Source organism: Globicephala melas, chromosome 7 (assembly GCF_963455315.2).
Source record: "Globicephala melas chromosome 7, mGloMel1.2, whole genome shotgun sequence".
Lineage (NCBI taxonomy): Eukaryota > Metazoa > Chordata > Mammalia > Artiodactyla > Delphinidae > Globicephala > Globicephala melas.
This window is the reverse complement of record NC_083320.1, coordinates 90,987,889-91,059,977: the sequence shown is the minus strand read 5'-3', so window position 1 is coordinate 91,059,977 and position 72,089 is coordinate 90,987,889. Positions and strand designations below refer to the sequence as shown.

Here is a 72,089-nt window from a genome sequence, read left to right as displayed (position 1 = left end):
GAGAGGGGTGTTATCTATTCTAGCAGCTGTCAACCAAAAGAATATGTGGAATACAGAACTGAAAGACAAAGTGTCTGATCTGAAGAAGGCCAAAGTGTGGTGACACTGATATGCATTTAAACTGATCTAATATACATTGCTTTGATAGAAGTATAATGAGGAGTTGATAAGAACATTGTAAGATGAAAACAAAATGCAATCAGTGATGTCACAGAGGCAAGAAGTGTTGTCTCTGCTTGGGGAAAGTTTTAGAAGGCTTTCCAGGATGAGGAAAGCCTTTGAACAAGAAGTTTCTGAAACAAATGTGTAGACAGTAGGGTGGAATTTCCAAGCAGCAGGAGGCATTAAGAAAGGTACCAAGAGGGGCTTCCCTGGTGGTGCAGTGGTTGAGAGTCCGCCTGCAGATCCGGGGGACACGGGTTCCTGCCCCGGTCTGGGAAGATCCCACATGCCGCGGAGCGGCTGGGGCCCGTGAGCCATGGCCGCTGAGCCTGTGCGTCCGGAGCCTGTGCTCCGCAACGGGAGAGGCCACAACAGTCAGAGGCCCGCGTACAGCGAAAAAAGAAAGAAAGAAAGAAAGGTACCAAGAAATCTTAAAATGCCCTGTTATTTTTGGAAAATCATAAGGAGTTACCGGTGATGGAATGTTGGCCCTGAGAGTAAATATTCACTCTCAGAGATCAAGATTATCAGCAGCTATGCACCTATACGGTGATATTACTTCAGTAAAATTCAATTGTTATCTTATTCCTTGAAATGTTTTGGGCTGCTCATTTTCACTGTCTTTCTCACTGTGATTTTGTCCACATATTACTCCTTTCCTAAACTACTGTGGTTCTCATGTCTTCTATTACTCAGTAATTTAAGAGAGATCTGAGGCTTATTGAAGCAAAAGGAAACAGAAGGGGGTAATTCGAACATATGTGATGGGATTTGCAGTTTTAATTCACATCACATCTACTGCTATCAGAAACCTTGTGGATTCCAGCTCTGGCTGTGAGTTTCATAAGAAATCATTAAAGTATGGATATTTATGGCTGGAGGACCTTTACAGACTAGACATGTTATAATGTTGCACAAGGTGACATGGCTCTTAATCTCAGTGCTCCGAAAACTTAGACCTCTGGTATACCAGCTCAGTGTTCTTTCTATTCTGCGTCAAGCCTGCTTAGGTCCACAGGATCAAGAATCAACAAGATTTCTTCTTTCAGTGGAAACAGGGTCACAAGCCACCAGGTGGCAGTGGTTGTTGAAGGTGGATGCAAATCAAGACTACTCTGCACTCATTGTTCTTCTTCTCATTCTGGCCATATTTAAAGACTTTTACACATTCTAAAGGTTCATCTAAAACACCGAGCCCGATATTTCTTTTCTAGGGGCGATGCCATGCTCTCAATTTCTCAAGTTAGGAAAGCTGAATTATATTTCATCCTTCTAAGGCCTTAATCATTATCCAATTAATCTTTACTTCTTACTAAAACGGTGCTGTTGTCTGAACCTTCTCACATACTTCTAATGGCTTAACTACTGAGCAGAATCTAAGCACTTCAGACTAATAACCAGAGTTCTAACAACCCTTGCCTTTATATAACCTTGCCTTTATTTTTTTTTGAACTTTTGAATTTTATTTTATTTATTTTTTATACAGCAGGTTTTTATTAGTTGTCCATTTTATACACATCAGTGTTTACATGTCAATCCCAATCTCCCAATTCATCACACCACCACCACCCCCTGCCGCTTTCCCCCCTTGGTATCTATTCGTTTGTTCTCTACATCTGTGTCTCAGTTTCTGCCCTGCAAACTGGTTCACCTGTACCACTTTTCTAGGTTCCACATATATGCGTCGACATACGATATTTGGTTTTCTCTTTCTGACTTACTTCACTCTGTATGACAGTCTCTAGATTCATCCACGTCTCTACAAATGACCCAATTTCGTTCCTAACCTTGCCTTTATATAAACATAGAATCACACTGTGTTATACTTTGAAGGTGCTTAATAAAATTTGTTCTTTGATTGACATTTGTATATAATTATACACATTTACATAAATGAAAATATAAGGGATACTGTCTTTCAACCATTTGTATTACTGCTAGCTCTCTCTGCAAATAATATGCCAGAAGCAAATAAGTCATTCAGAGCCTATAGGCCCTTGAAGTATAAAGACTGTATACCGTAAGTGTCAGTGTCACCTCAGAATTTAACCACAGAGCCACAGTAGAACGCTACACATCTTTCTGTGACAAGAACCAGCTTTCTCTTCCATTTGGGTTAACTAGTTTAGTTCACTTACATCCAGGAAATAAACTCACCAACTGATTTAAGAATTCATGCTGACAGTAACGGTAATAATAATTTCATCTTGCACGCACAGAATAGTTTATAAGTGCATAAGATATCTTTACTTATTATATCATTTGAAGTTATGATATCATTTGAGCCATACAGGTCTCATATGAAGTTGACAGAAGAGTATTAGTTGTTCTATTTTACCGAAAGGGGAATGTAATTTTAGTGGAAATAAGGTATTTTTCCATGGTGACATGGCTAAGAAATATGATCTCCACTGGGTCTCCAGACCCCCAGTTAAAAATATAAGCTGGACAAACTCTGAATGTTGGAAAAGGAACAGGTGGCCAGGTGGCCACTGTGGCTTACTTCACTACCAGAATATTTCACCCAAGTCTGGAAGAACAGCTCTGTCTTGGTATTCAGGGAAAGTCCAGAAAAATTAATGGAATTTGGTAGAGACTAAAGAACATCTTCTCTGCTACCCAAATGTGGGTTCCAAACTTTTTTCTTGGCAGTAGAAACCCTTTTTCATAAGAAAACATTAAATGGAACTGTTCTCGTTGAAGGGGACGGTGAACCCAGAGAAATGCAGGCTTGGCGTACTTTGTCTTCTCCACATTGCTCCTTTGAATCTTGCACAAGATTCAAAGAAATACAGTCAGAAAAAAAAAAAAAAAGCATTTGCAGTATTCAAGATCCCACTTTACAAGCAACAGAACCTGAGTCTAGCCGATCTGGGCAGAAAAGGCATTTATTTACTTGAATATTCTGAAGGGTTTTGAGTCTCTCACAGGGAGGCCTAGAGAAGCGGTTCTGAGGGCTGCTTGCCAGAAACAAGCCAGAACTGATGCACTAAGGATACTGCTGCTGCTGCAACTGATGCTGGGATGGACCTGTTTCCACTGTTGCCCAAGAAATTCATTCTTGGTGTCACAGCCACTGCCAGCAGAGAGACCTGCTGTGACCTTAGTGTCCTGGGATCTCCAATTCCCATTCCCATTCCCCAAATCCAAGGCTGGTGTGTCTGATTGAAAGGGTTTCACTCTCAGGCCCTCATGACCTTCTAGCTGCAAGGGAGGCTGGGGACCTGGGAAAAGGTGCTGCCACCACCACAACTCATGAGGTGGGGAATTCCCTGAACACAGAGCCCGGGATCAGATGCTACTGGGCAGCCAAAGCAGGTGACCAGAGTATCTCAAACCTTTGGTTCATAGGCATCATTCTCAAACCTGACTGCACGGCCAAATCACCTGGTGGGAGGGGAGGGTGGGGGGAGGGCTTTGAGGACAAATTAAATGACAAAATACCAAGGAGACCAAGTGAATCTGAATCCCTAAACAATGGGGCCCAGGCTTCCATACATTTATTTCTGTCTCTACTGGGGATTCTGAAACCAAGTGGGGCCCTGGGTGGCTCCCAGGCATGGAAGCACTTTTGTCCACCATTTCTTGGAGGCAAGACCCCAGCCTCCATGACCTTCCCTGAGTTCCAAAGGGCAGATTATCAAACAGTTGCTAATCAAGGGAGGGGCAGCCAAGGACCACCTGAGGCCAGATTAAAGGGACCAGAGAAGCTCATCAAGATGAGATGAAGGGAGTGTAAGCCCTCCATAGACCCTAATCTTGTCAGAGACCCTACCCTGAACCACTGTTATGAACCCATCATCGAATCCTCTGGGGTTGAGACACATAGTTTCTTGAGGCAGAAGCCCAGCGTGTCCCCGTTTGCCTGGCAAAGCAAAACTTCACCCAAAACTCTGTCTCTAGGATTTGATCTGGCACCTGTGTACAGAGAGGCCAAGCTTTCAGTAACAATTCTAACACACAGTGAGGGTTGAAAACCAACAGCCATGATGGTTTCTGAAGTAGTTCCAGCTCTATTTTTAGGATTTCAATACAGCAAGTCCAGTGCTCGTTCCACAAGGTTTTGCACATTTTACATTTTAAGAAACTGAGTTTCTCACGCCAAAATGGAGCAAACCCCAGCAATAATCATCCTAATTTTTGCCTTCTAGCCTGTCCAACCTTCACAAGAAGAGACCTTGAAGGTAGAAGAGTGGTTTTATATTCTCCCACAGTTGCATGCACCCCTGGGGGGCTGCCCATGTATCCAGAAGCATCTGACATGAGACACATTTTTCCTACCATGTAAAGGGAGGAATGACAGGGAGGGAGGAAAAGTCTTCCTCTGCCCAGCTTTTCTGGCCCATAGTTATGGGCACTCCATAGCCGTGTGCTCCATTTATTAATCTAACCTACCTCATGTGCCGAGGACTGTGAGAGGCACTAGGAATAGACAGAGATCCACCTATGGCTCAAACACACAGTTCCTGGCCCTTCTGGTATTTCAGCCTAATGAAGATCTAAGGGACCTTTGATCTTTTTCTTTGAAGGGAAAGATCTAAGTTATATTGGAGAATAACAGGTTGGAGGAGGCCAGGAACGGGATTGGAAAGGGGGGTGGAGGGGTCAGGGATTGTCCCCCTGATGAGATGACTTTCAGGTATGAGTTAATGTGGCCAGATCAGATGTGAAATAGAGCCACCAACTCTCTTCCAAGTTTTTAAGTCAAAGGCAAACTTCTTTTCCTCTGTTTAAAAAGAGGAGATTCGACAATCAGATAGGCATTTGCTCAACTGGTTTCCTATTTATACTGTGAAATATATTGAGAAATACTGAATCCATTACAGAGAGCAAAACATACAACATTTGGGCAAACCAAAGCCTCTTGAGGAAATGTCTCAGGAAGTGCTGGGGCCCATCTTCCTTGAACTATGTTTCCTTAACAGGACTAGATCTGGGATTTCCTAGCTAGCCTTCTCAAATCGTTTGCGGAACAAGGCACAGTATAAACAAAGATATTAATCTCTAGTTAATTACTTCCTGCCTCATGAGGGAAAACCTGCCTGACACACTCTTTGAATTGGTCAAATCCCTCTCCTATACCACATGGGAGAGGAGATCTCAGGCACTCTTTTCGGGGTTTGGATTTTCAAATTGACGCTGCCTGTTGTGCAGATGGCCTTTGACTGAGAGAACACTGTCCCCCAGCCTGAGCTACCTATTTCTATGGCTTTTCTAGACCAAATTAAAATAGTAAGAGCAAACCCATCAACACAGCATTGGCTGCAACGTCATCACTAAAATATGTACCCAAAGTGGAGATTGCAGACTCATTCCCACCCACACCCTTTGACCACTGTCCAGAAGGATTTCACTGGGGGTGACATCCCTGTCAGTGGCTCTGGACTCATAGCATTTGGGCAGAGGCTACATGGGGTTCTAGATTGAAGCCAGTGCTTGGAACCCGACGTAAAACAAAGAACGTTGCCCGCCATCCAGTCCTACATGAATCAAGTCATTAGCCACTACAGTCACTGACCTACAGTATACCCTGAAAGGAATCCAGGGTGACGATGAGGATGAGGCAGTCTGTGCTCTGGGAAAACAGGCAAAACAAGCCCTTAGACAGTTAGAAATATTTCAGGAGAAATATTTTATGAACCTAGGTTCTTGCATCTTCCCATACTTAGAGAAGCACTGAAATCATTTAACTGAGATATGTGACTAGCAGTGATCTTCTACCAAGATGTTTGCTTGATTGTACATACACCTTCACCAAAATCGCATATATATTTTGGTCTCTCCCCCTACCTCTTCAGAGCAGTTCCCCAGAGCTACCCGAGAAACTGTCTCCTGGGACTACAGTATCCAAATAAAACTGAAACTCACAACTCTCATGTTGTATGTTTTCATTTCATTCAGCACAGGAATCCTAGCTCACATACGAGCTTTTTCACGTACTAGCTCTGTTTTCTCATCTGTAAAATGGGGGTGCAATGAACCCTACCTACACGAGCAGATAGATGGAATATTACAGGAGCTCGTTTAAGATTATTATAAACTATAACACGCTTTACAAAAAGGTAGGATTATTCTATCTTTCTCGTCATTCCTTCCCTAGTCCCCCACTTTCAGAGGTCCTGCAGAAAAAGGAACCCCTCGCCTCCCCACCAACTTTCTGTGCGAAGCTTTTCCATCAGCACATTTTCTCCCCTGATGCTCTATCCCAGGTTTGAATTCTTTTCATCATCATTAATTTGATGCCTTGGTTCTCAAAGGTTTTTGTGCACAAGAAGAGAAATCAGGAAATCATAGCAAGCTCTGAGGAAGAGGTGAAACTGAAGAGAGGTGAGAGGGAGGGGGCCTTTGAAATCGTAATTAGGGAGGCGGAGAAGTACCAGTAAGATGTCAAGTCTATTGATGGACTTATGTAACAGAAAGCTAAACTGACACACTTTTTTAAAATGTCAAAGTTGCTAACATTTGCCTGTTTATTTATTTTTAAATTTATATATGGTAAAATGTCCTCATTTGGGGCGTACAGTTCTAGACGTCTTGACAAATGCCATGACCACGCTCAGGCTACGGAATAGTCCCATTAACTCCAAAAATACTCTCTCTTGGTGTTTCTTCATAGTCCAAACCCTCCCCCTGACCTTTAACCCCTGGCCATCACCCATCTGTTCTCTGGCTCTACCAGAATTTTAAATGTGGAAATGAAAATTTCTCATGTGGATGGTAAATGTGGTTCCCTTTTTATCTTGGCATTGCCCTTGGTCTGGATTTTTGGTTGTACTGTATCTCACAGTAATAAAGTTCAGAGAAGAACTATTATCTTCCAAGCATTCCTATCATTGTTTTGGCAAATGCTCTCCTGTCTGGGTGCCAGAGGAAGGTCCTGGGGGTGGCAATATACTGTTTTTGAAAAAATGAACAAGATCTCATAGAAGGGCCATTTTCAGCATAGAATTGCAAGCCTGGTATAAAATTAGAATTGCTTCTCAGTGAGAAACAGCCTTTATTAAAGAAAGTACAAATTCTTTCAGGAGAATCCCAGGTTTGATACAACTTTTAATTAAGTTTCTCAAAAGCTAGAGCTCATTTATTCTTCCCTCTGTCTACCATCTAGCAGCAGTGTGCAGGGCCCCATATTCACCAAGACCTTGCTTTGAATTCTAATTCCAATGTGAGTCTTTATACATAATTTTGGTTCATTCCATGGGTTTTCTAAAATTATTTGTTTGAATATCATTAATATTTCCCTCCATTTTCACTATGAAAATCTCTCTGGATAAAGCTCTTAACGAGTGTAAGCTATCTCTTCTCAATACTGGATTACAGCTAGTATTTTAAAACCAAATGAAACAAAATGAATTCCCTACACAAATTAAATTCCAGTATGCATTCACTTCTTATCCTGACTGGAGATAAAAAGGTGATAAAATGAAACTTAAGAAAATGATTCTAGCAGCAATATTATGAAAAACAGATGAGCTTTTCGGTGTTTCTCTGGCCAGCGAAAGACCAAATACTGTGAAAAGTTTTAATCAACTTTGGAATTCCAACCAGTGTTGGCAGACCAACTAAAGGCAGACTATAAAAAAGAGCAGGCGTTTGTGGAAGGCAAAAATCACTCTGTGATCTTTTTTGGGGGGTAGGAGGGAGTGATATGATGTTTCGGAGGCAAGGTAGCCCACACATGTATTCAGAATTCCCCAAAGCAAATTTTCAAAATTGACTGAGTTAATTCCACATACTCTCACCATCTTTGACCCAATATGCATTTCGCTGCTGCTAGAACTGTCCCAGGTGGAAGTATTTCTTTGGACTAGCAGAATAGAGAGATTTCATATGCACTTTGTACACGCGATGCCGCTTCCTTAAATCATGCGTTTGTTGACTGCAAATTTCACTTGACTGCACAAAATGCATTCAGAATTGATAACTCTGAAATGTAACAGCAATTGTGTTTATGGGAGACCATCTTCTAGCTACTGAAACTGGCTAACACTCCATGTCTAATGTCTGATTACAGAACATCCTGGGAAAAGAGTTAGTTCTTCAAGTTCTGCAGGTATCAGCAACTCTTAGAGGCCTATATAAGAAATAATAAAAACAGACTTTGATATATATACATGCCTTTTGCTTTTAAGTAGTCATATTGATAAACAGATCTTAATTATTTTCTACTGCCTGAGAGCACATGGGTAATTACTATACTCTCCTTATGTTTACCAAATAATTAGTGCATTATGAAGATATCATTTATGCTTACAAATGGAAAATAGCTTTGAATTTAGTGAAGGAGGAACACCAAAGAGTCAGAGGACAACGAGGCATACGCTTCTGAGAAGTGGCATCCTGTTTTCCTACCTGAAATCCTAGCCACTGGCTCTGAATAACAGGTTTATACCCAAGTAATCTTAGAATTTTAGAACCGGAAATGGAAGATGGAATCTAGCGGTTTACATTTGAAGAAACTCAAGGCCAACTGATTTAAATACTTGCTCAAAGTCACACATGGAGATAGTAAGCAGAGTGGCAAGAAGTAGAACCAGGAGTCACAGGCTGCTCTGGTTACTAACCCCATCTGCATAGAGAAGAGGAGACTTACCCGACCCTGCTCCTGGAAGGCTCTAAAACGTTCAGAGGTTAGAGTGGCCCCCGGTGTCCACCAATGGCTCTTTGTGATGAGCTTACTGAACCCTGACAGATTCCCAAGAAACACCAACCCAATAACCACCTCCTAAAACACAGCCGATCTTCCTGCTGACCTGAGGGAATTAATGATCATACCTCAGCTCCTCATTTTTAAGATTTTATAAATGTCAGCCTTCCTCTGACCCTGCAGCTATCATCATAACTATAATAACAACATAATATATAACATATATGATAATACCATAATAGCTACAACAATAGCATCATACAATGAAAACAGCTTTTCTTTTCACTATTTTACTGTGATTATCTGGCATTCATTGAGCATTTTAAAAACTATTTTATTGAAGTATCATTGATTTTCATTGAGCATTTAATATGTTCTAGGTGTTCCGCTTTACACTTTTTTAAAAAAAATTAACTCTCACAACAAATTAATCCAGTAGGCACTTGTGCTGGTTTTTGCCTATTTTCGTCAGAGCCGCTTCTGGTTTTTCCCCTGCTCTGGGCCATACTGAAGGGGGCTGAACCCTGCAAGTTACGTCACCCAAGCTTTCTTGCCAACTGGTTTTCAGTTAGTTTTAGGAAAGAGGGAAAGTGACAAAGATGAGAAGGTAGGAAGCGGAGAGACACTGGACATTTCTGCCCATTTCCTTGGGTTTCAGGGAGCATCTCCAGGAGTGGCTGAGTCCCCTTCATTGTTCTGGCTCTTACTGCGTAGCCCAGACTCCAGGGGTTTGGTAACAGCCCTACAGGTGGTAGGAGCTTCCTGATGGGTTGCCTTACCATCTCGGTTGGCCCCTTCAGCTCTCCCAGTACCTTTACGATTAGTTCCCGCTATGAAAAATGCCCTCCGGACCACTTGACATGGATTCTGCCATTTGGACTTGAATCTCACGATTGCCCTCATCCTATAAATGAAGGCCATGAAGGTTAGAGAGGCCTGTCTCACACCAGAGAGAGTACTATGTGTTAGACACTACGCCCAGCACTTTTACACAGTATTTCATGTAATCCTCACAAAAGTATTATGAGGTAGATGTGATTATTCCTATTTCACAGACAAGAAGATAAGGCTCAGGGAACATAAATAACCTACCTAACATCATAATAGTTAGTGGCAGACCTAGGAGCTATGCTTATAACCAAGCACGACCCTATGGGGTCTGCCTGGCATAGACCCCCTCCGTCATATCCTCTGCTGTAGCTCCTCTCTGAAGTGCCCAAATAATAGTATCTCAGGCATATTTCCTGAGGTTTTCAGATGCTGAAAATCACCACCAAATGAAAGAAATTAACTACTTGACGATCACAAGCGTGAGCACATAGCCCCCAGACCTACTGGCGCCTAAGGATGGATAATGTTAACTGCCCTGCTACCTCACCATCAACCAATCGGAGAATTGTGCATGAGCTGCTCACAAACCCTGCAACCCTCCTCCCTCACCTGGCCTTTAAAAATGCTTTGCTGAAACCCTTCGGGGAGTTCGGAGTCTTTTGTGCCTGAGCCACCCGTCTCCTTGCATGGCCCTGTAATAAACCTTTCTCTGCTCCAAACTCTGACTTTTGGTATTGTTTGGCCTCACTGTGCATAGGGCACACAAATTTGCATTTGGTAACATTCTAGACATTCTAGATCACAGTGAGGGTACAATCAATTAATTAAGAGATGCTGGAAGATGGTACCACCTCTTCCAGAGTTTGATTGGTCAAACTCTTCAGGAAGGGCATGCTAGAGACTGGAAAAGGAGGCCTCTGCCGCATTACCACAACTCAGGCAGTTTACCAGAAGGCTCTCCACAGCTGCTTTGCAAATAATCACAGGGCTAAAAGCAGTGGGGTGCTGCTAATGGTTTAACAATCTGCCCTCCAGGAAAAAAAAGTCTAGATTCCTTTCTTTTGCCAATTTCCATGGTGTAAATATTCCCACTATGGGTGATTTTAAGCTACTAACGTGATATCAACCAGCTCATGAGATTCCTGAAACTCTAACAATCAGCTCCATCACACCAATGGCTAAAGGTATAAAAGGCACGAGGGTAGTTTTAGTTGTCTTGGTTCTATTAAACACATATATTTCCAGATTAAGTCGGGATTTAAAAAGGATAAGTTGATGAATTTCTATTCTTCAAAAAAATCATCAAAAAATGAACAGCACATCACAGACTGGGAGAAGATATTTCATACATATACATACATTTACATATATATAACAGGATATCTAGAATATAAAAATTAATCTTACATAAATCAATAAGAAAAGAGGCAAATGATACAGTTTAAAAAACGGACAAAAGATTTTAACAGGCCCTTCATAAAACATTACATAACTTTTATGGCCCACAAGTATTGGAAAAAATCATTACTCAAATGCAAACCACAAACAGATACTGCTATATAACCCCAGAAGAGTTAAAGCAAAGGTGACTGGCAATACCAGAATTGCTGAGGATATGGAGAAATTAATATCCTTATATTTTGCTGGTGATTGTGGACATTTGCAAAACTTTTTTTTTTTTTTTTTTTTTTTTTTTGCGGTACACGGGCCTCTCACTGTTATGGCCTCTCCCATTGCGGAGCACAGGCTCCGGATGCGCAGGTTCAGCGGCCATGGCTCACGGGTCCAGCCACTCCGCGGCATGTGGGATCTTCCCGGACCGGGGCACGAACCCGTGTCCCCTGCATCGGAAGGCGGACTCTCAACCACTGCGCCACCAGGGAAGCCCTGCAAAACATTTTTGCGATGCCTTCTACAGTTAAATATTTGCTTATCCTATGACATTTTACTCATGGTAACAAAAATAAGTGCCTATATCCACCGAAAGATATGTACAAAAATGTTTCTACCAGCTTTATTCATAATAGCCCCAACCTGGAAGAGCCCAAATATCCATTAAGAGAAAAGTGGTTTAAAAATTATGAAATATTTATAAAATATAATGTCTAGCAATAAAAAAGAATGAACTGCTGATGCCTCCCCCCCAAAAGAATATGGGTGAATCTCAAAAATATGATGATGAGCAAAAGTAGTCAGACACAAAAGAATGTATTGTGTGGAGCTTTCACATGAAGTTCGAGAACAGGAAAAACTAATCTATGGGGATAAAAGTCAGAACGGTGGCTCTCTGGAGTGGCGGGCAGCCAGTATTATTGACTACAGACATGAGTTAATCTTCTAGGATGTATACATGTGCAAGGTTTCCTCAATCTGTACACTTGAGATTTATGTATTTTATTGTATGTAAATTATGCTTTGATTTTTTTTTTAACAAAAGTAATTTTGGGACCTCTTGGGCGTGTGTATCCTTTCATTCTCTGGATCATTCACAGGCAAGGTCCCAGGTGGAAGGATGTTTTAGCCCGGCACATTCTTGAGCACATGCCCCTGTACCAAATGCCAGAGAAGTTTATTTACCATGACCACTCTCTTTATAAAAGCTTCTCTTGGACTTCCCTGGTGGCACAGTGGTTAAGAATCTGCCTGCCAACACAGGGCACGTGGGTTCGAGCCCTGGTCTGGGAGGATCCCACATGCCGCGGAGCAACTGGGCCCATGAGCCACAACTACTGAGCCTGCGCGTCTGGAGCCTGTGCTCCGCAACAAGAGAGGCCGCGATAGTGAGAGGCCCGCGCACCGCGATGAAGAGTGGCCCCCGCTCACCGCAACTAGAGAAAGCCCTCACACAGAAACGAAGACCCAACACAGCCAAAAATAAATTAATTAATTAATTCAGAAAAAAAAAATACGGGAGTCCATGTATTTAAAAAAAAAAAAAAGTTTCTCTTACATGAACGCTTAACCTTCACCAGATCCCTAATTCAACATGAGACCTACTCCTTAGGGTCACTGAGTCAGTAACCGAGATGATCTGTACCACAGACTCAGGCAAAGGTTATTTGATGAATTGTATTATTTTATGTTTTTCTTTTCTTTTCTTTCTTTCTCTCTCTCTCTCTTTCTTTCTTTTTTTGACAATTGTCCAGTTCCTGATAATTTACCAGGTTCTAAGTACTTACCAACCTCTATCTTTGCAAGGGATTCTAGACTTTTGCAGGTGACTTTTTAAATTTTTGGCTTATTAAATAGGAACTAAGTTCTTAGACTATTTCTTCCTTGTCTTGTCTCATAATCACCCTTAAACATTTCATATAAGCTTTACATCTCTAGAATATCACTGTTTTCTACAGCTTTTAACATTATTTGTCTACCCATCCACCCCTCTCCCTCTTAACTAATGATTCCCCAAATATTTCTTCTGCATTATTTTGTTTGGTTTGTTTCCTCTCTGCATATTTTGGGCCTTTTTTTTCCGGTTATAAGTTAATTAAAACAAAACCATTATAAACTGCATGTCAATAAAGTGCAATTGAAACAGCTATGCCATTAAAAACAAGACATATGGCATATCATCACCTATGTGAGCTTAAACAATTTACACTGATAAAATATGGCCAGTGACATTTCATATAGAGTCAAGGGGCTGCCTATCCAGAGACTATCTTTAGGTTATCAATTATCTACAGTCTTTGGATACAGTGGCTCTCCTAGGTATGAATCTATCTATTTTTCAGTTTCACAAGCTCACAGTAATTTATTTTTTTAAAAGATGAAGACTAATCAGAACTTCAAGGAACGTTAAAGATCATCTAGTCTACCTTCTTTTCCCATATTTACATATAACATGGATGCGGGGGAAGGAAGCATAGAGCACTTACGCTGTTTATCCAATGTTGTTTGGTTAGTAAGAGGCTAAGCTTGTAGAGCACTCAGGTCTCTTGCTTCTTGGCTTGTTTCTACACTCATGAGAAACTTAGCCAATTGTCCTGTTGAAACTAAGATTCCTGATATCTATTATATTTGCCTGAAATTGCCAGTCTAATTGAGCTCTACAATCTTACGTACTATGATTTCAAACCTCCCTTCAAGACTACTGTGGTCACCTACTTGCTAAATTTCAAACAAACCAACACACCAAGTGAGCCAATCAATTTGTATAAAAACATCTTCCTTCTCTTTTCTTGTTGAGAGAAAATAAAATGAACTCTTCTAACTATTTGATTATGATAATTTAACAATATTACCATTGTCATATACATATATGCTATGCTATGGGGCATATTACTAAGGATAAAAAGCCAGTCCAATAAGAACTGTATTCAGAAGACTATATACCAGGGTGAATGAGAGAGCCAAAAAATGCTATGTACAATAAAGATGCGTCCTTAGAATTCTTCTAATGCATATTTTTCTCTTTGGTTCATTTGTTTGTTTTTTTGGAATAGCACATAAGCCTAATAAGAATAAAGCAATGGAATAAGAATATAAGAGCAATAAGAATAAACAAGGGAAACCCTTTGCTTTTTGACCTAGCACAGATAGTATTATATTACTAGGTGATTGGATCAATACAGAACTACTCCACTTTTGCTTTGTTCTAGTCTTCTCTACCATGGAAAATAATCCTTATGTTGGAAAGCTACAAAGTGGTGAGAGGTAATAGGATGTAATTTTTAAAAATCGGTCCATGGAGTTCAACAACATGAATTTGGATCCAGACTCTTCTCTCATGAGTTATATGATCTTGTACAACTTATTTGCTCTGAGTCTTGCTTGATGATATCAATAGTTTCATCCCTGGAGGGTTAGGAGTATTGAAGGAGATAATTCATGGAAGGCACTTTGACACAGTAACAGCCTAATAAGTGGTAGGTAACAGGGAACAGAAGCCCAAAGTAGGTAAGAGAATATCTAAGAATTCTAAACTTGACAATCTTTCAAGGCCTAGAAGAATCGTACCCCAATGTACTAAAATAATTTATAAAAGCAATAATGATGCTATGGCCAGTAACCTTCGAGAAGTCATGGCAAATGATAGATGTGCTGGACTGTTTGCCCCAGTTTTCAAAAAAGAGGGGAAAACTTAGTCATCCCAACCAGCCAGCTAGATGTTTTAATCGCCAGGGACATTCCAGATGCATTATGGATTACGAAATGGATATTCTAAATGCAATTTTAAAAGGTAGTTGTGATTGCTAAAACCAGCATTTAGTCAAGTGCAAGTCATGCTTAAAGTGTGACTCCTAATGCAGGAAAGTGGGTGAGAAAAAAAAAAGAGAATCTCAGTATCATGAAAGCAACAAGGATGGAGAGGAAATCCTTGATGAGTCACACATGAAGAGCAGATTGTTGGGAAAGATGTGTGAACGAGTGAGGCAGCTGAGGGCCTCAGGTGAAGATTGAGTTTTAGTTAAAGGTAGTTTTTAGTAGGAAGATAGAGGTTAAGGTTATTTCTTCTCAGTAGAATGGCACACAGTAGACCCTTACTAAATATTTGTTCAGTAGATGAATACATGAATGAATGATTTGGATTAAGTTCTAAAGAGAAGGGTGGAAAATGGTAATATAAGAATTAAAAACGTGAGAGTCAGTATGAAGAAGGCGAGGCTCTTTGCACAGAGATGGGAGTTAAATAGCACATGTATAGAGGCCTAGGGGTCGACCAACCAGGGCCACTGGGCCAAATCCAGGCCAGCACTTGATTTTGTGCAGCCCACGAGCTAAGAATACCTTTTACATTTTTAAATGATTGAAAAAAATCCAAAGAAGAGTAATGTTTTGTGACATGTGAAAATAATATAAAATTCAATTTTCAGTGTCCATACATAAAACCACTGCTTTTTTGTTGTTCTACTGTTGCAGAAGGAGCCAGTTATTAAGCGGTAATAATGTGCTAAAGCACTTTATAAATGTTATTTATATAATTCTCACTACAACCTGTGAGATATAATTCACTGTTCCCATTTTACTGATGAGCAAACTGAAACTTATGTTTCAGCCAAGTTCACAGTTTATTAGTGGCAGAGTCAGAAACTATCAATACATCCACAGTTTTCCAGAGTTTCCATTTCCTCCTAGGATGAAAGCACTGGCTCTAAGAGTAGTGAGACCATGAGATGTTTATTAAACAGGGGTGAGGAGTGTGCTGAATGCTTAGAGGGCCGCTTCGGACCTGAATCAGAGGAAGAGAATGGTTTAGGCAGACACATTTCTAAGAGAGGTATATGGATTTAATTCTCATAACTCCTTCATCATTTGGATACTATTATTAACATCCCATGTTGGATAAGGGGTGGATTTCTTAAAGACCATTTCCCAGGTAAAAGGCCCAACACGTGGACGCTTTGGCTCTTTTTTTTTTTTTTTTCTGCTGTACGCATAGGCTCCGGACGCGCAGGCTCAGCGGCCATGGCTCACGGGCCCAGCCGCTCCGCGGCATGTGGGATCTTCCCGGACCGGGGCATGAACCCGTGTCCCCTGCATCGGCAGGCGGACTCTCAACCACTGTGCCACCAGGGAAGCCCCGCTTTGGCTCTTTTGAGGGGTGACACCACTGGGCCTCCAAAGGCTCATCCAATCCTACGTTTTAGGATCCCACGTTCAGAAGCACTTAGGGAAGGTTTCCTATGGATTGAAGGATTCCAGTGTCCTGCATTCTTCCCTGAGACTTCTTTCTCCGCCCCCTCCTCCTCTCCCCCATCTTCACCTCCCAACTAGGCTTCTCAGACCTTTCAGTTAATAGCTCTGTTCCTGAATCACAACAAATCAATCAGCATATGAAGAAATGCAGCAGAGTTTAAAGTTCAAGTGTTTAGGGATGTGAAGGCATGAAACTCTCCTAACAGAAAGCCTGGAGGCAGATGACAATCTTTTGTCAAAGATTCAGCAGCTGTAGATTTCTGGAAGTGGTTTGTAACCTTGCAGCTGGCCTGTTTATTCCTGCCTTTGCTGCCTTTGGCGCTGAAAGCAGCCACGTTCCCACTGGGAACTTACTGGCTGGCCCCTGCTGCCAAAACAGGAAGTGATTTGAATGTCGTCTGTTTTTAGGACTTTCTGAACTTCAAGAGTTGTAAAACAAATTTCAGCAGTGAATTTACTGCTTTGCTTTACTACTCATTTCTTCTAAAACACCCGTGCCGGGGTTAAACTCTCAGGGGCAAAGTCCTGTACAAATAGTCACTTAGTAACGAGCTTTGCAAACCCAGCCTCTCCAGCACATTAAATTCAAAGCAGGGCTTTTTTGTGGGGTGTTTTTTTTTGGGGGGGGGATAGAAACTGGTGCGGGTGAAGAGAGAAAGAAGGAACAGGGAAGAGGGAAGTTAGACCTCCCTTCCCTCCTTGTCTTTCTCAGAAAACCAAACATGGCATCTTCCATGAAGAGCTTGTTTTCTGACCACAGCAGATATGTTGAATCTTTCCGGAGGTTTCTCAACAATTCCACGGAGCATCAGTGCATGCAGCAATTCATGGACGAGAAGCTGCCGGGCATAATAGCAAGGTAACCAAAAAAAAAAAAAAGGCCGTTTTTGTCCCATGGACAAGCCTCGGTCTCGTTCTGTGCAGTGATAGATGGGTCAAGGCCATCCCGGGAGGCTGGGCGCGGGGATAAGAACGAGGTACTGACAGCCGCACCGCTCGACCCTCCGGTGCCCCTTCTCCTGCCGCGTTTCAGTTAGACGCTCGCTTGAAACGTTCAAAGGCTCTGATTTGTGCTGGATTTCCAGCTGCTCAGAGATAAGCGTTAACCATCTGAAGGCACAAATCCACGTTCCTTCGGGAAAAGATAAGATCCCAATCTTTGAGCTCAAATTTTTCAGCCCTCCTCCAAATTTTACCTTCCAAAAAAAAAAAAAAAAAAAAAATCCCCAACGAAGTCTAGTATTTTTGCATTAGAATCAAACAATTACCAAATACTATTCACCCCTGAGGATTGAGTGGGTGCCTCTCAATTCTCTTAATACCCATTTAAATTCATTCTCCTTAGCCATTATTATAGTTACCACTCTCCAAAAAAAATAATAATAATAATTGTCTTTTACTTTCAACTTAATATTAGCAATGTGGCCCTAAAAAAGCATTTTCCCATTATCAGTGAAACTCACTAGTGTCTACCCTTCTCGCAGACTCCTTTTTTTTTTTTTTTGGTGATTAATGTGTTCAATTTGTGCCAGAGCTGATAAGCATTATGAGAGTAACAAATTTCACATGGCAGTGATAATCAAATCACTTATCTGGGGGTGGATTGCGGGAACTTTGCGCTTCAGGAAGTAATGATGGAAAACTGGGGAAAATGGCTGGCGATCCAATTTGCAACTGGAAAGGAAAGTTTCCTATCAGCAAAGGAAACTGATATTTTTATCTTTTGCTGGATTTTTCTATTGTAGGCCTGTAATTCTTTCACCAGGACAGTTAACTCCACCTGACCAGAGAAAGCACTGTTGGATGTATATGGAATTTTATTGCCCTTTCTATCTTCTATTTTTCATGGTTCAGTTTTTAAATGTGTTTTTTTAAAAATTGAGTATCATATATTAAGTAATAAGTAATAGGATAACAGTGCAAAAATCAAAGCAGACAGCAAATACAATTTCTTATCTAGGAACTAATTATAGTTTACTTCTTTGAGTCTTTTGGTTCATTTCTAAAATGAAAGGTAATGAGTTAATTTCTGAGTTCTTTTGCAATGCTAAGCATCTGTGTTCATGTCTGTGGCTTATGCAGATCCTTGGTTTACTTCCGCCTTCCGTTTGGTTTGAAGACATACTATGGATGCCTAGAGTAACTACAACAAAGATAGTGGTTCCTTGCCCTACCCACTTCCATTCCAGATTCGGGCTCTCCGGAGACAACCACTTTCAACACTCTGAAAACATTTAGTTGTTGCTTATGGAATTTTCTTTCCTAATTCTAAATAACATGTTATTCTCTTTCTTAATTTTGATGTATTAAAGTAGCTAAATAAACATGCACATCCCTCTCCCCATCATGTCAATACAACATAGCTATATAGAGTGGGTATATATAATACATACATGTATGTATATATACATATATATGTCTAAATTTTGGTTAATTTGTTTATATCATATCATTTTGCCTGTGTAAATATTTTTCATAATTGAACAATGCATTTATACTATCGTTACTACTATCATTATATTTCCTTTCATGTACAGCCTTTTGTTTTTCCTAGAGTTAACTACTGTCTTGATTTTAGTTTATTTACTTAGCTTCCTATGCACCTATCACTACTTATACCCCAAGCAGAAGTATTAATCTCCTCTCAATATATTCCAACAGATCAAGTAACCTGCTGATTTTTCCTCATGGGAACATCTTTTCTGGAGTTCTCTGTTCTTTTTTTTCCAGTCTGGGTTGATTTGCTTTTGGCCTGCTATACAAGTATTGATGAGGAATTTATTTCATCTTCTAGAAATTCCCTTCTCTCTCCAGTACTGAATTCCCAGCTTCTGGATCTGATGCTGTTTCTTTCTTGGTTTCTTTAGTCTTTTTTTTTTCTTCCCTGCTAATCCTTTAAGAGCTTTCTAAGAAAGAGTGCATGGGAGGTAAATTTTTTGAGACTTTGTGTGTTTAAAAATGCTTTCACTCCTTGCTCATCATTGTTAGATAGTTAGATAGTTTGGGTATAAAACTCTACAATGAAAATGATTTTATATCAGAAATTTAAAGATATTTTTCCATGGTCTTGCAGTTACTGTCGAGAAATCTAATGCCATTCAAATTCTTCATCTTTGGTTTGTGACCTTTTTGTTGTTTTTTGTTTTTTAGGATCTTCTCTTATATCTAGTATTCTGAAATTTTAAGATGATGAGCTATGGTGTGGGTCTTTCTCACCCATTTTTGTGAGTAGTCCCTGGGCCATTTCAATTAAGATTCAGATCCTTCAGTTTAGGGAAGCTTTGGTATTATTTAATCATTCCTGCCCTCTTTTTTCTTTCTTTCTTTCTTTCTTTCTTTCTTTCTTTCTTTCTTTCTTTCTTTCTGGAATTTCTATTCATCAAACAGAAGACTTTCTCAGTTGATTCTCTAATTTCCTTATATTTCCAGTTTTCACAATTTTATCTTTCAGCCCTCTATTGTTTGCTATTGTATTTTTAATTTCCAAGAATGTTGCTTTTTTATAGCATCCTGTTCATCTTTCATAGATATAATACCGACTTTTATCTATTATAAAATTTTCCTCTGCTCTGTGCATGTTTCTTCTGAATTCTCCTTTTCTGTTTCTTTTGGTCTCTCTCATGTTAGGGGAGCTCCCCAACTACAGATGAGTTTTGGTTGTCCATCCAATCAAATAATGAGGCAGTAAAAATTAGTTCAGGTCCTCTTTGTGTATGTACAGGAACAGTCTGTTGAGCAGTTGGCTCACTAAAGTAATTCGATGTAGATTTTGCACTTGATGGGAGATTCTCAGATGCCAATATAGATAAGTTTATTTAGTGAAGTGGATTATTTTTTCACAGAGGAATTATTCAATCCACTATCTGGAAGTGGTAAACAGGGCGAGGATGGTTATAGCATACAGCTGTAAATAGTAAAGTTTGTTGTTGTCACATATAATGCATTTAGATCCTTGCCCGGAAAATAGCAAGTTTTCAATAATTCTTAGTTATCATCATAATATATGAAATAGGATGATAATAGTGTCTAATCATAGAGGAGTTGTAAGAATTCAAAGAGTTAATTCACTACAGATGACCAACAGGCACATAAAAAGATGCCCAACATTGCTAATTCTTAGAGAAATGCAAATCAAAACTACAATGAGGTACCAACTCACACTGGTCAGACTGACCATCATTAAACAGTCTACAAATAACAAATGCTGGAGAAGGTGTAGAGAAAAGGGAACCCTCCTACACTGTTGGTGGGAATGTAAGTTGGTGCAGCCACTATGGAAAACAGTATGGAGGTTCCTCAGAACACTAAAAATAGAACTACCATATGATCCAGCAATCCCACTCCTGGGCATATATTCAGGCAAAAATATAATTCAAAAATATACACCCCTATGCACCCCTATGTTCCTAGCAGCACTATTCACAATAGCCAAGACATGGAAACAACCTAAATGTCCATCAACAAATGAATGGATAAAGAAGATGTAGTACATATACACAATGGAATACTACTCAGCCATGCCATTCGTGGGACTTCCCTGGTGGCGCAGTGGTTAAGAATCTGCCTGCCAATGCAGGGGACATGGGTTTGATCCCTGGTCCAGAAGATCCCACAAGCCGCGGAGCAACTACGCCTGTGCGCCACAACTACTGAGCCTGTGTTCTAGAGCCCGCAAGCCACAACTGCTGAAGCCTGCACACTCTAGGGCCCACGTGCTGCAACTACTGAGACCACGTGCTGCAGCTACTGAAGCCTGCACTCCTAGAGCCCATGCTCAGCAACAAGAGAAGCCACTGCAGTGAGAAGCTGTGCACTGCAACAGAGTAATTAGAGAAAACCTGCATGCAGCAATGGAGACCCAATGCAGCCAAAAAAAAAAGAAATAACGCCATTTGCAGCAACATGGATGCAACTAGAGATTATCACACTAAGTGAAATAAATCAGAAAGAGAAAGACAAATGCCATATGATATCACTTATATGTGGAATCTACAATGTGACACAAATGAACCTACCTAGGAAACAGAAACAGAATCACGGACACAGAGAACAGACTGATGGTTTCCAAGGAGGAGGGGGTTGGGGGAGGGATGGAGTGGGAGTTGGGGTGAGCAGATGTGAGCTTTTTTTTTTTTTTTTTTATAAATTTACTTATTTATCTATTTATTTATTTTTGGCTGCCGTGGGTCTTCGTTGCTGCACGTGGGCTTTCTCTAGTTGAGGCGAGCAGGGGCTACTCTTCATTGTGGTGCACAGGCTTCGCATCACGGTGGCCTCTCCCGCTGTGGAGCACAGGCTCTAGGCATGCAGGCCCAGCAGTTGTGGCACACGGGCTCAGTACTTGTGGCTTGTGGGATCTAGAGCGCAGGCTCAGTAGTTGTGGCACATGGGACCAGCCACTCCGTGGCACGTGGGATCCTCCCGGACCAGGGATCGAACCTGTGTCCTCTGCATCGGCAGGCGGACCCCCAACCAATGCACCACCAGGGAAGTCCCAGATGTGAGCTTTTACATACAGAGTGAATAAACAACAAGGTCCTACTGTATAGCACAGAGAACTATATTCAGTATCCTATGATAACCCATAATGGAAAAGAATATAAAAAAAATGTATATATATGTATAATTGAGTCACTTTGCTGTACAGCAGTAATTACCACAACATTGTAAATCAACTATACTTCAATAAAAATTTTTTTTAAAAAAAGAGTTAAGTCATATAAATCACTTAGCTGTGCCTGGAATAATAATAATAAGTTGAGTGCTTGTCATGTGCAGACACATTTCTAAAAGATTTACATCAGTTACATCATTTAATACTCACAACTCCTCCATAAGGCAGACACTATAATTATAACCCTATAAGGCAGGTGGTATTATTATCCTATTTCTTAGAATCAATAATAAAGGCACAGAGAAGTTCAATAACTTGCTCAAGGTTACGTATTAGTAAGCTAGGATTTCAACCTAGGTGCTCTGCTCCGTAACCTCACTATGCCAGCTAATGATAGAAGCATTTTTAAGAATTAACCAAGGGCACAGACAGGGATGGGTGTATTAGGACTCATGATTATGAATTGGAAGATAATTAGAACTGAGGAAGGCAACTCATTCACAGGTGTCCTTGACTCTGTGTTTCCCAGTGTCCTTAAGAACTCTGCTTCATTCTGTCTTCTTCCTATTACTCTGGGCAGGCTCTTCACTTTAGCCAAAAACTAAGCTTGTTTACCATCCTGAAGCACAAACAAACAAGCACCGTTCTTTCAGTTCATGTTTCCTCTCTAGCAGTCTCCCTTTTTCGTTCTCACTCTTTCATCCTTTTTCAAAAATCTCTAGATCTTCTTCTTCTTTATCGAGTTCACTTTTAATCCCACTGCCATCTGACTCCTGCCCTTAACCACCTTTTAAAGCTGCTATTATCAAAGATATTCATATTGCCAAATTCAATGGAGAGTTGCCCTCTTTTTATGTTTTAGTAGTACAGTCTGCCATGTACAATGGCCTTTTCCTTCTCTAATTCTCTTATCATCTCTCTGAGCTTTACTGCTTTCCTCTCTGTCTTCTTTGTGTGTTCCCCCATTATCCCATGACTTTTTAAAAGTTGGTATCTTGTCATAATCCCACTGCTCTTCTCTTTGCAATACCCTTGGGTGATAGAATCTATTCTCCTACTTTCGACCATTACTATATGATAATTCTCCAGAATACATCATCAGTCCTGATCTCTCTCCTACCCAGCTTCAATCTTGCATATCCAAATGTCTGTTGAATTCAGATCAAAAAAAAAAACACTGAAAAAACATAAACTTGCCATAAAATCATACTGTCCAGCTTCCTTTTTGATACCACCCTTCACTCAGTCATCCAAATTCACGTGGCAGTCATCGTGCACCTCGTCCTTTTTCTGACCCCTTATTCTTTTTTTTTTTTACATCAGTTTAAAGAAAGTCCTACTGTTGCATCCCAGTCCATCAATTCCACTCTATTTCTGTATAGAGCCATAATACTGGGCTTTATTGTCTCACATTTCAACTTGAGAGCAACGTGGTCTCTTCATTTTTATGTATCAGTGCTTAGGATAGGCACATAATAAATGTTTAATAAACATTTGTTTATTGAAAGGAAATTAGCAAGAAGAAGGAAACAAGGCAAATATCAGAGAGAGTATGAATCACCTTAGCCTTTCTCCCATCTACAATGAATGGCTTATTATATTACCAGACTCAAAGGCCCACTTTTTCTGTTTTTGTTCTCCAAACAATCTTCAAACAAATGCTATTTCCCACGTCTGAGATGTTTATAGTGCTGTTTCTAAAAGTCTCCCAGTTCAAGGTTGGTAATAAGTGGAACCTTTACTTCTAAAGATTTCTGAAGACAGCAATATAGCCACTGAAATGATCGAGGCCTTTCTTGTTGGCCTAGTTTTTGTTCACTGTAATTTTAGTCTGTTCTCTTCAACTAGACTTGGTAATCAGATTTTACAAACCACCTGGCACATTTTTCTTAAACTACATAATTTTTTTTTTTTCAGGATTGGAGACACAAAATCTGAAATTAAGATTCTAAGCATTGGTGGAGGTGCAGGTATGAATAACACATTTTAAAATTTGTATTTCACTCCAAACATCATGCTGTCTGACAGCAATATTGTTCATTCTTTAGGAAAGCCATTTTCCTTTGCTTTTGGCAGAGATTAGTTTATTAAAACTAGTAAGAGACATACCACTTCAACTAAGATTAATGTCCGCATAGATTTATAGCGTTTAGGACATTGGCCTTCATTATTATCTGTGATATGGATACGTGTGGCTTTCTTATTTTTTTTATATAAATGGAAAAAATATAGGATAACTTTGAGGATACCTTTGATCCAAAATGATTTAACTGTTCACAGAAAAGGGAAATTTCATAAGACATTCCTTAAGCTTGTGCCACTTAAAGCAAAGTCCATAGACTGGTTAATGGTTTGCAAACTATTACTGGTGCATGAGAAGATAAGTGTGCACTGGAACGTAAATCAATGCACAGCTCCTTTCATTGAGAAAGCATTGCTATGGGGAAAAATATGCTTAATGACATAGCTAATTTACACTCTTGTGACCCCACTCTTTTTGAGTTGCACTGGCCTAAACCATTCCCTTCCTCTGGCTCAGTTCTAAAGCTGCCCGCTAAGAATTCAGCACACTCCCCAACTCCCTTTCGTAAGCAGTTCATGTTCTCATTACTTAGAGCCAGTGCTTTTATCTTAGGGGAAATGGAAAGTCTGGAAAGACAGGTTAATGTGGGTGTAGTTTCTGACTCTGCCACTAATGAACTGTGTGAACTTGGCTGAAACATAAGCTTCAGTTTGCTCATCAGTAAAATGGGAACAGTGAATTGTCTCATAGGTTTGTAGTGAGATTTATATAGATTAGTTTCTAAAGTGCTTCTATAAGGTGGAGGTAGGTCCTTTCTGCAAAAATAAAACAAGAAAATTCATCTCCAGACTGTGCCTCATATCAAACTCCTGAGTAGTGTTTGCTTTACTTTTAAGTTGCTAGTCATCTGGAGGTCCGAGTTAACATAATAATATATATATATTATATAATATATATGATATATTAATACTATAATAATATAATATAGTCATATATTATTTATAATATATCCATATATAATAATATATAGTCATATATAATATTTAAACATATTATTCATATGTTTATATCCTTATTATTGTTTTCATTTGAAATAACCACAGAGTGATGGTTAGTATAGGTTACAACTTGGTAACAAGTGGACACTACATTACCACTTGTCACATAGTGCCAAATGGTAATCTCTTGAGTCTTCTAAGTGTAATGTTCTAATCCTACATGAATGAGTTGAATTGTGCCCATCTTAACACAAAGATAACCAAGAGCCCTCTAATGGAATAGGATAGCTAGTTTTTGATGTCATCATTTGCTCATTTTTCATAAAATACACTGTAATATAATGTAATAAGGACTGACTCTTAAAATAATTTTACGTTATTATCATCTTTCACCAAGAAAACAGAAACCAACAAGGACAGGTAATGAAAGATACTGTCATGAATGATCTAATACAGTGTGTTTAAGCTAAAATACTCTATTATTGCTTGTGATATTTTATGTCCTAAGGTTTATAAGAGTGATGAATTGCCCAAAGAGTGTCCTATTAATTCATTTAACCAAGACAGTCATTTCCAGTGTGTTTTGCAAATGAATTTCAGGCAACCACAGGCAATGAGACTATCATTTGATAGTGTCACTTGTTCTTGGACAAGAAAAGAAGCCCTACAAGGAAAAGTAATTAAAAACAATCTCTACCGTGGCCAAGTTAATTGACCTTTTAATATAAAGTTAATTGAATTTCTAATGTAAATGTATCAAGCAAGATGCTTATAAGCTATCTAGAGAAAGGAACATTTGCCCCACACAGTGATTCCTTACATAAAGGTGCACATAGGGGCTAATATAGAGAACTTTTCCAAACAGAGGGAGCAGTACTTGGTGTTCTTCTGACTGAGCCCTAACATTGTATTAATAACAAGCTCTGCCTTGGAGAGAATATGGGTGCCCTTTAAGCTCATTCTTCATAAGAAACTGATCAGAAACATAAGAACTGCAAGAGAAATTCAAACTGTACTTAGTCTTCACTGCTCAAGTAAGTTACATGAAATCAAAAGCAAAACCCCTAGGTCTAGAGGTCCTTGGCATGAAAGAGTAGTGTTTTGGGGGAAAGGACACCTCACTCAGTTAGTCTGAGTGCTTATATACCAACTGGGAGATGCTTATCTAATAATCTGTCATTGCCTAACTGCAAGGACTGCATGCGCAGAAGAAAAATATATAGTGAGGAACTTCCTGTACTTGCCTTAGAGAAATGGGTTCGCTGCATGTTTCACAATCTACAGTGTGCCTGAGACTTTTGCATTATCCTGCGGCTTAGGTATCCTTCCAAATCAGTGTCTGAACTCCAGTCCCTGGCAAATGAGGCCATTGGCCCCGTGTGACACCTTGTGCTCAGCTCCCATAATGCATCTTACAGGGTTCTACTCTGGCCTTAGCTTATGGGCCTCTCTGGTTTCACTTCCTAGATGTTTTCTTTTGGATGTCCATATACCTACAGATCCTATTCTGCATATCTTTGGTGCAAATACTCTCTCTGTATTTGTAATGGTGATACCATTCTCACCATCATGATGAAAAAACACTCCAAAAGCAAACAAACTAAAAACTTCCCTAAATCAAATTGCTGCATTTATATCACTTAATGTTCATATTCTCTGGGGGCCTGTTTGATTTTCTTCTCAGAAGCATGAGCAGGGACTGCTATGTACCCTATCTGTCTTCTGTCTCTTCTATAGAGGTTGGTATTTGGGAGCAGAGGGATTTCATAATTTAAGAGAGAATGTAAGGTTTTAGAAAAAAGTGTTTGGCAATTCAGTTCAGAAGCCAAGCAATTATTAGGGCTCTGAGCAGTTCAAAAGAAAGGAAACTGATGGAAAACTTTTCCATGTCTTCTGTAAGTGATCTACTACATCAGTGAAATACAATTGATAAGCAGCATTGTTATTCATAGATTATATATTCGATGTTAGGAGAATGTTTGAAATAAATATTATGTGTATCCACAAAAGAAAGAGAGGAAATCAGGAGAAAAACAAATCATGTACAGAAATATAGACCATATAGTTTTTACAAAGGCCAAATAGAGAAGTGTAACGCTGTATGTGTAGGTGCATAAGTTTGTATACTTTCATGAAACAAAGTGAGCAATGGGAATGCTTCATTCGAGGTCTCAGAGTATTCAGATCATGCTTATTTCAACAATTTTTTTTTTTTTTTTTTGGCTGCGCGGCTTGCGGGATCTTAGTTCCCTGACCAGGGATCGAACCCGTGTCCTCGGCAGTAAAAGCACTGGACCGCCGGGGAATTCCCAATTGTTTTTAGCTATTGAGAGCAACTGCATTGTATTCCAAGTCTCATAGAACATGCTTTTTTGGTCCATCTTCAACACTGATGCTTCCTAAAATTAAACCACCCAATGGAACTTCTTCATTACTCAACTTTAAATGAGTGTTGTCTTTATGTTTGATGGTACATGAAGAAAAAGAAACCCATACTCTTTTTGGTAAGGGAGAATGCTGTTAATTTACAGTGCACATTTATACATGGAAAAAGGTTCCAGAAGGCAGTAATGGGCAATGTTTTCTCCTTGCTCTGGGCTTTGCTTCAAGGAGAATCACTTTATCTGCTGCGTTGTTCAGTTCTTATGTTCAAATGCCAGAAAATTTTATAAGGTTTAGACAGGACTCAAATAATCTCATTTTATCCAGCTCTCTACCTTTATTTTTATTAACCTATTATGTACCAACTCAGGTGTCATAACTTATATAATAGTGTATATATAGATAAATTTTTAATCCACTGAAGCAATTCACATATGAAACACAGGTGGTATAAACCCTTTTATAACATTTTTTGGAAAATAATTATGCCGACATATGTTGAGTTAAGTTGTTTTCTTATTCTGTAACATATAGACACCAACATTACTACAGAGATTAAACAATAGAAGAGAATTTAGAGACCATCAATACCCTCATTCTACAAACAAGAAGCCTGAGAACCATCAAGGCAGAATAAAACCCAGGTCTCTTGATTGTAGTCTAGTCCAACAAGCTGTACTAAACAGATATAAAAGTTAACTATCAACTTGGCAAAAGAGAGATTCGGTATTTAGTAATGACCAGCTATTTGAAAATCTAATTTTATCAGATTATTAATCTTGTTTCCTTTCATAAATGGCATGTTAAGGTGACCCTGAAGTTTAAGCTAGGTGGATAGAAGTAGAAAAATGTAATTAAGGCAAGAACTGGAAGAGCCAGTGTACCCAGTTTAGAAGCAGGAGCTGGTAGCAAGCAAAGGTTAATGTTTCCAATGGTCTAGAGTAAGCCAACAGTCTGTATCAGCAACTAAGGAATGACTGGGGAAATATAGGGAATTGGGGGATTTTTTTTGCCTAGAAAAAAAGAATTTGAATGTGCTTATTGCCATCTGCAGATATTTCCTATTGAGCAAACCACAGAATATTTGCCCCTAAAGGGCCAGTGGTTAAAAGAGAGAGATTTCTTTGTTCGGTATTAGAATTTACTAATGATCAAACCTGTTCAGAAATGAAAGCACACATCTTGGGATATAAAGAGCAGTCACTCGAGGAGTCCTAGCTTAGGCTGGAAAAACACTTTGCACATATGCTATGGAAAGGAATCAGGCACTGATTTCTTGGGTGTTTGGGCCATTGAAGGTGCTTTCAGTCCAGAAAACCTATGATCTTATGAGTAACCTTCTAGAAAGAGGTAGGCATTTCTTCAGAGCGGTGTGGCTAACACCATGTTTTGTTATATTGAAGAAGTAGAGTTTAAATAGGACTTCTAGACATGCAGACGATTTTTGTCTGGATTCTAATTGCTTTATAACTTGACATGAGTAAGAACTGTTTTACTTATGTGCAGCATGCTAGCACTTATTCCATAACTGGAAGGATATGGACTCTAGTCAATTATTAATCTGTAGGATTTAGGACTGTCTACTTCAGATAATTTGGGGCATCAGATACAAAGTATTGTTAAAGGCATTCAAAATTATGTTATTTTGAAAAAAACTATTCTACATATATAAATTTACCGAAATAGTTTACCTCATTGTATTGTATTTAAAACTTTCAGTGAACGTGAAAGTACTGTTAAAGACAGACACAGTACAGAATGGAGAGACGTGAACATAATGCTACAACACTGGAGCCACTGTCATTAAAACCGAAATAAACAAGATTGTTTTGGCTAATTCAATAAGGCCTGAAACAGGAAAATGGGGATAATGAGCAGAGTGAAGACAAAACTATCATTATCTGCAGATTAAATGACTGTATACTTAGAAAAGCAAATAAACTCAGTTGTATAGCCTTAGAATTAACAAGAATGCAGTAATGGCCTGATAAAGGTAAAATAGGAAGAAAGCAATATGGTAGATCCACCTTTCTTTTTTTGTCAACATCTGAGTGTTTTTCATTTACAGTTTTGATTATTTTACAATGTACTAGAAAGTCTGTGGCATGTGGTTATGTGTAATTTTGCTGAAGGACAAGTTTGTATCTTCCCAGTTCTTGTGCCAGTTTGGGACACAGTCTCTTAGTCGATGAATATGCTTCTACTTGACATACACTATTGAATACAACTTTGCGATTTAAGACACACAGTCACAGAACCCTGGTGTAGGGTGTCTGCTGTCATCTTCATTTTATACATGGTGAACCTAATCATATATGCCACAGGGGGATTGGGGGTCCTAGAGATTGGGGTCAATGCCCAAGGTCTTCTGAGGCTTTGTCTCTATTGACAATAACAAACTGATAGGAGTGGTAAAAAAAGATACTGGATTGCTGAGCTACTAATATATTCAGTACAAAATATAAGAAACCTATTTGAAGAAAAGTTCAAATTTTTACTGAGAACAATTTGAGAAGATTTAAAAAGCAAATATGCAATAGTGATGAGGTTACAGTGACATGAAAGCTTTCATGTACAAAAGGTAAGAGTTTGAAATGAAACGAAGTTTTCCTGAAAGTAGCGTGGCGTCATATATCAAGAACAGTTCTGATATTCATCTATCACACAAGGCCCTTGTGATGCTCGTTGTTAAAATACTGACATACTTGGTAAATAGCCAATCCCTGATGTCCCAACACAGGCCCCGCTGCTGCTTCAGCCTCTCCTCATAGATTCTGTACATCCTCCACCCACCCTGTACCTCAGCCCCCCACCTCCAAGCGTTCCAACAATTGGACTGGTCTTGCCTACCCAGAGGGCCTCTGAAAATGTTCTTTAGTTCTTTAGCCTGCATCCTTTCTCAGCAGCTAGCGTCTGACACCTGTTTTTTTGTTTGTTTTGTTTTGTTTTATATCACCAAAGATCAAGGATCTCATTCTAATCATTAATTCTGGTTCTTGGAATTAATCTGCAGAAAAGATTTTTGCACAAAAATTCACGGTTCATTGTCAGATGCCTCAGAATAGCAAAAAAACTTAAAACTAAGTATAACTATACATATAAAACTGTATATAAAAATGTATTTCTATGTATAAATACATATTCATATATATTTCCACATATAAATGCACACATTTATATTTTTTTAGATACTTTTATTTATATTATATATGAAAGGTTAATAATGAAATTGATTATCCCACATATCCGTCTTTGAGAATACGAATAGCACTTTCAAATAAATTTTGATATATTCATGGTTTAACTCTCAAGTGGGAAAGTCAAAATAATTCATATACATAATAATCATAATGGGTAAACTAAAGAAAATTATCTGCTCAAAGGGGACAAAAACAACTTAGGAGAAAATAAACCAAAACTTTAACCTTTGCTTTCTCCCATAGTGAGATATTTATTTTATTTTTACTTTACACTTCTATGTCTTGAGTTTTCTATAGTATTAATTTTACAGCCAGGGACAGGAAAAATAAACCCAATTTAAATTATAATTTTATAGTTGATGAGAGATGATGGTAAAGAATAGACTCACTGACTTCTGACAGTTCCTTCAGCTATTTGGCTGACGCCCAAAGCACTGTTCTGACACACGTTTTCATGACAATTTTCCTTTGGTTATTTCTGACTCACCGGTAATAATATTGCACCCATACGAATACTTTAAGAACAATCTCGCTTGTGTTGTAGCTTAGCAGATCTTTTCTTCAGAGCCCATCTGTTCTCCCATGGCTGCTGCGAGGACATGGTGGCCATGACGATGAGAGTGAGGGTGATGTGGATCAAGAGGATGGTGGTTGTCGGCTCTCTGGTCCTTCAGGTCCTTGATGTTTTCTGTTGATTATTTCTTGCTTTTTTTTCTACAAGGGCAACAGGCTCTCAGACTGTACGCACGCTAGGGCTGAAAATTTTCCTCGGCAACATTTGTGTTTTAACCACTATTAATGTGGCGGGCCAATGGTGTAAGGGTCAAATGAGAGATCGTGAAGGTTAAGAGCACGTAAGAACACGGATGCACGCTGATACTGATGAAATCACACCAACTACGTGATTATCTTGGACTACCTTTGTCAGCTCAAGTAGTTTCATCTTATAAATCCTGTCTTTGGGCATGAAGAAGGTAGAAGAAAGTTGGTACTTTATTAAGGGTAATTCAATATAACTTATAAACATCATAATATGGTAGGTATAGAATTTACCTCTCTATGTATGTGATGAAGTAGCAAATATCTTTATGTTTAAAATGTATAAATTGAAAGGTAAGGCAAAATGCAGTCTTTTTTGAGTTTTTTATGAAATATCTCTACACTTCAGTGTTCATCACCCTTTGGGACATTTTCTCTATGTTTGTGTTTCATAGAACATTTTGGTAGCGTGGCTTTTCTTCTGAAGTTGCAAAGCAATCAGGCAGTATTGTTCCTGGGCCAACAGCCGGAAGACACACGAAAGTAAATGGCAATGCCCTTTTGGCTCAGAATTTATATTTATAATCCCTTTCCTGAGACTCTCCAGCTATTTTAATATTCTACTCTTGTCTTTCCATACTGACAGAACTGCCTCCATACTGAGGCTCCTATGGGACAAAAGAGAGAGAGAGAGAGAGAGAGAGAGAGAGAGAGAGAGAGAGAAAGAGAGAGAGAGAGAGAGAGACCCAGACAGAGACAGAGAGAGACAGAGAAAGAAAAGAGAAGGGATCTCGTCAAGAATCTTTTATCTTTTACACTGCAGCTCAGAATCAGATTGTTCTTGTTCTGGTTGCAAACCCATAGCTGAAGTTATTTTTCATCGCTACGCAGAGAGTTATCTGGGCAATTTTTCTCCCTAGAAAAAATTTTTTGTGCCTGATACTCTAGTAGAGGGAAAAAGGAAGATTGTAATCTTAATGCAACTGTAATAGAATAAAATTTTTCCTGCTGATACTCTAAAGAATTCACTTTTTTTTTTTTTTTGCGATACGCGGGCCTCTCACTGTTGTGGCCTCTCCCGTTGTGGAGCACAGGCTCTGGACGCGTAGGCTCAGCGGCCATGGCTCACGAGCCCAGCCGCTCCGTGGCATGTGGGATCTTCCCAGACCGGGGCACGAACCCGCGTCCCCTGCATCGGCAGGCAGACTTTCAACCACTGTGCCACCAGGGAAGCCCTTCACATATATTTTGATATTAGAAATGAAGCAAGAATAGACGGAAATCAAATGGCTGGAGATAACTTGACCAATCTTTAATCCTCCATTTTCTTGGCATGGAGGATGTTCTTATTTGGGGCAGCCCCAGGGTTCTCAAGCTGGGCTTTGTGTTTCATTGAATGTAGCTCAGTCAGAAAGACAAGCCATCACGAATACATGATGAGTGCTCTTTCACAGTGTCATTTTATTATGGAGCTGCCCATTTAGAAAGGCAAATCTTCATTTCCTTCTTTCCCAGTCTCCTTCAGCCTTCTCTTAAATGTCACCTTTTCCTGGAGGCTTACATGACCACCCAACTGAAAATCACAGAGCTTCCCCTCATGGCTTCCCCTGGCTATTTTTTGCCTTGGTTTTCTCCACGGGACTTATCATCATACATAATGGTTGGATGTTTTTGTCTATTTTATTCATTGCTGTATCTCCAGTGATTAGAACCTAGCATTTAGTAGGTGCTTAAAAATATTTGTTGAGTTAATGTATAATAACTTCAATTTATTGAATTATTACTATATATCATGAACTGTGGTAAATTATCTCCATATAATGTCTTTAACATTCAGAGTGACCCTGCAGAGTAGACCATATTATCCCTAATTTACAGATATGCAATTTAAAGGGCAGAGATATTAACAAATTTGTATAAGATATTTCTAGTGAATACTAAATTTGAGTTCAATTTTCTCTATAGCCTCTAACTTTTCCGTTTCATATTTTTGTTTTCCTTTTTAATCAAATGACCTTGGATTTCAAGCAAAAAGGCAACATTCCTCTGCTATCTCATGAAATATATCCTTGAAGTTCAGGGAGTGGAGAAAAGTTGTCTGGAAGATAATATCCCCACCTTTTCCCTATTTTTGAACTTTTTTAAGTTCCACTGTCAGGTTTCAATTATATGTTGTTCTTCAAATATAGGTATGATGCATTTAAAATATGGCCCATATGAAAGCAAGATATTATAACCACAAAAATATCTGACTGTGAAATTAAGTAAAACACTCAACTTAGGTCAGAAAGGAGACATGGGAAGTCATACTACAGGTGTAGCTGATTTGAGGGACGGAATAGTACAAAGGAAAGAGATTTGCAAGGAAGGAGATTTTAAAAATTTAGTTTTCATTTAACTTCCCAAATCAAAAAGTCAGGACAGAAAATAATACAGGAGTGAACAGAACAGAAAAAACAAAACACCCACAACCCAGCCTAATAGAAAAGAACCACAAAAAAACAAAACGAAAAAAAAACAACCCACAACTCAGCCTAATAGAAAATAATTTTTGATTCATGCTGACACATGTTTGGATTTTCCTAACTTTGCTCAAGCTCCACGTATTGATCAACTGAGAAAATCAGTTACATCATCATAAAATGCCCAGACTCCAAAATCATTAATTTGCTTTGCTAGTCACAAAAGGGGGTGTGGGAGGGAAGGAAAGAAAAGAAAAGAAAAAAAAAGAAGGATGGTATATTGGAAAGAGTTTGCTTAATCCCTATAATTTTTCCATTTGTCACAGGAAACTTTGCAGATTTTGTTCCAAAGCTTTAGGGGAAAACATGCAATAATAAGGCTTTAGTTAACTCAAACAGCTGCTGGCCTAAAGGCTTAGGATGTCATCAATAAGTAGTCTACAATTGCCAGAACTATGACCAAGCAGTGCCTAACCAGAGATCATATATGAAAGGAGACTGACTATAAAATGAATAAGTACTCCCTTACTCCTCTTAAATATTGTTTTCTGGACCTGAAAGTTAAGATTTCCAGAAGGCTCTGCGATGCACAATAAAAGCAGCAGACTGCTGGCTTCCACGTTTCTTTTGTTTACCCCTGAATTTGTGGAGAATTTCCGAATTATTTGACTGATTCATTTCTAGTTTACTTTCCCCCATTCTTCTGGCATATTAGTTTGGCTTGGGAGCTCTTTAAAAGCCTTTACAGGGCATTTAACGTCTGACACTGGAACACATTCATAATGTTATGGCTCCTATTCAGAAGGATCCAGCCGAGAAAGAACAAATGATCTTCTTTCTTTCTTTTTTTTTTTTCCTTGTTTGAATCTCTTTACTGCTGGCTCGTGGTACTATAGGCTCTGATAACCCCTCACATGCTTTTCAGTGATTAATGATCAACCTGCTCAGTTGCTTAATCTAGCATTTTAGAGTCCTTGATACTTTTTAACAAACTCATTGGAATCAAGCCTTTGCTAGTGAATAAAATAAGTGCATTAAAGCAATAATTCAGATCAGGGAACACAAGGTTTTATCTGTGTTGCCAACTCCAATCAAATAACTGGCAGCTTCTTTTTTTTTTTTTTTTTTGCGCTACGCGGGCCTCTCACCGCTGCAGCCTCTCCCGTTGCGGAGCACAGGCTCCGGACGCGTAGGCTCAGTGGCCATGGCTCACGGACCCAGCCGCTCCGCGGCATGTGGGATCCTCCCGGACAGGGGCACGAACCCGCGTCTCCTACATCGGCAGGCGGACTCTCATCCACTGTGCCACCAGGGAAGCCCAACTGGCAGCTTCTGTCTGAAAGATTCTGATGCTGCTGCTAGGCTCTGTGAGAAAGCCTGTAGTTAGTGATGTGTGGAAGAGTTCATGCCTAAGAGTCAGTCGGATGAAGTGAGGCAGTGAGGGGAGAGTCTTCCTGGCAGAGGAGAGACCACAGGCAAAATGTAGGGAAGAGTTATGATGTCGATGGCGGGGCGGGGGGGGGGGGGCGGCGCGGGGGAGAGCGAAGCGTAGAAATACAAGAAATTCAGGGTTCCTAGAGACACGAGTTTCAAAACATGAAGTTGTGAGAGATGAGAATAAGAAAGCAGGCAAGGTGGTCTGTGCTCAGTTAAGGAGTTTGGACTTAATCCAGTTGATTGGTCATTAGAAGGTTTTAACCTCAGAAATATTGGGCTTGCTTATTAGCTCAGGGTTTTAAATGGTTGTTGTAGTGATGGCTTTGAGGGAGACAAAGTTCAGCAGAGACAGGCTGAACTTTTAGGTTATTATTTTAGTATTCCAAGAGATAGGTAATTTGGGCCTAAACAAGGACATTGCTAGTATGGATGGAAAAGAGAAAGTAAAGAAACATTTAGCAGGAAAACTTACAGGTGGCCAGGGAGGGAAGATGAAGAAAAGAGCAAAGCTTGGATGTCTGGATGGAAAGTAAACAGGATAGGTGATGTATCAAGAAAATATTTGTAACTAAATTTATTTAGAGCTGAATGCTACATGTTTAGACTGTAATACTACAGAACATCTGAACTACCTCTCTACTGACTCTCTTTTATGGGGGAAAGAGGTTCATATAATTTTTTTAAATGCATTTCTCTTATTTCTGAGTGATACAAGAATGCAAACTACATATGGTATGAGATCAAGGAATATATTGTCTTATGGGAGATCTCTCTCTCTCTCTCTCTCTCTCTCTCTCTCTCTATATATATATATATATATAAAATCTCACAATAAGAAATAATAGAGTCTGTTATAAATAACAAACATAACACAGAAAATAAGTGCCTTACGAGCATGGTGACATTGTTTATTGTCAAACCCAGGATACTTTTAAGAATAAGAGTGGGAGGGAGTAAAAGGAGTAAAATTATTACAGTTTTTTGAAATATTTATTTATTGAACAAATTGTTTTTATTATATCGGTCAATTTATAAAATAGTTCTTTTATGTCATCAAAAAGTTTATGAATAACAAATGTTGGCAAGGATGTGGAGAAAAGGGAACCCTAGTACACTGTTGGTAGGAATGTAAATTGGTGCAGCCGCTATGGAAAACAGTATGGAGATTCCTCAAAAAACTAAAACTAGAAAGATCAAATGATTCAGAAATTCCACTCCTGGGTATATAGCCAAAGAAAACAAAAACACTAATTCGAAAAGATACATGCACCCCAATGTTCACAGCAGTATTACTTACAATAGCCAAGATACAAAAGCAACCTAAGTGTTCATCAACAGTTGAATGGATAAATAAGATGTGATACATATGTCACCATGGAATATTACTCAGCCATAAAAAAGAATGAACTTCTGCCATTTGCAACAACATGGATGGACCTAGAAGGTATTTGTGCTAAGTGAAATAAGTCAGACAGAGAGAGACAAATACTTGGTTATCACCTATACGTGCAATCTAAAAAATAAAATGAAAGAATGAATATAACAAAACAGAAACAGACTCCAAGAGAACAAACTAGTGGTTACCAGTGAGGAGAGAAAAGGGGGCAGGAGCAAGATAGACGTAGGGGATTAAGAAGTACAAACTACTATGTATGAAGTAAATAAGCTATACAACAGCACAGGGAATAAAGCCAATATTTTATAATAACTACATATGAAGTATTATCTATAAAAATTTTTAATCATTCTGTTGTACACCTGAAAACTAGTATAATATTGTAAATCAACTATATCTCAATACAAAAAACTTTAAAATATAGTTATTTTTTAAAAAGTATTTTCAAAAATAAAATTGCAGTGATAATATTTTGTTAGAAATTAAAGAAACTTGGGAAACAAAACCAGATGGGACATTAGCACCAGGAGCAAGTACAACTGTCCCTGGCAAACAAGAAGTGTGGTCACCTGACTTATGAAGTCAGAACTGCATTTTACGTGCTACCCGCTGAGGAAATAATTTCATTATCTCCTCTTGTTGTTCATTCATTTCTTCTAGGGACCCAGCAGTGAATGCACAGAAGGTTCGTGTCCACACGTGGGCTCACGCTCTATAGAGGTTGTTACATGAACCTACGGGTTCCGAGTCTCCATTGCAATTCTGGCAATGTGTCCTCTGTCATTGCCATAGGAGGCGGGACTGGGTGGCTCTACGGTAGAACGTTCTGCAGGTTGGGAAAGGGACAAGATTGGAACGAGCCCTGGGGATGTGCTAGATACATTCTTCCATTTGGGTAGATCCCACTATCTGAATTTTAAAATGTTGGGTTTGGGAGCCTCAGAATTAATGATTTTTTTAACCTAAAATATATGGCTAGGCACATAGCACAGGGAGATCAGCTCGGTGCTTTGTGACCACCTAGAGGGGTGGGATAGGGAGGGTGGGAGGGAGGGAGATGCAAGAGGGAAGAGATATGAGGACATATGTATATGTATAACTGATTCACTTTGATATAAAGCAGAAACTAACACACCATTGTAAAGCAGTTATACTCCAATAAAGATGTTAAAAAATAACAATAATAAAATCATTGCATGCTAATAGAAAAAATAAAATAAAATATATGGCTAGGCTGATAGAGGCAAGAACAGAACTTTTGGCCTCTGGGCCTTTGGGGCAAGCTGGAATCTCTCTATTTCTCATTAGCCCACAGATTTTCCTATCAGCCTTTTGCCTTAGTTATCTTTTGTACCCTCCAAAAATAATTACTGTAGAGAAAAACTTCCTATGTCCTTTTAGTATTTGGTGTTTTCCTATTTCTTAGTATGAAGTTGTTAGAAAAACAAACACTTCGGAGTCAGACAAGTATGCCGTAAACTTTAGGCACATTAATGTCCCCTCGGTGTCAAATTACTCAAATCACCTTATCTAGTTGGGAACAATACTGTGGCGTTTGTGATAGCATTGTGGTCAGGATTAAGTGAGATGTTTCAAGTCAAGTGCCTAGCACAGTGTTTGACAAATAATAGGTGGCCAATAAATGACGGCTAGAATAATGATTAAGGAAGGACTAAAAGGTGTCAGGTCCAGCTATGGAGAAAACTGTCACATAGGCTTCTTCATCCTCTGTTTCAGCTTCCTTCCCATATCTTCTCCCCCCAATCCCCACTGTCTCCCATTACCAGTACTTGGGACTCTCATTATACCATTAGACGGCCCTCTTTTCCAAGTCTAGCATCTTTTGTTCCTGATTTATCTTCCTCATCTCCTTCTTTTCAGACCTCTCAGTCTTATGACCTATGCTTTTTCCGCCCGCCATATCTAACCTTGTAAAGGTTCTGTTAATGCCATTTATGCCAAAATGTTAAAGACTAATGTCATTTTCATATGCTAGTCTTGCCAGCACATAAGTCTGTTTTAGTGAAAGTCAACATGATAACTAAGAGAATAAAAGTGCAAACTTAATTTGGAGGCATCAGTAATAGGGAAAGAAGAGAGATTTTTAAAGAGAAGGACTCAATGATAACGATAAAAATAACGAACAGCTAACATTTATTAGGTGCCAACTCTATTTTGCACCGTGCTTTATAAGCATTGCCTCATTTAATCCCCTCACCCAATAAACTAGGTACTATTAATATTGCTGTTTTTCTCATGAGGAAAATGCACCTTGGAGAGATAAAGCAAATTTCCAAAGGTCATAATACCAAGTAAGCGGGTCAGACAGGTTTGGAACTCAAGTCTATCCAACTTACCGTCATCTATCTCTCTTACATAGTCACCTACAGGCTAAATTTTCATCAGGGCAGGTATCTATTTGCTCCTCTTATCATCATTTGCTAAAGCCTGGTGTAGCGCCTGGCACATAGTAAATAATCAATCATTGGTGCATGAATTAATGCATAAATATCAATTCTGCCATAACTTCCTCTCCATTTACCTCTCTGGGATCACCTCTTGCATGGAGACACTGCCTTGCCTAACATTCCAAAACTCTGAATTGCCAGTAGTCCCACATATACGATTCTGTTTCCTGACTTCCTGTCCTCTCTACCTGCAATTCCCATTTCCCCAGAAGTCCCTGGGCTAACTTCCACTTACCCTGTAACAGGGAACTCAGGAGTGATCTGCCATGAAGCTTTCCCTCTCTCTGGCCTCTCCTCCTATCCTCTCCCTCACTGTCTCCTTTCTCCTTCCCACCTTGGTCCAACCCAGCCAGAGTTCTTTCCATGTCTGTCTATACCACTAGACCATGGTGTTTTTGAGGGCACATGTCTGATATACTTTTTTATCCTTTTTTATACCTGACATATTTTGTATGTGACATATATTTTGTATGCATCTGGCCTAGCCTAATTTATCAATTCTATGGCATGTTTTTTTCATACTTAACATCTCTGAAATTGATATACATCTTCCAGTTGATGAAATCTTAAAATTATAATTGACAGTGTTTTTTCTGATTTAGTGATATAAAAAGAAGAGCTGTTTGCATCCTATAATGAAGGGCGTCTTAGACTTACTGTAATATAATAATTCATATTAAATAAAGGCTATATGAATGAATGAATGAATAACAATCATAGCCCTCCTCAAATCACATTATTCTTCCTACTTACAACTTAGCTGTTCTGCATCATAGACATTGTGGCAGGGCAACAGCTGAGTATTCTTCTTTATTTATGCTGGGCTTTCCTAGAGATAATAAACTCGTTCAAATTATTCTGACTCATTTCTTTCTGGACTGAGGTGATCTGTTCCCTATGCTTTTCTTCCAGGTGAAATTGATCTTCATATCCTCTCCAAAGTGCAGGCTCAATACCCAGGAGTTAGTATCAACACTGAAGTGGTTGAACCAAGTGCTGAACAAATCTCCAAGTACAAAGGTACTTGTAATCCATGGTGCTGTAGATCAAATTCTGTTCTGAAAGGCCTGTCATCCCAAATGTGTCCCTTCAGTCATTAACAACACAGCTGCTGTGGTATGTTCTTTGTAAACTTATTGAGAGAAGAACCTGATTAATTTGTTTTCTTGGCAGGAATGACGAAACATCTCAGAATATAAATAGTGATGAGAATCCCCCCCCCTTTTTTTTTTACTGACTCTCCATCCCTCCCCTGGTCATCAACTATTATTTTTGATATTTATTCTTAGAGACAGAGTCATTAATTCATTCAGAGGTATTTAAACAGAATCCTTGCCCTTAAAGAGCTTACGTTTCATTGCTTACAGCAGGAATCAGGAAACTTTTCTTTAAAAAGGGCCATAGAGTAAGTACTTTAGACTTAGATGGTCTCTGTCACAACTAATCAGCTCTGCCACTGGAGCCCCAAAGCAGCCATAGACAATACATACACTAATGAGTGTGAGTATGTTGCAATAAAACTTTATAAACACTAAAATCTGCATTTTATATCATTTTTACCTATCATGAAGTATTATTCTTCTTTTGATTTTGTTCAACCATTTAAAAGTGTAATGGCACAAGATATGAAAGAAGCATGAAATCAGAAAGTAGTGTATATTTTTAGCTTGCAGTCTATTTAAAAATAGGTGGTGGGAAGATATGGCCCATGCCATGGTTTGCTGATTCCTGACTTACAGAATCATATCACCTGTCTTACATCAATTTTCCATTGATAAAATTCACCAGTTGATTTCCCATTAACACCAAGATAATAGTACCTATGTCTGATCAGGATTCTCATAATTATTTCTCATTGACTCCATTCTCTAATTTCATTTAACACTAGAGGAAAAACGAGGATGAACCCTTTGGTCTTCTGGAGATTTATAAAAAGGAAAAATGTGCTTTATATCTGCTATGTATATAACACTGATTGCATTAAAATTCTAAATGGAAATGGGTTCCGAATTTGCAGTTAAAATTGATGGTGTGCCACCTCTTCTCCGTATTTTAGAGCTTGTAGCCAAGACATCAAACCTCGAGAACATAAAGTTTACTTGGCATAAGGAGACATCATCTGAATATCAAAATAGAATGATGGAGAAAAAAGAACTTCAGAAGTGGGACTTTATTCATATGATTCAGGTAAGAAATATTTATTGTTATACACTCTCAGAAGAAAGATTTTTCAGAAATATTTCAGAGTACCTAATATTTTAACTTTAAAAAAAAATGAAAATCTGATTTCTGATTTTACAAGTGACCATTATCTGTCCAAACTGAAGTTAAAGATGTTGACAATACTAAGAGATTCTCTGTAACATTTAAAAACCCAGTTTTCTCTATGCAAAATACCCCCATAGTTACTGATTTTTTTTTCAATGCTGCCTTAACTTTTGTGGGATTGAAAGTTCATAGATAGTAGAGTGTAACACATCCTAACACAATTCTCCAGTAACTCTAATGGTCTGGATGGACCAACATCCCAGTTTTTCTGAATCCTCTTGTTTTTCCTTCTTTTGATGACCTGGCTCGTGTGCACATGACAGAAGGGCAGGCTAGATGATTTCTCAGGTCAACAAAGTGTTACTGACATTAGTCAGTCATTACATAGGAATTTATTTCCATGGTCCAGCACTTATAGTGTATTTCTTAGAAATATGATAGTGTATTTCTTAGAAATACGATAGTGTATTTCTTGGAAAGGGGGAGACAATTCAGTAGGTGGTATGGGGACATACTTCCAGAGGTCACTGACATATCTGGATAGCATATAGGTGTATAGGCTTTGGGTGTTGGCTACCATTAAAAGATGTGTATATTTTAGAAATACCACGATGAACAACAAGATGCTTTTTGCTTTCTATAGTCCACAAGCACAGTCATCCCAAAGGAATAAAGTTTTTAAAATCATAGGAAGAAATGACTCCAAGATCAGCATATCCAGGCAATCCTACATCTTTGCTTTCTTAGCAGACAAAATCTTTTACCTATAAGGGAGTCCTAACATTGCTCAGCAAACCTATGTTTCTCTACTAGACTTACTTTCCCACCTTCTCAAACAGCTGGCCCTTGAACAACACAGGTTCGAACTGCGTGGGTCCACTTATATGTGGATTTTTTCAATAATAAATGCTACATGACTGGACGCAGAACCCCAGAAACAGAGAAACTGCATACAGGGAGGGCCAACTCTGTGTTATGTGTGAACATTTGTGCACAGAGTGTTGGTGTTCCTAACCCCTGCCTTGTTCAAGGGTCACCTGTATAACTATCTCATACCTCCCTCTCTCTCCTTATACCTCCTGTAATCCCTCCTCCACCACTCATTTCCAACTGATGACCTCACGTCCTATTCTGTAGCAAAAAGAGAAACCATCAGGTAGAAAATCATCTTTCACTCTCCAAATCTGCAAACATAGCTGCACCTGTACGCACCATGTCTTTCTTTCCCCTTATTACAAAAGCCTCCCTTTATCAAAAGCCAGTCCCTCCACATATGCTCTGGATCCCATTCTTATAAAATTCTTCTTTTTTTTTTTTTTTAGCATTTAAAAAGATCTGTATTCTACAAACATACCAGTGAATGCTATAAATAAGGGAATATGACATAAAACAAAATGAAAAATATATGTGAGACTGTTCTCTTTAGTGTACAGAATTCATGGCAGTTGCTGCACTATCTAGCTACTTAAATAGATCTATAACTATATTTATATCTATATCTATATTTATATATATATATAATTCTTATATAATGTTGCAGCTTCAGAGATCATTCACCAGTTTCTCTCAAAAGCTCCACGTCTGTTCTTTCTTTCTTACAGCAACTCTGCTTCCTCTACATTACTCCTCTGTCCCTCTCCATCTACTCTGCATTTTTCTGTGCTATTTCTCTGTCTCTCTATTGCTCCTTGCGGTCCTAGCATTCTCATGACATCCTTCAACTTGATATTCATAATCAACTGCAGAGATTCTGTGTCTATTAGATCAAATTTCAGAGCATCTGCTATGACCCGCCTCCTCTTTTCAGCCAGGTCATGTCAGGGATGGTTAGCCATCTTGTGGCTGCATCTGGGTGCCTGTCTATGTATGGTCCCTGTGATGAACAGCATGGAGTGACATGATACTAAATACGGCCTGTGACGCTGCACAAGCTGTGTGCAGCTCCACTGTATTTCATTCATTTGTGTGAGAGGGGCATAGCTTAGGTTGTTTATGCTTTACGCAATAAATTCTATCATGGCATCTACATAAAACATTGAATTCTTGTTTAAGAGAGCTGAAGATGAGACGTAAGAAGTGTCTATGGGGGTAGATTCCAGGGATGTAAGTCCTTAGGGAAAATTTTCTACTGCCAATCTTTAATTCCAAGCTCTATCGTGTTGGGTGGAAAGACCTCTCTCTCCCTGCACTTCACCTTCACCAGAGATGGTTCAGTTATTAAAAATGGGTGGGCTTACTTCACTCTGGGTCAGAAAGAGAAAAACAAATACCGTATGCTAACACATATATATGGAATATAAAAAAAAAAAAAAGCTACTGGTGAACCTAGTTGCAGGGTAGGAATAAAGAGGTAGACATAGAGAATGGACTTGAGGACACAGGGTGGGAGGGCAAAGCTGGGGCAAAGTGAGAGTAGCATCGACATATATACACTACCGAATGTAAAATAGTTGGCTGGTGGGAAGCAGCCGCATAGCACAGGGAGATCAGCTGGGTGCTTTGTGACCATCTAGAGGGGTGGGATAGGGAGGATGGGAGGGAGGGGATATGGGGACATAGGTAGGCTTATGGCTGATTCGCTTTGTTGTGCAACAGAAACTAACACGGTATTGTGAAGCAATTATACTCCAATAAAGATCTATTAAAAAAAAAAAAAGGGTGGGCTGACTCCTAGCACCCTGGAACCATGCATGTAACTTTAGGCTTTATCCAGTCCATTTCCCTAGAGAATCTGTCAACATCAAAACCTGTCACATTTTCCATGATTTTAAAAAAATCATCTGTGAGCCTACGGTGAAGCTAGTGCAAAGGGCTTAATTTTAAAGCAACGCTCCATGAAATGGAATGTTTCTACGGTGCCAGCACCATTTTTGCCCAGAACTACTAAAACTCACAAAATATAAAGTGAGCATTAGAATTCAGTGCCCCCATGTGGAATGCAGACTGTCTCGAGCTATAAATGTCTGTGTTAATGAAGCCAGAAAGAGTAAAGTTTAAGCTGTTTGACTCTAGTTGAGTAAATACCATAGTTTCCCCTCTCCCCAAATATTTTCTCACACTATTATTCTATGTCTATATATAACATCTTTAATTTTTAAATTTCTTAAGTGTTTTGTTGAATAAAAATCCACTCAACTTGAACATCAAACCTTCTAGTGAGTATTTAGTCCAAGCGACAAAGACATTGACATAGAAGAGCATCTCGTTTCTCTCTTCCTTCACTTCTAGATGCTGTATTATGTAAAAGACATCCCAGGCACCCTGAAATTCTTCCATAGTCTCTTAGCTACCGGTGCTAAGATTCTCATTACTCTTGTGTCCGGTAAGTTATTTTCCTTCAGCCTGAATTTTGAAACAGTGATAGCGCATGGATACATGTGTTTGCAGGCAGCTGGTATATTTCATCTTCATTATGAAATTCCTGATTTGGCTTCTGATCAGAGTCAATTAATTAACACAGTATTAGGAAAATCCTTCTCAACAGCTTTCCATTTAGGAGTTCCAGTGGAATTGAATGTCTGTTTACTTCTTTCTCTCGAGCAAATATATCCTTGTTGTCTCTATATAAAAAATATTTATTTAACATACAGCAAATACAACGGATAGGAATGTTTTTAATGAGACTAAAAATAGTAAATATTTCTATTTACCTCCTTTTTGTCTCTTGAATGTCTTTCTCTTCTGTGATGTTTATTAATAAATATCAATAAAATAAAGGTTTAAATATTTGGGACACTATCCTATTTGATTAATTTGCATTTCTAGAGCCATTATCAATGTTCATTTAGGTTTTCTCAAATAAGTATCAAAAATGGTCCCCTTGTTTTGTTTTGTTTTGTGTTGTCGTGTTATTTTCCAAAGAAGGCATTTGATCATGTCATGTTGTTTCCAATGATACAATAAGTACCACACAGAGAACATAAGTAAACAGATTAGCAAATGAAACACTGACATTGTTGCATGCATTAATTCATTACTTCTTTCATTCAGCAGTCTTTGTGGATTGTCCACACAGTGCTAGGCAGGTTCACTGCACGTACACAGCAGCCTCTATCTCCCTAAGCTTATACCAGACCCTGTACTCAGAAACCATAGGTCGCAAAATGCATTTATTCTTTTCTTTATAAATTTATTTATTTTTGGCTGCACTGGGTCTTCGTTGCTGGCCGTGGGCTTTCTCTAATTGCTACGAGCGGGGATTACTCTTCGCTGTGGTGCGCGGGCTTCAGTAGTTGTGGCGCCAGAGCTCAGTAGTTGTGGCTCACGGGCTCTAGAGTACAGGCTCAGTAGTTGTGGTGCATGGGCTTAGTTGCTCCCCAGCATGTGGGATCTTCCCGGACCAGGGCTCGAACCTGTGTCCCCTGCACTGGCAGGTGGATTCTCAACCACTGCGCCACCAGGGAAGTTCCCATGTATTCTTAAATATGAGGAATGGCTTTAAGGATGGCAAACATAGCTGTTGCCTATAATCCTGGGTTTGAACTCATGTGGGAGTTTGGCAAATGAGAGTTCCTGTACACAACCTCTTCTCTAAGGGAACATTTGATATACTATTTTTATCTCAGGTTAGTTAAAAATACTCATTTGTGTGGGAGAGTTCTATCTTACCATTTAGAAGGGCTTCTGTAAACTGGATGTTTCCCACCAACCTCTCTCTAAATTAGGACACTTGGATAAAGCACTTTGTACTGCATTTAGGAATACAGAAGTCAATTTAGTTATCAACACTGAGGGCAGTCTATTCTTGATAATCTGTGTCAATAATAAAGAAACGGTGTTGCAGACAGAAATAGCAATTCATCCAGTAGTCATATATGTTTGATTTTAGGATATATTTCATATCAAATGAAGATCTACTGTTATATATATTTGGTTTATGCTTAAATATTTTCAGAAGTCAAGTATTGGAGTGTCAGAAGGCAGCTCTCTATGAGTCTATGCCTACCAATAAGAAAAAGCCAGCCTAAGGTTTAGGAAGTGGAATGAGCAGTCTACAAGCAACTGAGAATGGACTAAGTGCCCTTACGGATACAGTATTCTGCTGGCTACATCATGAATACGTTAATAGAATCCGTGGTTAATTGGCATCAGGATACGTGCAAACCAAAACAGGTCCAGTGAAATGCAGGATGAGACATAAAATCAAGAATGCTGAGGCGCTTCCTAGCTGTGTGAACTTGGTCTGTGAGTCTTAGTTCGTGCAAGGCCTATTTCCAGATAATCATACCTACATAATACGGCATCTATGCATACATTTAGTTCACAGGTACTATGTCTATATACACTCATGGGGAAAAACAAATCAAAGAAAGGGAGTAAAAGTACAAAAACCAGTTAGCTTTCATAAAAAAAGGTATTTTGAGTCAAAACTTATTCATTCTGTAGTTTGACGGTGGAGATGTTTTACTAACTTTTTCAGCACACAGCTTACAATTTTTCATTACTGCACACAGCAGTGGGAGGCAGGTATCCCAAAGAGGAAAACACTGGTAACACACAACCCTCTTAACTCCGTGCTCTTCCTAAGATACCAGCTCCTTACTTCCCCCTTCTACCCCTCTTATGTGTTACCTAGAGCAGTTTAACTCCCTTTTGCTCTGCCTCTCTGACCTAGATAAACCTGTGCACCTATAAACCCATCTTAACAACAGTATATTTCTCTGAGATAAATTCTGTTGGCCCCTCGGTGTGTGGAAGTGCCTATGGTCTTCTTTTTTAAAAATAGCAAGAACTGCTTTGTCGTATTAATAAAGCTGATATAAACATATGGGTCAACTTTCAGGAAAATAGAGCATAGTCAATTTCCAACAGTGAAAACAAAGTTAATCACAAGAACTTTCCAATCAGATTTGTTTTATATCGTTGTCAATTAACATGTATAGAACTGATCCACATTTTTATTAGTCACTTTTTCATTTGATGATATCACTGCAAATCCCTATCTGCCAGACCAGTCTGTGGACAGCAGACAGGTTTGGGAAAGCTCCCCAGGTCTGCTGAGGTGCCTGATCAACTTCCTACCTTACCGCTGTAGAAAAACCATTACCCTAAACTACCTTCTCAGCCCCAACTTGAACCCCCATTCTTCATACTTGCCCAATGAAAACATTCCTTAAACTTGAATATTACCCTAAAACTTGAAACACCTACACCAAAATGGTTCACACGAGGCTCTGTTTATATCACATTTGTTGCAGTCACTTTCTAAATGGAATTTGCTTCATAATTACCCAGAAGTGAAGAAGCCTGTTTGTGTATTTCCTTTCTTTGGGGGCAATATTCTCATCCACAGCCTCACTGCAATACAGCAAACTGAGTACTCGACGCCAACAGAGTCAGACAAGCCTAGATCTAGTCACTAAATTAAATTTCTAAGAACGCTCATCAAGCCAGTATCTCACCTAAGCACATAATGGTATGCCTGGATTAACATCTTGCTCTAAAAGGTCATCTTAAATATGCCCCACAGCTAAGGCTTCTGCCTGTCCATCCGAGTCAGACACTGACCTGTTACCGAACTGATGCGTTCTCTCTGTGAATAAACTGAAGTGCTCAGTTACTTGAGCACCATATGGACACCCATTGTTTGCAGTTTATTAGATTCTAAGATAATGAAATACGGGGTCAGTTTCTAGATTTAATTATGCAGGGCACCTAGCTTGGTTAAGGTGACAGGTGTATTCAGCATATTCAAACACAGCCTACACTCTTGGTCCCAAGTTGACTGCATAGGACAGTCGTGTAGATTTGGTTCATTCAGCTTTTATTGAGCTCCTCTAGTTGGTCACTGCTAGGCTCCGGGGTTGCAAAGATGACTGTTACTCCTCTGCCTTTGAAAGGCTCCTAATCTAATGGAGGATTCAGACGTGTACATACTTTCAAAAAGGTGCTAAGTTCTGATCAGAGGCAGATAGGGAGTTTAAGGAGAGTTCCCGGAGAGCAAGAGGCTCTGCCTCTTATCTCTAGTCCCAGATCTTTGCAAAACCCTTGGCAACTAGAAGAAGACACCCAGTGAATGTGTTTGAATTGAACTGAATAATTGTTTATTATTTCTGCCTTATACTATCCCAACAACAGCTAGTTCTGAATGTCCATTCAAAAAAAGATACCATGTTTTAGCTAACATGATAGACATGGAATCAGAGAATACAGAAAGTTCTGGAGATTTGAAGATGGATTTAATAAACAGGAATAAAAGACTCAATAAAGAAGATACACATATTCACACGCACACAGTGCACACCGAAATAGGCAGAACAGAGGCTTTTCTCCAGTTCCTAAGTATCCATTAAAGAGTTAGCCCAGCTCAGTAAATATTTATTTATTTATAACAAACAGAAGTTCCTGATTATAATGATAAAAGATTTGATTTGGGGATGAAAAAGAAGAGAAATAAGAAGAGGTGGATTTTTAAAATGAGGAGTATCCCACACTAAAATAATGTTAGTGGCATGTTTTTCTGCAAATGTAGTAGCCAGGCACTCCTTGAGAGAGTTGCTAATTAAAATGCAACTTATCTGGTTACAGGAGACTAGCCAGGAGATCAGTGACATTTTCTGTCTTGCCCTCTCCTTATCTAAGGAAGGAGGCAAATCATGGTGTGTTATTTTTAATAAGGGGGGTGGGGGTGAGGGACCTGGTTTATATCATGTTGAAAACAAAAGTAACACCATATGTTGTGCCCACCGAGAGCCATTATGATAATGTATCAGTCAGAAAGTTTCCAATTGCTCAGCTCAGAAATGGCACTGAGTCACAGAACACTGACACCAGCAAATTCTCTGCAATTAGTGTTTGGTTCTTTTTTCTCTGCCAGGGTGAAAAAAAAAAAAATGATAACAGAGCCTTTCCTCAACCACCGAAATATTTATTTTCTTGTAGTCTTGTTTGCAGGCAAATTCTTATTTAGGCAGTCACTGTCTTTGGAATGAAAGATTTTTGTAGTACATGCTCATGACCCTCATTTTTTTTTCCACTGAACTGAGGTTTTATTTTTTTTCTGCTTCATTCCAATTCCACCTTCTTCTAGAGCTTATCCTGTAGTTATCGTTCCCTCTTCTGAAATGTTAGTGGAACATCAATTATCTAGGCTACTTATTATTTACCATTTTCTGCCTTGGTTATTCTCTTTTGTTGAGTTAAATCAGGAGACTTTAGCCAAGTCCATGGATGAGGCCAACCTCCTATAATTATATGCAGAATTGTGTGGCTATATAGTGTTTGTATACTTTTCTGGAGAGCCTGATTACTTTGATTACATCATAAAGGAGCTTTCGGAACCAAAAAAGTTCACGCCTTTGAAATCTTAATTTTTAATCCTGGAAACTCATAGAGTTGTAAGTTCTCTCTTATATTGCTTTGGCCAAGGCCAACTTAATTTCCTAACACTTCAGCAGTGTTTACTACGTGCCAGTCGTGGTTCTAAGTGCCTTACTTTATCAACTTGGTGATCCTTGGAACAATCCTATGAAGATATTCTATTATTATCCCTGATTTATAGATGACAAAACTGAGGCACAGGTTCATAAAGCTAGGAAGAGGAGAAGCCAGACTTCACACTCAGAAAGTCAGGCTTTAGAGACCACTCTTCAATGCTGCACATATCCACTATCTCTGTAACAGCCCACTATTAGATGCGTATATTAGAAAGTCCATAAAGAGCTGTTCTTTTGTTTTGATTTATTAGTATTATTACAGATTTCTGAAAAGCAAATTTGTCTTTTTACATTCTCAAGATTACAACCAGCAGAAATACATTATCAAAGTAATTCCACATAATATTCATTTATTTTGTAAGCACTTATTACACATCTGCCATGTGCTTACCATTGAGCAATGATTCACTTCAATTATCTCATTTAATACTTGCAGTTGCATTTGGGGTAAGTATGGTTATCTCTATCTTATAGATGAGAAAACTGAGGTTCTGGGAGACTAAATACCAAACCTCATCTCATTCATGAAGTGTCAGAACAGTCCAACCTATCTCTCCCACAGATGCTGTATCTCTTAGCTTCTACACTGGGCCAGGTTTTCAACTAAATACAACATACACTGCTAATATATCTTCTAAAGCTGGGGACAACATTTTTAGGACTCAACCTAGTTGTTACTGTCCAAGGCAGCATCCTGTAATTGTATAGACATAAGAGGCTACCCCATCTTTGGTCTGGGTAAACTACCATTGTATTTGCTGTGCTCTTTCTTTCTATTTCAATTTTTACTCTTAGACCCTTTCCTCTGAACCAGACTAACATAAACAACTGCCTTCCTCCTATCACCACCTGAATGTCCAACGGGGACCTCAACCTTATGTCTCCAAAACCAGATGCCTGATAACACATTTAAACATGTTCCTCCCTCATTCTTCCCATTTCCAATAATGGCAATTTTCTCTTTTCAGATGCTTGGGCCAAAATGACTGGGATCATCACTGATTCTTTTCTTTCTTTCACTATCCAAATTATTATTGTTAACAATATCCAAATCATTAGCAAATGGCATTGGATCTAGGAGTGTAATATATAAAAAATTCAACCACTTCTCATCACCTCCAATCTTGCTGGTGCAACGTAACATCATCTAACACCCAGATTATTGCAGTAGCTTTCTTACTGTTCTTCCTGATCTGTCCTTACGCCCCTATAGTCTATTCTCAATACAGAATAGTCCATCTGTGTGGCCAGAGTGACCTTATGAAAATGCAAATCAGGTTAAGTCACTCTAATATTGTGTTGTCCAATATGGAAGCCACAGTTGGCTACTGAAAGTGAAATGAATTAAGATGAAGTAACACTTAAAATTCACTCCCTTAGTCACACTAGCCACAGTTTACATCTTCCATAACCATAAAGTGGTTACTGGCTACGATACTGGACAACGCAAATATGGAACATGTCCAAGAGTCCAGAAAGTTCTATTAGACCACACTACAATGGCTTCTCATCTTTTTCCATATGATTTAGCACCCAGTCTACTCCTCACCATCACCCATACAACCTCCTCTCCTTCCACGCTCCCCTGTGTTCACTCAATTCCAATCTCACTGGCTTCCTGGCTAGTTCTTAACATGCCAAGCCTGTTCCTGCTTCAGGTCCCTTGCAGTTGCTCTTCTCTCTACCTGGAGTAATCTTCTCTCTGATATCTGTGTGGATTGCTGTCATGTCTCTGCTCAAATGTCACATTATTAGAGAGACTATCTGCGACCACCTGATATAAAACAGCAACCCATCCAACTTTTTGATCCCCCTTATTCCTTGCTCTGAATTGTTTTTCATTAGCACTCTGCACCATCTGATATATGATTTATTTACTTATTTAACTTTCTCTCCTCCCACCCCCTTCACTCCTTGAACTGAGCTACACAAAGGCAAGAATTTCTTTCTTTTAAATTGACCGCTCTATTCCAAGCATCTAGTGTACTGGTTGGCAGAGTAGGTAAAGGAAAAGAAGAATAGCTGAAAGCATGAATTTTGTTCTGTTGCACAGGAACCAGTGGCTGGGACAAGCTATGGAAAAAGTACAGATCTCACTTACCCCGGGATGACCTCTGCCAGTGTGTCACGTCATCTGACCTCATGCAGATGCTGGACAAGTTGGGGATTAAGTATGAGTGTTATGACCTTCTGTCTACCATGGACATATCTGACTGTTTTATTGATGGCAATGAAAATGGAGACCTGCTTTGGGATTTTTTGACAGAAACCTGGAACTTTACTACAACAGCACCACCTGATCTCAAAGCAGAAATTATGAAAGATCTACAAGAGCCTGAATTCAGTGTAAAGAAAGAGGGAAAGGTTCTTTTCAATAACAGTCTGAGTTTCATAGTGGTTGAGGCATAAATGTCCACCATGAGAATGTATTCAAAAACTATAGTTTGAACAATTTTGATCATTCACTTATTTGTGCAGTAAAATTATAAATATATCTCACAATATAAACAGAGCATTTTCTCTGATATGTAAAATCTAGAAAATCCCAAGATATTCTTGGACTTCCATGTGGAATCATATATGACACTGCTGGTCTTATCCCATCCCTTCTATCGGTAAAGAGACCACATGCTGTCTACACACCACATAATCTGGAAAAATGAGACAACTAAGTTTCACGGGCTTATTGACAATAAAACCCTTTCCATTTGTTGATTATAATGGAATTTCCTGGAATACTAATAAAATATGTGCTATGGATTTTTAAAATACTAATAAAGTATATGCTTATTGATACCTTGGACATTAAGAAAGCATATGTTTATTGATTTTTCCTCTTCTGTGAAGAAGTATTTCTCTATGTGCATTTCTTTATTGTAGTTTCTTATTTTTATAGATTACTCTAATTAACTTTGTTATGTGCTGTCATTTCCTCCCACTTTGTTTTCTCTTTTAATTTTGTCTATGATTTTGTAGTGTTTTGTTTGTTTTCTGCTATACTGAAGTTTTTCTACTTTATTCAGTCAAATTTAGTTTTTTTTCCTTTTTTAATTTCTGGACTTCTGACACATTTTAAAAGACTTCCTAAAACCAAGGTTTTCAAATATTAACATATTTAATCATAATAATTTTATAATTTCACTGTAAAAAAATCTTTGATATGTTTGAAGTTTACATAACTGTCAAGAGTGAGTTGAGAACAAGCTGATTTTCCTCAAAAAAAAACCAACCCATCTATATCAACACAACTGACAAAAAAAAAAAACACTGACTTAAAATACACCTTTTATCATTCACTAAATTTCTTGAAAACACTTGAGTCTATTTCAATACTCCATCATCCCTATGCCCCTCTGTCTTAAGATCTCCTCTAAGATCAAGGATCATCTTTAGGGCTTCCCTGGTGGCACAGTGGTTAAGAATCCACCTGCCAATGCAGGGGACATGTGTTTGAGCTTTGGTCTGGGAGGATCCCACATGCTACGGAGCAGCTGGGCCCGTGTGGTACAGCTGCTGAGCCTGCGCTCTGGAGCCTGCGAGCCACAACTACTGAAGCCCACGCGCCTGGAGCCTGTGCTCCGCAGCAGGAGAAGCCACCACAACGAAGCGTAGCCCCCGCTCGCCACAACTAGAGAAAGCACGCTCACAGCAATGAAGACCCAACACAGCCAAAAATAAAATAAAATAAATAAATATATTTTTTAAAAAATCATCTTTAACAGTAGTATTTCAGAGGATTTTTGAAAAGTTTTTGATAATCTTTATATTATCTTTAATAATAAGCATCTATCATTCTTAAAAAAAGCACACCTCTTAATTAAGTAATTTTATAATTAATAAATATATATATTTTAAAAATATAAGTAAATAATTACTACTCCCTGTTAGAAACAGAACAAAAGTAAGGTTTTACTAAAGAGGTCATGGACCCTGATTCACCAGTGATGAAACATTCAACATAGTATGATATTCACTCTTTCACATCACAGAGCTACCACTTAATGCTGTAGTATAGTCACTTAAAAAGGGTTAATGCCTTCCCTCAGGCCCGGGAAATACACTGGAGTATAGAACCTATTTCTACCCACAAATTACCAAGCTTTATCGTTCATAGTAAGTAAAACTGACTTGCATTACTCTCTTTTCATGGACAACTTTATCAATATTTTTTTGAATTGTCAGTTGCAACAAATGAAATGACAGCTATCCAATCAGATTCCTGAATATGAACCCTGAACCGTTCATCATACTGATACGTGCTACTGACAAAGGAAATCTGTGAAGCAGGCACGATTGATGGATATGGGCCATGACGACCTTGAACAACTTCACCAAAAAAAATGGAAATCAAGACTACAGAGCAAATTACGGTCTTTTCTAAAAAGCACATGTGCAAAACAAAACAAGAATAGAACTACCATGCTGCTTAAAGATGAAGAAGACTAGCCGTCTAGAGACAGATGTTTGTAAATATGGCCTTTTCCTCATACAGCCCTTACTATAAAATACGAGGATAAATAAATTCTCACCTGCTTCAATTTAATGTAATGTGAACAGTCAAGCCTTTTTTAAGAGAAAATCCTTAGGAGTTACCTACCAGTCAGTGGTGGAAAGATACAAGGGTACAACAGGTGCGAGGGATGGGACTATTGGCTTCTGCCTGCACTGCATGATATTACAAAGGACTTGAGGCAGTCACATATTGAATACTCAAGTCTGTTTTTGTGGTTCAGAAAAAAAGCCCACAACATGAATTTAGAATGTTGTTTTATACATCATCGTACATCTCCCAGTGCTTAACGTGGGGCCATGCATAGAGAAGATGCTAAGTAATGGATTACTTTCTTTCTCAAGCACCTATCTCATACCTATGTGTTTATATTCTTGTTGTAACCACAGCTCAAGAAACCCAACAAAATTGTTTGTTGCCCTTAGTATAAACCTTAACTTATTTAAAGTGTTTCTGACACTTTTCTGCATTTGTTAGAGAGTCCTGCCAAATCCAAAGTATTAAGTGGAGCAAAGTATTTTAGGGCCTTGATTCTTGCTTATTGTAAAAATTGGCAACTTTCTTAATTGAAAACTCTGCCAAGGATATAAAATGGAGAAAAGACAGTCTCTTCAGGGAGTGGTATCGGGAAAGCTGGACTGTCTCATGTAAATCAATGAAGTTAGAACACTCCCTCATGCCATACACAAAAACAGACTCAAAATGGCTTAAAGACAAATATAAGACATGACATATAAAACTCCTAGAAGAGAACATAGACAAAACATTCTCTGACATAATTCATAGATAGCAATGTTTTCTTAGGTCAGTCTCCCAAGGCAATAGAAATAAAAGCAAAAATAAACAAATGAGACCTAATCGAACTTACAAGCTTTTGCACAGCAAAGGAAACCATAAACAGAATGAAAAGACAACCTATGGAATGGGAGCAAGTATTTGCAAACAAAGCGACCGACAATGGCTTAATTTTCAAAATATACAAACAGCTCATACAACTCAATAACAACAACAACCAAAAACCCAATCAAGAAATGGGCAGTAGACCTAAATAGACATTTCTCCAAAGATAACACAAAGATTGCCAACAGGCACATGAAAAGATGCTCAACGTCGCTAATTATTAGAGAAATGCAAATCAAAACTACAATGAGGTACCAACTTCACAACAGTCAGAATGGTCACCATTAAAAGTCTACAAATAACAAATGCTAGGGAGGGTGTGGAGAAAAGGGAACCCTCCTACACTGTTGGTGGGAATATAAGTTGGTGCAGCCACTACGGAAGACAATACGGAGATTCCTCAGAAAAATAAAAACAGAACTACCATATGATCCAGCAATCCCACTCCTGGACATATATCTGGACACAACTATTATTCAAAAAGATAAATGCACCCCTATGTTCATAGCAGCAATATTTACAATAGTCAAGACAGGGAAGCAACCAAAACGTCCATTGACAGATAAATGGATAAAGAAGATGTGGTACATATATACAATGGAATACTATGCAGCCATAAAAAAGAATGAAATAATGCCATTTGCAGCTACACGGATGGACCTAGAGATTATCATACTAAGTGAAGTCAGAAAGAAAATAACAAATACCATATGATATCACTTATCTGTGGAACCATAATATGACACAAATGAACTTATCTACGAAACAGAAACAGACTCACAGACGTAGAGAACAGACTTGTGGTTGCAAAGGGGGAGAGGGATGGGGGAGGGGTGGATTGGGAGTTTGGGGTTAGCAAATACAAACTACTATGTACGTAATAGGTAAACAACAAGGTCCTACTGTATAGCACAGGGAACTATATTCAATATCCTGTAATAAACCATAATGGAAAAGAATATGAAAAATAAAAAAATACATATAACTGAATCACTTTCCTGTTCACCAAAAACTACCACAGCATTATAAATCAACTATACTTCAATAAAAAATATAAAAAAGAAAACAAAATAAAAAAAAGAAAACTCTGCCAATCTGGGCAAAAGAAAAAATTTAAATTTCTGGTGTGTATCCATAAAAAACAGATGCAAAGATCACAGAAAATACTAGATCTTAAGTCTGTGACATTGCACAGACGCAAATGTATATTTAATGTACTTAAAATGTTGGCTTAATAAAAATAGCTTACACAGAGTGTTTTGTCATTTTAAAAGCATATTTACATATATTTACCCCATCAGAATGTTATTTCTAAGAAAATAAGGACTTCTTGATAAGCCCCACAAGGGACTGATTACCTAAAATAGTCTTGTTAGATGGACAGCTTGAACGAGATTTCCTGGGTTCAAATCCTGGTTCTATTAATTACTCACTGAGAGATCTCAGGCAATTCATTTTCTCTATTATCAGGTTTCTTCATCTTCAAAATGAAGATGACAATCACAGCACCGACCTTAGAGGGTGGTCATGAGGATTCTAGGAGTCAAGGTACAGAAATATGCTCATAAAGTGACAGGCTTATAGGGAATTTCAAAAATATTAACTATAATTATTATTAACTGCTCAAAAAATTCAGTATAAAATGTAGAACACATTTAAAAAAATTAAAATTAAGGAAAATTATGACTGCGGCCAGAGAGAGAGATAATACCCGGAAGAAGCAACCTATTTCCTGACCTTGACATTTCTAGCTAAAGGAAGATGGCCTCTCTGTTATTGCTGAACTGGTGCTTCACGAAGCCCAAGTGCCACCAGGGCTGAGCCACTCAAATCCCACCTGAGGGCATCTGCTTGCCTGATGCTATAAGTACCAGCGCTCCATACTATGAATAGTGGCCCCATCTCAACCCTGTCTGAGTAGACCAAAGAAAGGGTGGGCAGCTGACACAAGGATGGCAATACATAGGCTGGCCAGAGATTGACTGGAGTGGTTTCTCTTCACAAAATATAAAAGGCATCCCTTTAATTCTCTTAGTAATTTAGAATTCCAAACCTGGGAAAATTAGGCTTTCATCTTTTCATTCATTCATGAAATATACATTTCATCACTACTGATTGTTCTAAGCAAAGGTGATAAAGTAGTAAAGAAAACAAAGTTCCCAACGTCAGTGACCTGATTTCTAGTGGGAGGGTGGACCGAAAAATCAATATTGGTCAGATAATGATAGGCATGATTAAGAAAACAAAAGTAGATAAGGAGAAAAGAGTACTGGAGGGGAAAATAAGAGTGGTTGGAATGGTCAAGGAAGGCTTTTTTTTATTTTAGAAAAAGGGTAAAATTCGAACAGAGATTTAAATGAAGTGAAGGGGCAACCATGCAAAGAGTTGGGAGAAGAGCATTTCAGAAAGAAGGAAGTGCAAGTACAAAGTCCCTGATGTGGGAATGAGCTTGACACACTTGAAGGACCGTCAGGAGGTTAGGTGGCTTTCTACAGTAGGTGGGCTGAAAAGTCATGAGATGAATTCTAGTCCAGAGTAGCCACCATAGTGGCCATACGTGGGAGGACCTCACTAGGATGCCACAGTTAGAAAGGGAAGAATGGAGCAGACCTACAGAGAGAATAAGACCATACGGCCTTGGAACAGGAGATGTGCTTTGGTTGTCTTGCGCAATGTTCCTTACCATTTCCAATTCCTGTCTATGTTTAGCCGGAAAACAAGTACCCCTTTCCCCAAGGTGTTTGTGTGGGTGTCTGCCTCTTGCCTCCCAGATGTCATTGTTAGAATAACGTGTAAGATCTCACTTGATTCTTACTTAATGAATTTGAAAGACTGATTATTACTATCCCATTTAGGAGGTGATGAAGCTGAGATACTAAGTTAAATGACTTGCTCCGCTCTCAAAATAAGTTTGGAAAAGAAGGTAAGCTAGCCCTTACACGTTCTGACTTCACACTGTGCCTCTGTACATTGGGAAAATTAAGTTTATGATCCTCTGTCATCACAGATGTAGGTTATCTTAAAGAGTAACACTGCATCAGACTAAATTGCCTTTGCCCCCAAATGCCCATCTGCAAATTGAAGGGATCTGATTGCAGAAAAGAAAAAACAATAGGATGGTCAAAGGGTAGTATAAAAAAGAATCACCTCACTGAATGGTGAAATGGCACTCTTTCTGAACACTGTACTTCAATAATAAGGTAGTTTTAATCTATTGCCAAATACCTGGGTTCTCTCATCCATTTGCCTTGACTTTTGCTTTTATTTCTCTACCTCTATTCCTACCAGGTCCCAAGCATCACCCATTTCATGTTTAAATTATCTGTCACCCCTATCCTAGGTCCCCCCTGATTCATACACTGTGCAATATGCATTCATAGTATGCGATCAACAAATGCAGGGTAGTTAAAGCTATGGATCATGTAATCCATTTCTCAACGTGATATACACTGTAAAAAGGCAACTGCAGTAAAAGGGGGTTTGATTTAAGAGGCTCCCTGGGCAACAACAGTCACAATTTCCAAATGTGCCAAAAATTCATTAGGACTCCATGTCAGATTGCCGTAATCTCTGCAGCTATGGTTTAATAAATACAGTGATGTGCGGTTCTGGAGGCTATCCTATATAATCAGTGTCTTCCCATGATCAGATTCTTCTCCTGAAGAATTATCTGTGTTTCCTGATTTGTCTTAATGATACTTGAAGGACTTTGCAAACAACCTGCCTACAGTAGAAGATGTTGAAATAAATCACAGGGGCTATCAACTACAGTCCAAGCTTCGTGAATTCTCCAAAGACATTTGATACAAAAGAGGCAGGAAAATGTCAGTACCTCTATTTATGTCCTACAGCTAACTAATTTTATGCTAATTTCATTTCTATACTGTGATTCCTTATTCTACATGTTGATGGATGGATTTCATGAGTTAATTCTCTAGTCCCCGTTGCAGGCGGACTGGACATAAATCCCAGGGTTTTGTAGAAGAGGCAGTTGTTCCATGCTACCTATTATCAGCACAAACACATTGCAACCGTGGCTTATTTATCAAGAGATTGCTACTATTCTGCACATTTTCCAAGTGGCTTCATCTATCCCACAGTAGCTTTTAATGGGAGAAGTATAACAGTCTTTGTGGTTTGTTTATTATTATCTATTAGGTTTTTTATTTCTCCAGGTCTGACTGGGAGAAGAGTTTGGACTTCTTTCTCATTTTATAAAAGACACCTAGAAAATGGGACAAGCAAATTAGCTAGGGCTTACTGCTTCAGGAGACACCTCATGAGAGGGATTGATTTGGGCAAGGTTGGCGACCCATGGGTTTCCCATCTGTGTGTCCTCAGAATGGGGAAGTAAATATTAGCTTCCAGGCTTAGCTGTTCTCCCTGTGTTTTCTTTGGTCTCTCTAGTTTATAGATTTCCAGCCTGAAAAATAGTTGATCGTGGAGATTCTTTGCTAAATAACAGACATTAAGGAATTTTAAGGACTCAACTTTAATAATAGTTCATATTTATTGAGTGTTTATGATGTGTTAGGTATTGTGTCACATGATTTAATCTAATCCTTGTAACAAGCTTATGGGATAGTCATTATTTTTATCCCAATTTCACAAAGAAGGAAATTGAGGTTTAAGTTGCTTATGGAACTTTCCCCACATTCTCACAGCGAATGCCAATCCACAGCGATAAACCACAGACACCATCTTCTTAACCATCACATCTCGCTGCCTAAGGGTGATCCTTGTTGATTCTGTTCCTTTCTATCCTAACTATCCAAGCTTCCTTATAGGAATTATCTCCTAGCTTCGAATTTTCATTCTACTTCCTGGGGACTGATCTCAACTGCTGACTCTGGTACAAAGAGAACATCTGTTTGACTTAATCAACTTTGATCCAACAATGTATTACCTTCAAACGGCAGCTCCTGTATGACTGGCCTGCCCTCTTGGGCAGAGAAGGACAATCCCAGTGAAATGATTTATTATTTTAATCTTGTGTACATATATTTTCACTTAGTGAGTATCCATAACACAAGAGACTTTGAAATGGCAAATCATAAAGCCTGTGTAGCTCCCGCTGGCCAGAGAGTTGAAGGTAATATGGCAGAGACTGTTTCCTAGTAGCAATTCTCCCCTTCTTCTGTGACAATGTAATATCTAATTTTTAATTAGGTATACGGCTGCCCAGATGAAGACTACATTTCCCATACTCCCTTTGTGCCAGATATAGTCACATGACTAAGTTCTAGCCAATGGGATGTGAGAAGTAACACTGTGGGATATGCCAACAAAGGAAGACATATGTTCTCTTCATCTGCTTTTCTTCCTTCTAGATGGCTGGAATGTGGATGTGACAGTGAGCTAATCTCAGACCAGGCAGACAAGAGTGGCAATGCCCTAGGAAATGCAAACCAACAGGAGTTGGGTCCCTAGACCTGGTGAAGCAGAGTTGCCACATTAGGGGTGGACTGCTTACCTTCAGACTGTTACAAGAGACAGAAATAACTTTCTACCTTCCATGTACAATGTTGACTTATTTGAAGTAGCAGTGGCTGAATCCATGCCCTACCTACCACAAGTAGGTTAATCTTAACCAAGTCCTTCCCATCGTTTTCAGAATCTTTTTTTTTCTTCTAATCTATAAAGTAGGCCAAAAGGAACACTGAGAAAGTAAGAAAAAACTTTGAAGAATACAACACATGTTATACTGGGTCTAGGAGAGTAGGTGACTATTTCTGAGAAAAAAACTTTTTTTCCCCAAATAGTGCTAAAATATCAAGATAAGTGTACCTATTTTATCAATCACCTGAATTCTAGATGCTTAATCTGCATGATGTCACATATCCACCTAGCAGATTAGTCATTCATCATAGTATTTAATTCTGTTTCAACAAGTTATGGAGACATGAACCTCAACAAATTCTGTAAATCATAGTCACTCACTACTTGTAAATTTTCAATGGGCAGACGACTCACCTGGGAACCTTATTAGGCATGCAAATTTCTTGGTTCTACCCTCGATCTGAACCATGTGTGAGGCCCAGGAACCTGTCTTTGTACGAATCAACCAGGTGATTCTCTGGCTCACCAGATACGAAAACTTGTATGGAATATTGGTAAAAATAATAGGAATAATTATAGAAATATTGCATCATTCACTGACATATCTGAACCGGTATCCTCTGAACGTTGCATTTGCATTATTATTTAATAATATCTAAATGAAGTGAGAACTAATTATGTGTCGGGCACTATATACAATTTTTGACGTTATTTCATTTAATTTTCAAAATAAAAAGGCATTTTTTACTAATTTTTCTTATTTTATAGATGAAGACAATGCCGTTTGATAAGTTTAGATAGACTTGCACAGTTTCTAAGCTAAGACATGGCAGAGCTGGGTCTCTGCTCCAAAGTCCAAGAGTGTAACTCTGAGATGCTAAGGCCTTTCCTCATTCTTAGCACTATCATCAATCAGGGAGAAAAAAACATGTTTCAAAGGTTATTCAAGTAAGGACAGTAGTAAGTGCCTCGGTGTTCATCAGCCTACAACGCTATTTGCAAGATATCATATAGGACTCACGAAAAAAAAGAATTCAGGAATTAAAAGAAAAGGAAGAGCATTAACACAATTTTGCTAATTTTAAACACCAAGCTTTTTATAAACCATCTTAGCTGTTAACACACTTACACACACATTTGATAGATATAAAAATGCTTTCAGTGATTTCCCAAGATTGTGCCTGCTCTATTTTCATAATTTTAAATTCACTATCATTGAACTCAAAATCTTTTAGTGAATTGTTTCATTTTTTGAAATTTAATTATATATATATATTTTTTTTGGTCTATACTTGACTAAGCTGTGGTTAGCATTTTTCAGTTTTGTCAGTTTTTGTCACAGTGTATATACATGTATATAAACTGTACGTGTGTGTGTGTTTGTGTGTATGCCACCCCGCCCATATACACACAAACATAAATCATTTATATATGCACGTCTACATATTACAGCTATCAATCTCTGTAGAAAGAGGAATCATGATGTGGATTACAAATTCATGTTAATTTAACATGTATGCTTGTGGGTTTTCTTAATTTAAAATAATACTTACATAAGTAAGACACCAGAATATATCAAATCTTAAGTGGGTCTCTAACAGCAGGAAGTTAAAAAAAGAAATTAACATACAAAATGTTACATTTAACTCAAAGACATCAATAAATCTCATGCTTCTGTTTTATAGGAAGAGTTTTTAACCAACAGTACTTCTCAGGAGAGAAAAAAGTCTCCACTTTCAACAAAAATAAAAATGCTAAAATTAAATAGATTAATATCTAATTTTATACCTTCATTTATATTATGTGCAAAATTATCTTAAATATTTGTTATGGATGCAGTGGCTTTCTACCAAATTGGGCCTTTTCATAGTAGAAAATGTTAACATAAATTGTTGCATAAATCATTGCCTTGGAGCATACCAGAAGGCGCATATAAAAACCCATATCTTTACTGGACATATTTCCTATTAACCATAATCTATTAGTAATTGAAGTTCATTACAAATTCTTGTAGACTTTATTGCCATCGCGCTGCATGACATACCGAACCTGGCTTGCATAACAGGAAGTCCTTGCTGGGAAATATCCTATTAACGATGACAGTGCATTTGTCATTGTAATAATAAACCTGTAGATTATAAATTATCAAGGCGCCATTTGTGCTGCCCTGGCTTGTAGGTTTGTCAGTGCCTCCACTTTAAAACGCTGATTTTCAGTGAGTTGTAATTCAACTATCAGAATCTGCAGTGAGCTGCAACTCTGCCTCCAAGGACTCAGCTCAAGAGTCTTTTTGGAACAATTCTTAAGTATGATTTACATTTTCCAATTAAAAACAACAGTGGTCTGCTGGCCTGTGCACAACTGTATTGAAGGGACCTGTGAGACGTAATCATTTCCCACCAAGAAAAATATGTTTAGACCTGGCCCAGATACCTAAGGCTGTTTAAGATCAAACTTTATAGCAGTCCCAAGTGTGTGCCTTAAAAAGACATTATTTAATTTTTGGGAGGGTGACAATTAAACTCAAATGTCAGGCATTCACGTTAACGACATATACCAAGTGATTCTTCCTTTCATGCAAGGGCCGCCACTCCTGCCCCTTTCATATTAATAACTTGAAAAATAGAAGAATTTATAAGGAGCAGTGAGAAAACATTACTGAGAAGGGAGAGAAGCATGGGAGAAGCAAATGTAATATTGAAACAGAAATAGCTACAACTGTGTAAACAGATGTGCCTTTGGCTTGGAGGTGAACTTTACCAGTCTGTGATATTTCTCAGCCAAGGAGACGGAAGCCCGCAGGACCAGAATAGGGCTTTCTGCATTACAAGGGCAACTGGTTCCACAAACTTTGATCTTTCTTACCTTAAAATGGGGTATTAGATAATTACGGTTACTTGAAAAATCTCCCCAATTCCCAAATTAAGAACATGCATTTCCATGACTACGATCACAGTAACCAAGAAACTCACGTCTTGGGGTTCTGCAGAGAGGGAGTGATTGATAGGGGCTGGCTTTGGACACTTGTGCGCAAGACCGGAAGTTAGGTAGGATGGGAAAGCGACGGCGAAGGAGAAGCTCAGCCTGGCCCTGACAGCTGTTACTGACTGCTCCAGTGAACTGACAAGTAAGAAAAATATAATAGATGATAAAGTGAGCCAGAAATGCAAAATTGAGCTGTAGAAACTCTCAGTACTTGGGGGAATGTAACACAATTAATTCTCACTAGAGGATTAAAGAAAGAGATTTCATGGACAGGACCCTTTTGAGCAGGATCTTAAAGAATTACATCTTTTTTTTTTTTTTTTCTCCTTTTCTTTAGAGACTCCTCCCCCAGCCCATCCCCCAGTGCAATGTTCTTTTCTGGGATAAGTCACAACAAGAGGAGAATAATAGATTCCTATTTCAGGAATGACCATTAGCTTGGGGTGGCGGGCTAATTTATGCTTGTAGAACTCGGAGCCAGAATGTACTAATTGCTGGGGGTGGGGGGCAGGGGAGCAACTAAACTGTAGCCAGAAGGAATAAATCTTTTTTATTTCGAGGAAACGCTAATATCTAGGTCCTTCTAGCCTCTTTCAATGGGACATTGGACCTTCAGTTTTAGTCAGTCATTAAGTGGGAAAAAGCAGAGCAAATGGGCTCTTTTATTGAATTTATTCCCAAATGTCTTTGAAAGAAAAAAATAGTTCTGACGGTATCAGTGCAGTCTTCTGCATAGCAAATTCACTAAGAAGGAATAAATGCAAAATCCTAAACCCATGTCCCAGATACTGTGCTAAGCAATCAGTGTATTTCACTGCGTTCCTGCAAATCATGAAGTAGGTTTTAATGTTTCCATTTTACAGAGGGAAAAACTTGATACTTTGGCAAGTTGCGCAAACTAAGGCAGGTTAAGATTTGCCTAATAACAAACAGCTATTAAGTGGTACAGTGGGAATTCAGATTCAGGCCTATCTGATAGCCTAAACTGTGCCACATGCCAGCTCTATCCCACCCATATTGTTGTTTTTAAAACTAATCTCATGAAATAAACTAGAGAGAGCTCAAGAGGGAGCCAGTTTCCACCCGCCAAACCTTAATTCATGTTACTTAGTAACTATGCTTTTCTCTCCCTTCCTTCCTTCCTTTCTTTCTCTCTCCCTCTCTCTCTCTTTCTTTCCTTCCTTCCTCCCTCTCTCTTAGTTTGATTGATGCCCTCAGTCATGGTATCATTCTGCTCTACTTTTATTCTCAAGAGCTATTCCAAAATATAGTGATTTCATGTTTAACTAAAGGCAATAAATAAATAAATACTGCTATCTCCTCAATAAAAATGATTGGTTCTATCAAAATTGTTGTCAATATTGTCTTTGACTTTTTTAGAACAAAATCCACAATATTGTCTTTGACTTTTTTAGAACAAAATCCACAATTCAAGATCTACTTTTCATTTGAAAATGCTTTTGGTCTCTATAACAATGAAGCACACAGAGTTTGCCCACCCCTAGAGAAAAGTTCTGCCATCTTAACTTCAAATTTCTCAATGTGCTCAGACTCTTTACTTCCTCTGTTAGCATCTTTGTCATTTGGTGATAGATATCTGTTCTTTCACTTGCTTCCTTTTCAAACTCCATCCTAGTGTTCTAATAAATCACATTTTTTTCCCCTAGCGAGTTTTATGTCCTTTTATAATGGTGAACGTGACTTACATAGTACACAGAGTACTGAAATATTCTGAACAAATGGAGTAGGGTCATTTCGATTCCAAATATTTGCCCAGGCAATAGTTTGCCATTTGGAACCAAACTGGAAGCCAATGAAAACATGATGAGCCACCTGCTCATTCTCTCTTTACCATCCCCAAGAATTTGAAACAATTATTCCCATTCCTATAGCACCTTTCTTGCAAAGAGTTTGCCAGTTTCCAGGTGTATTATTTCATTTATCAACCCAAGCTTCTCACTAAAAAAAAAATGGATATTTCAGGAGAATGTAAAAACCTACTATGTGTCATATCCAATGATATGCCCAAAGTTTTCTCTTCACGGGGAACCAAAGAACAAGGACATCAAATGTCTTACTCCAAGGATAAAGCATATGACTTCAGTAAGGAATGATTTCCTCTCTGCCCTGACCAAATTCCCATGTCTTCATAAGCTAAAGATGGTTTAAACCCAGAATAGCAAATATGGTTATTGGAAAAAAAGGAATGTTAGACATAAGAGAGAATTCTTGTTATTGGGGGATGGAGAAGAAACACATATGCACGACTCCACGTTGAATATGTGAGACAACACAAAAAATACATTTAAAATTTGGAGATCGGATAGTATAGTGTATCTGGGTCTTCCATCCTGGGTCATGGCAAGGGAGACAGAAAACCTCATAGAGCAATCTTTCTTTAATCATGAGGAGCTACTGCAAAGTAAAACTGTCACTTCTAGCACAGCATGGCTAAACCTGTAAGGGCAAGAGAGGGAAACAGGGCTTCCCTGGTGGCGCAGTGGTTGGGAGTCTGCCTGCCAATGCAGGGGACACGGGTTCTTGCCCTTGTCCGGGAAGATCCCACATGCCGCGGAGCAGCTGGGCCCGTGAGCCATGGCCGCCGAGCCTGCGCGTCCGGAGCCTGTGCTCCGCAACGGGAGAGGCCACAACAGTGAGAGGCCCGCGTACGAATGAATGAATGAATGAATGAATGAATGGATGGATGGATGGATGGATGGATGGATGGATGGATGACACCATACCCCAGGATATGTTCTCATAAGCTCCAGAGTGACACAAAAAAGCATTCCTGAGATCCCTATTCTCTCTGCCCTCTAATACCCAAATGAGTGTGCAAGGGTCAAGAAATGGCCACTGGTCCTCATCAGATATTTTATACACGATAAGGAGATGCAATCAGAGAGGGTTTCTTGGGCAGGAGGGCTGGAAGACACTGAGAGCACAGTGGATGCCAGGGGTCACGTAGCGTTCGTTGCTGACAGGCCGTGGCACCATGTTTGTTCACTTTCCTCTCACTATACAGACCAGATGCAAGTGCTGGCTCTCCCTTAGAGGGACAGCCAAACTCTCCCTACCCGAAACATATAGAGAAGGATGGGTAGAGGAAGACTTTCTGAATTTGAACTTTTACTCAAAATGGCTAAGTAATCCATTATTTGTCTGAATTTACCTAAAAGTCATTCGATTATATTTTCTACCACTGGTTGGAAATGAAATTGAAAGCAACAAAAACCAAGTCCAGTTTGTGAAAAAATAAATTAAAATTCTGCTTTTGTAACTTTCGAAATATGTAATCTATCACTCACGTAAGGACTCAAAATCTATGTCAGTCAGTTTCTTCCTCCTTCCACCTTTGAAATCTATATTACCGATACCAGGGCATGACATACTGTTGACAGTGGAAGGAACATTCCCATAACAATAAGATAGGCTTGATTTCAGACATGTTGTTTTACACTCTAATAACCCCTTCTTCCCACTGCCATGCGAATTTCTCCTAATCTGTAGAGATCTTGCTACCCTGAGCCAAACTCTGCTTTCTGCCCAATTTCCATATGTTATCTCTTAGGCACAGTGCATCACAGCACAGGGACAATTATCTCTTAAACACAGCCCAGTACATATGTATTCACGCCTGTGCATCTTGCCCCATGAGAAGAAATTAGTCCCTCCATAATTAGACAAAACTATCAGTCAGTAGTTAAAGAAACTCAAAGTTTCAGCAAAAGAAAGCCACCCCAGAAGTCCTGGTCTCCATCGTTAAAGAGATCACACAGAACTTTTCATTCTCTATACTCCATATGCTAAACCCCATGAAATCGTTTTCTGATCACATCTTCTAACTGTACCCAATTCCTAAAACTTTTCCACTGTGACTTATAGGACTCCTGGTCTATTATAATTAAAGACTCCTTATGTTTCAGACCCTGACTCTCTCTCGAGAAAGCCCTTTCAGATGATAACTGTTAGCCCTTCTGTAGTCTCCTACACTGGGCTTGCAGGAGGGATGGGTGTCCTCTTACCCCCTCGTCGCTCCTTCCTTTGTATTTTCTCTTCCTTCTCCACAAAAACACTTTGAATCTCAGAGGATCAGGTGCTGTACTAGTCGTCAACTCAGACTCAGGCTACTTCTGAATTTTGGAAGATTTTTGACCCTGGCTCATTGTCACTTTCTTTTGCACCACTCCTGCTTCTTGGTGATATCAACGCCCTTCTAGTCCAACCTGGCTTCTCAGTCCCAGAGCTCCTCTCTTCCTAGGATCTGCTCCTCTGTGTTCCTCAGCCATTTGCTCTCATGAATATATCACAGACCTTGTCATTATCTGAACTACGTCCCCTCCATATTCTCTGTTTCCAGCAATGCACTCTCTGATGACTACCTGCTATCTTTCCAGCCCACTCCTTCCAGTATCTTCTCTCCAACCTCCCTTTGAACCCATCAGAACCTAAAATCTATCAATGATAGCAATGTTTCACTTTTCCTGACCATTCTGGATTCACTCCCTTTCTCATCCAGCCTTAATTCTGTGACCAAGAATTACAAGCCTTCCCTTGCAGGTATTCATGATTTCTCTGCCCCTCTCTAGCTTCATCATAGGGAAAAGCACAGACCTAGTTAAATTCAATTGTCTACTCCATGCCTGCAACTGTGCAACTCAACATGACTAAAGAAAAGCATAAACTATGATAAATGGCCTCATTTTCAATTCATGACCACTCATCTCAAATGGGCTCTTCATGTTAACTGGCAATTGTATGTCCACATCTGTTTCTCTCCCACTCTAACAGTGGACTATTTCATACTTGAAATCGCCAATTACCTCTTCCCCCATCCTCCTTTCTTAGTTGATGACTTGGTTCGTCCTCCTCAACTTTATATTTTACTGAGAAAGTACAGGCAACCAAAAGAACTTCTGCAAACTCCTCCCACATCTGCTGACCTACCTGCATCTGTCCCTGTACACTCCGCCTTCTCTCCTGGTACTTTGGATGCATTGTCCATGCTCTTAGCTAACGCCAATGTCTCTCATTGTGCCCTGGGTGCCAATTCCTCCAGTTTGCTCAAAGATATTGCAATTATCCCCTCTTTTTCCTGAACCATGATTTTCCTTTCTCTGTCAGATCTTTCTCATCAACATCATAATTTACTGTTTATTCTCCTACATAAAAAATTGCTTAACTAATTCTACTTCCTCCTCCAGCTACCAGTTATTTCTGTCTTTCCCTTTACAGAAACTCTCCTCAAAAGTGTTCTCTAGGGCTTCTCTGGTGGAGCAGTGGTTGAGAGTCCGCCTGCCGATGCAGGGGACACGGGTTCGTGCCCTGGTCCGGGAAGATCCCGCATGCCGTGGAGCGGCTGGGCCCGTGAGCCATGGCCGCTGAGCCCACGCGTCCGGAGCCTGTGCTCCGCAACGGGAGAGGCCACAGCAGTGAGAGGCCCGCGTACCACAAAAAAAAAAAAAAAAAGTGTTCTCTATACTCACTGTCATGCATTTTCATGTTACTTCATTCTCCCTGGAGCCCATTCTGTTTACTTCATGCTACTCCACTGATCCTGCTCTTTTCAGCATCTCCAGTGATCTCCAGGTGACTGGATCCAACGGGACACCCTTAGCCCTCACCTTATTCCATCTATTAGCAGCATTTGTCACATTCTATCTTGAAACGCAGTCCTGTGACTTTCAGGACACCCCGTCTCAGGTTTTGCCTCACACCTCATTTGCCACTACTTCTAAGGCTTTTTTTTTTTTAATAGGAAGTATATGCCTTTTAAAAATATTTATTTGTTTGTTTATTTATGGCTGTGTTGGGTCTTTGTTGCTGCGCACAGGCTTTCTCTAGTTATGGCGAGCAGGGGCTACTCTTCACTGCGGTGCGCTGGCTTCTCATTGCGGTGGCTTCTCTTGTTGCAGAGCACGGGCTCTAGACGAACAGGCTTCAGTAGTTGTGGCACGTGGGCTCAGTAGTTGTGGCTCATGGGCTCTAGAGCACAGGCTCAGTAGTTGTGGCGCCTGGGCTTAGATGCTCCATGGCATGTGGGATCTTCCTGGACCAGAGCTCAGACCTGTGTCCCCTGCAATGGCAAGCGAATTCTTAACCACTGCGCCACCAGGGAAGTCCTTCTAAGGCTTTTGTGATGGTTAGTTTTACATGTCAACTGACTGAGGGATTCACAGATAGATGTGCTAAGGGATTCACAGATAACTGGGCTAAGGGATTCACAGATAGATGGCAAAGCTTTATTTCTATGAGGCTGTTTTTGGAAGAGATTAGCATTTGAATTGGTAGACTGAGTAAAGAAGATCATCACCTCATCAATGTAGGTGGACATCATCCAATCTACTGAGTGCCTGAAGAGAACAAAAAGGCAGATGAAGGGCAAATTTGCTCTCTGCTTGAGCGGGGACATCCATCTTCTCCCACCCTGAGACATCCATGCTCCTGGTCTTCAGACTCAGACTAGGACTTGCACCATTGGCTCCCCTGGTTTCTCAGGCCTTCGGGTTTGGACTGGAACTACACCACCAGCTTTCCTGGGCCTCCAGGTTACAGATGGCAGATCATGGGACTTCTTAGCCACGATAATTATGTGAGCCAGTTCCTCATAATATATCTCTTTCTATATATCTCTATATTGCTACATAAATCTTGTTGGTTTTGTTTCTCTGGGGAGCCCTGACTAATACAGCTTCTTTTTTTTTGCCGTACGCGGGCCTCTCACTGCTGTGGCCTCTCCCGTTGCAGAGCACAGGCTCCGGACGCGCAGGCTCAGCGGCCATGGCTCACGGGCACAGCCATTCCACGGCACGTGGGATCTTCCCGGACCGGGGCACAAACCCACGTCCCGTGCATCAGCAGGTGGACTCTCAACCACTGCGCCACCAGGGAAGCCCTACAGCTTCTTTTTGAGGTCCTCCTCATCTCCCTGACCTCTTACTTTTGGAGTGGCAAAGACTCAATCTTGGGTCTTTTATTTTTTTAATCTATGCTTACTCTTATTACCTTGGGGCTGTTCATTTAATTTATTTAAGTACTCTTGATAGGCAGACAGCTCTTAGATTTCTCTCTCTCTGAGTTCTAGATTTATAGACACAACTGCCTTTGTGGAATCTCTTCTTAAGCGTGTAATAGGCTTTACACAAATTTAATACACGTAAACATTAAGCTCCTAATCTCCCCAAGCAAACCTTCTCCATCTCAACCTTCTCCATCTCATCTTTGCTGCATTTCAATGAATAGGAATGCCATCCTTGTAGAAGCTCTGGTCAGAAACTTTATATTCCTTCTTGAGTCCCTCTTTAATCATGCCTCACCCCAATGTGATGCTATTAGTCCTTTACATCTCTCTGCCTGAATGTTCTTTACTCAGAAGACCCATGACTCTTTTATCTCCTTCAGGTCTTTACGTAAAGTCCATTCTACATTAGGCCTTCCCTGACTTTCCTGTTTAAAATTGCAACCCTCTGCTCTCAACACTTACCATTCACTTTCATGGCATTTTCACCTGCACTGACCCTGCAAAATCATTACCTGACACACAAGGAGCCCCTTAGGGAGCTAGATGCCCTCTCATTAGACAACTGCCCTTCCAGGGTGGAATCCTCAGGTCTCCTTGACAGCCACCCCCTCCTTTTGAATATTTTTTTGCAGAATTTATTGCTCACTCTGACCATGAAAATGCACACTGGTTTGCTTAATTAGCTGCAGAAACAATACATGTTGACAAAGGAAAGTGGTGATGAAAGGAAGTTCATTACTTTCACTACATAAAAGACTCTGGCAGGATGGCTTACTAACATATCATAATAATAATGATGTGATAATTATTACAATAACTGTGATTTGTTGATCACCCAATGACAGAGAAAATTTTCCAGGTAACTCTCTTTTTCCTGCCTCATATAAAGACAGAGGGCTCTCACTGTGGATCTCTGAACTCTTGGGAAGGAGGCAGGAGCAGCTGAAGTGGGACAGGGTTGGTGAGACTGATGCCTCCGTGGCAGGAGAAAGGGCCTCTAACTTTGCGAAACTACGCAGACTAACTGTTGTTGAAGAGCCCTTCTAGGGAGAGCAGGTGTGGAGATGAGTGATGCGAAGAATTTACCAAGAACTAGGGTAGGAAAACAGTAGTAAACAGTTTAAACACTACATTTTAAACAAAAGACCCCTGGGGAATCCATCGGGGGTTGTAAATCCCTGATACTGACTTCTGGGGCCCTTCAAATCCTAAATAAAGTTTATAATCTGAACATCAGTGTCCTACTTTTTCTGTGTGTGCTGCGTAATTTTTTCTCTTGTCTCTTTTTTTCTGAGAGTTAAATTTTAAACAGATTTTACAGATAAAGGAACTAAGAAAAAAAAGGTTTATATATACAACACTGTTAGTTTACTCACCAAATATCTACTGGGCA

At 39.2% G+C, this 72,089-nt stretch overlaps 1 protein-coding gene across 1 annotated transcript; it reads left to right on the top strand.

The window, feature by feature from the left end:
- Positions 1-16,721: 16,721 nt before the first annotated feature.
- Positions 16,722-52,517, top strand: HNMT (histamine N-methyltransferase). The gene is made up of 6 exons (XM_030883046.2): positions 16,722-17,138; positions 23,811-23,863; positions 39,931-40,038; positions 41,075-41,205; positions 44,515-44,608; positions 51,775-52,517. The coding sequence occupies exons 1-6, from the start codon at positions 17,002-17,004 to the stop codon at positions 52,128-52,130; spliced, it is 879 nt and encodes a 292-aa protein (XP_030738906.1). The 5' UTR covers positions 16,722-17,001; the 3' UTR covers positions 52,131-52,517.
- The last annotated feature ends 19,572 nt before the right edge of the window (positions 52,518-72,089 follow it).

What these genes read in the sequence shown, in the direction of transcription:
- HNMT (XM_030883046.2), top strand. Translation starts at nt 17,002, where the DNA reads ATGGCATCTTCCATGAAGAGCTTGTTTTCTGACCACAGCAGATATGTT. An exon ending in AAGCATTGGTGGAGGTGCAG is followed by an intron (nt 23,864 to 39,930) that starts GTATGAATAACA and finishes CTTTTCTTCCAG; the next exon opens with GTGAAATTGATCTTCATATC. An exon ending in TCTCATTACTCTTGTGTCCG is followed by an intron (nt 44,609 to 51,774) that starts GTAAGTTATTTT and finishes TCTGTTGCACAG; the next exon opens with GAACCAGTGGCTGGGACAAG.